The following is a 65,519-nucleotide window of genomic DNA, read 5'->3' as shown; positions in this document are numbered from 1 at the left end:
GATTCTGCTGCTGCTGCTGCTGCTGCCCCGTGACGCCCCCACAGGAAAGTGGGACGAGGCCGGGCCCCGGCTCAGAGCCCGCAACTGGAGGCGGCCACGCCAGGGGTTGGGGAGCGTTGGCACTGTGCCTGCTGAGCGCCTCGCGCTGAAAGCCTCCTGTCCCCACCTGGTTTTGCACGAATTGTCAGGTGACCCGCTGACCTAAACTTAGGTTTTAACAAACTTGAATAATTACTCAAATTTTATAAGGAAAATTAACTGAGTCTGAATCACAGAATTTTCTTTTCTTTTTATAAATGAGCTTATTCTAAAATGATTGTAGGTTTACATCAAAGTTGGAAGACGGTCGGAGGCCCCCGTGCCCATCTCACCAGCCCCCCTGGGGCCACTGACAGGCCTGTGGAAGCCGCATCCTACTGACCGAACCACGGAGCCGCTCTGCTTCCTCGTCTCCCTCAGCGTCCTTGCTGGGCCTCAGGACCCAGCCCCACACCAGGCTGCAGTGATGCTGTCACTGAGTGCCCTTGTCCCCCCCCCCCCCACCTCGGGGACAGTCTTTCCTTTAAAAAAGACTAACTTACAAGTTTATAAATGAAAGAACACGCGACACAACACAACTAAAGGTAAGAGGCAAGAATGGCACTCGGTTCGCAGCAATAAAGGGGGTGGGTGGCTTTGAACCCAGAGTCAAGGTGAAGGTGGCCTCAGGGCTGGTGTCTGGGGGCTCCCCTGGGCCCGGAGGAGGGGAGCGTCTCACTGCCAGCAGAGCTGAGGACGGGCAGACAGAAGGGTTGCAGGCCTGGTGCGAGGATGGTCTTCAGTGGCCTGATTCTTTGAAAATTAGTGGTCACACATTCACTAAAGTATCAATCAAAGCCCACCCTGTTGGATAGTTTGTTGACACCCAAAGTACAAATAATCGCCCCAGCACAAGTCAGTAACTCGTACGTGAGTTTTCTTAGGACACGACGAGTTCGTTGATGACAAAATCCACAATCTTGTCTTCTGCAAGGCACAGGATGTCCTGTGTTACCCCAGAAGTGCACACGCATCGCGATGACCGTCTTCCTGTTGGGCACAACGAGGGCAGCTGCAGTGGGACAGGAGCAGACACGGGCTGTGGCAGGCCACGCCTGGATCAGGAAGGTCTGGGATGTCACACAAGATGCAGGGAGCTCGGCAGGGGCAAGGAGACGCTGAGGAAGGCTGTCTGCACCGCTCTCCTCGCTATCACACGTGTGTTGTGCCAGACACAACGTACTGACTGCACGCCTGTGTGTGTGTGTGTGTGCACATACAGCTGTCTGTGAACATGCGTGTGTGTGTGTGCTACTGGCTGCACGCCTGTGTGTGTGCGTGTGTGTGAGCGAGCAGGTGTGTGTGTGCTGTTAGCTGCGTGCCTCTATGCGTGCAGGTGTGCATGTGCATGTCTGTGTGTGTACAGGTGTGTGCTTGTGGTTTGTGTGCGAGCATGCGTGTGTGTGCAAATGTGTGGATGTGTGAGCATGCAGGTGTGTGGGTGCATAAGCGTGTGTGTGTGTGCACCCAGGTGCGTGTGTGCGTGCAGGTGTGTGATGTGTGTGGCACAAGACATTGGCTATATTTAGAAATGCGTAATCTCAGAGTTTCAGCGCTGACCTTGGGGGACCGCAGCTAGAAAGAGGTGGGTCCGGGACCAGAGTTCCTCTCTGACTTCATAGTCAGGTTGTGTCCTCTCTGCATGCGAAGACCACTGAAAGTGCACCCTGGGAGAGCAAGGGGTGGGTCCAGGCCACAAGGAGCCACTGTCGAGAGGTGGCAAGGGGACCTGGCCTCCTGGGCGTGGCAGAAGCCAAACTGTAGAGCCAGCGAACCAAGCGGGCGGTGCAGACCTCCGAACTTTCCTTTCTCACTTGCTGTGTCACACCCCAGCCCCAGCCAGTGTCGCCTCCTGCCACCCCCAGGCTCCAGGGTCCAGGGTGATTCTTCCAGCCACAGGGCCTCAATCCGAGTGACCTTTGTCCTGCCGTCTCCCTCCGGCTGTGACCTGAGGATCCGCAGCACCATGTCTCTGCCCCCAGAGCCCCGGCTCCAGCACTAACTGTGCCCACCGGGCATCCTTCCTGGCAGTAGTCCAGCACAGACCCCGAGGGCAGGGATGGCTTTGCAGACCCTCGTCCCCATGAGCCTGGCAGACCTCGGTCCTACTCCCACACAGGCGATGGTGCCCATGATGACAATGACAGGACCCACGCCCAGAGGGTGCAGTCTCCTGCCCCACGTGTCCCTGCGTCCCATGGCTTTTGCACCAGAGGTCAGAGTCACCCATAGTACGAAGGCATGTGGGCTCCAGAGCTCGGGGCTACACCCGCCTCACTGGCATTCGTCACTTCTGGTTTGCATTGTAATGATTTATGTGCGTGTCTTATCTCCACTTCCAGCAGCTTCCTTCACTATGTCCTTGTAGCTTCAGAGAAAGATACTTAGATTTCTTTTTGATAGGAGGGGGGCATTTGCAGAGTAGGCCAGTCGCTGAATCCAGGGCCTCGTGTCCCCTGAGGGTGTGACCCTAGGCCAGAACCCACTCCCACAGCTACCAGGCATGAGCGCCGTCCGCTCCTCCTGGATTTTATCACTGAGTACTTCCTGCCCCTGAGAACAAGGCCCAGGGGCTCGCGCTCACGTCCCCAGCACCTGTGGACGGGGCCTCAATCAGGTAAGAGTGGGTGGAAGGAAATAAGGCAGGTAGCGTCCTCTTCCAACGCCGTTATTTTTGGACCCGCTCAGTGTCATCACTTTGGACTAAATACACTGACCGTAAGAACTGGTCCTTCACAAGGGGAAAATCTGGTGGGTTTTCATTCTGGCTGAATTTTTCACTTTCTGTCAAGTCAACAAGTACAAACCCACAGGCTGGATAGGAGGCAATCTTTGTCATTCCTGTAGGGGCCCTGGGGGCCAAGGGCAGGCCGGCCCAAACCCCCCACTCGGGCATATTGCTGTTCTACCTAGAAGCTAATGAAGACCGGGCACTCGGACCCCCCTCTGCCCCCTGGAAGCAGGAAATACGTGTCCCAGGTGAGGGGAGCCCCCTGGTCGCCAGAAGGGCACGTTCCGGCCCGAGAAGGCCCGTGAATGACTGGCCCTGCCTATTCATACGCCCCGGCGAGAACCCCTTCAGGGACCCGTTCAGGACCACCCCGACCCCCCTTCCCCAAACCCGTTCAGGGCCCCGCACAAACTGAGCTTCCAAGGCTGAGTGCTCCCTGTCTGTCAGCCCCTCGAAGATTTACTGTCATAAACACTGCCTGCCTCGGTCACGTTCTGGGTCTTAAGTTCACTGCTGGGCCTCCCTGCACAAGGGGTAAGATTTTGGTACCCCTCCTGTTCGTCTGTCTCATGCCGGTTTAACCCTCCGTCCCGCTGGCAGACCCTAAGGGTGGAGAAGACTTTCTCCTTCCTATGTCCAGAGAGCCAACTTTTCTCGACCTGATTTAAGTCCCCTGGATTTTTATGTCATCTGAGAATTCACTCCTCGAGCAACATGGTAACTCAAGTGTGATGAGTTCCCCGGTAACATCTCCAGGCCTGGTTTCTCTGCCTCTGTCCACTCTCACATTCCCCTTGAGCCCCAGGCACCACTGTCTGTCGGAGCCTCTCCTGCGCCCTGTGCTGGTCTCCTTGGTTACAACAAACTGCCACACACTTGGTGGCTTCCAACAGCACGAATCTGTTCTCTAACCTCTGGGGTCCTAAGTCCAAAAGGAGCCCGTAGGGAATAAAATCAGGCTGCCTCACCACTGGGTCCTTCCGGGACTCCAGGGGAGAGTCTGTCCCTTGCTCTTTCCAGCTTCTGGGCACCTGCATTCCTTGGCTCGTGGTCACATCACTCCAGCCTCTGCTGCCATCGAAACCTCTGTCCCCCAGACTTTCCTGCCTGCGTCCCGTGAGGATCCTGGGATTGCTTCTTGCCATCTCCAGGTCGTGCACTCAGTCACGTCTGAAGAATCCCAGGTTCCAGGATTTGGACGTGACGTCGCTGGGGACACGGCAGTCCCCACTATGGCTCTAGAGGTGCTGGTGCCCAGAACCTTCCCGTGTCCTCTTGCAGACGACCCCAGTTATCACTTATCCCAGTTATCCAGCTGCAAATCTATGGCAACCACCCCCAGATGTGTCCCTCAGCACAGACTCCAGCCCAGGCCCCAAAGGCGCATTTGCAAACCCTACTAGCTCACAGCCTGTGTGTGCATCCCACACCCCAAATTCCGTGTCCGAACCTGAACCAGTCCTCTGTGGCTCATGCCTGATTCCCTCCTCCCCTGGCCTCCCAGGGTCAGCGACAGGATGTCCGGGAATCAGGCCAGCAGGCTGAGCCTGGCTGGCCTCCCTGCTCTGCCCAGGGAGCCCAGGACTCTCCTTCTGAAGAGGGCCCCCTTGTCCTTCCTCTACCAGGACTCTGATCATCCCAGACCATCAGGGTCTCTGTCGTGTTGATCTTGACATTCTCCTGCTGCAACCTCCTGACACACTGACATCCAGGTCACCTTGCCTAATGGCTTCAGACTTCAGTCTTGGCCCTCCTGGAGAAGCCGCGGGCCTGCTTGAGTAGGTCCTAAAGAAGAAGAAAGGAGAAAAGGAGAAAGAAGATGGTGTTCACATAGTAGGAACCCGAGAGACTTCCATGGGAAACAGAGTGTACATCTCCATTAAAGCACCCAGAACAAAGGTCATGACGGTGGTGTTATCGTTAGCGGGAGAGAACTGCTGCGGACACGTGCTGGGCTGAGCACGTTCGTGCCGAGATTGGCAGCCTAGGAGGAGGCCAAGCGCCGAAACCCTTCCTCCCTCACCTTCCAAAGGGAGCGGCGGGCACACAGGTCAGGTGCCTGTTCGGGCAGATCCGCCCGCGGATGGGGTGGGGGGGGCCCCGCCTCCTGCACGGATCCCCCCTTGGGTGGGGTGGGGGGCCCCGCCTCCCGCACGGGGACTCCTTGTTCACCCCACCCTGGGAGAGGCGCCCGTTCACCTTCCAGATGGAGGTAACGGCCCGCACCTGCCAGGCCTCAGCAGCCCACCGGACCACACGAAGGCCTCTGAAGGTCAAGGAGAGAGAGGAGAGAAGGGGATGCCAGCGTCATGAGGGGCTGATTGTAGCCGGCTTCTTCTTTCTCCACACGCTCACCCTCTTTGCCTTTCTTCCTGGCTCGGGGCCAGGGGCTCAGCCGCACGAGGGCCTGAAGGAGGGAACGAACGCTTGTTTCTGACGGCACAGGAGCCTGGCGCAAACCCGAGGGCACAGGGGCTGCTGCGGCTCCTGACGCTTGAGTGGGCACTGGAGCGTGAGAGGGTTTATAGGGCGGCAGCCGCGGCCCCGGGGAGCCAGAGCGTTAGTCTGGGAGGCAAGTCAGAGTCAGGGCTTCAGACCCAAGCTTGTGGGGCTCTGTCGCCGGCGTGGAGACTAGTCAGTGAGCCGTCAGACGCCAGAGGCTCCGGTAACAAGTTGCCCAAAGAGCAGCTCTCGTGGGCGTTGCCCCGATGGCGTGCGTGCTCTCCGTCGATTCTGCCGTTAGAATGAGGGTGCTCGCGGTCCTGGGCGTGGCGCTGCTGGTGGCCTGCTCACACCTCCTCTTCCCCTTCATCCGGACCGGCCAGGACCTCCTCTGGGGTGAGTGACAGATGAAATAGGGTCTCTTGACCTGAAGTTACCGTCCACAGTCACCGGGACAGGAAGCGTCACGGGGGACTTGGCACTCAGCTGGGGTCCTCTGTCCTCACACGGTCACGCTGGGGGTTAGCCTTCAGTGTACGAATTTTGAGGGGACATGAGCATTTAGACCATAGGACTTGTTAAACATTTCGAACATAAAATAAAATAAAATAAAATAAAATAAAATAAAATAAAATGGAAGTCTTGTCATTGGAAACAGCTGGTATATTTAAGTATTTTATCTTTTGTGAAACGCACAACTTAAAATAGGAAGATATTAGGAACTCACCACATCACTGATTAGGTAACAAAGTACTCAGAGTTTTCGGAATCAGCAGTGGTGTCTGGACAAGAGAGAAAGAAGGGCGGCCAGACCGACCTTGGAGGAGGTGAGGGGGTATGGGCCCGCTTGCTCCTGGCGCTCTGCTCCACGGCAGCTCTGCAGGGGGAGCTGGTGCCCGATTTGCGATGTGCGAATGGGGCCCCACGGGGTGACCTAGCCAGGACCCCACATTCGGGCCCAGGAGCCGCGAGCTTGTCGCCGCCTCCCGCGGACTTGGTGGAGAAACTGAAGGGGGCAGAGGGTGGCTGACCTCGAATGTGCTTCACCGTGGGGCGTGTCGTCCACAGGGAAGGGCCGAGACTCTGCTGTGACCCGCGCTGTGGAAGAGAGCAGGCGCATGGTGGACGAGGCCATCTACCACACCATGAAAAGGTGGGCTTTCCGGAGGGGGCGGGAGGGGAGCCGCCAGGTCGCCGGGAGAGGGCACGGGTCTGCCGGTTAATTTTCACCACCGGCCCAGCGTCTCCACACCTCAGGAGACCTTGCCTGTGCAAATCCACTTTCCTGGCTTCTCGGGCAAGAGCTGGAAAGACCCATATTCAGCGTCAGATTCTTCCTCCAGCACGTGGAGAAGCACAGTGACGTCCCCGGGACTCAGCGCTGCGGTCCTCGCAGTCCTGGGGGCCGGGGGCTTCTCCCTGGGGGGTGAGACTCAGCCTTTGGGGAGCAGGAGGCGGGGGAGCTGGGAGACCGGGGCCTGGGCGGGGCTGGCAAAGACACGCATTCGGTGCTGGATTAAGTCCACCCATCATTCTGGTTTAAGTAGTTAAGAAACACCTCGATTTTAAATATATAATTGACATCAACATCAAAGATATCGTGGTCTCAAACATTAGATGTTCATAAAACACAAAACAACTAAAAAGCAGGTTTTGAGGTTGACTAATAATTATATAAACTGTCAAAATACAGAATGTCACGAGGCATAGTTGATTCCTTTCCAAATATCTGTTTTTCCAGCCAGAAAAGTCCCCTGCTGTCCGTATTGATAGTGAACTAATTTTTACCTCTTTTCTAAAACCTTGAATGAAAGGGGGAAGAAAGAGAAAGCCCACTTCCCCTGCACTCATACTCTGGCGGCGTGTCTGAAACCGCGACAGCGGTTATGGGAATGGCCGTCAGTGGCCCAGCCAGACCCTGCTTGGAAACTGGCGGAGGCAACAGATCCCGCTGAAGTCAGTGTCTGCAGCCTAAAGAGGCCATGACGACCCCCTTGGGATATTTTATTGGAAAGATCTGCTTTTTGAGAACTTTCAAATAATGCTTTATTTGCCTACTCAAGCGGTGTGTCCTGAGGGGCTATGCTCTCCCTACTTAGCAAGGCCAGCCCTGTGCCGCTAGGGTTAGGAAGACGAATATCATCTCATGTCCACACTCCTTCTGGGGAGACACACACTTAATTCAGGGACGGGCACACTGATCATCAAAAAAGTATCGTGGTCGATTAGTGATAAAGAATCAGCTTTGGAGGAACCGAGACGGGGGCAGGTGCGGGGCAACCTGGGGCGGGGCGGGCGCTGGGTGCGGGCGGAGAGACAAGCCTCATTCTGGAGGGGGTGGTGCTGGGTGGTTGGTGCCCCTGAACTCATGCCCTTTGGGCTGGGGTGCACAGACCTGCCCCCAGCGGCCTCGCGGCTCCACTGCGGCCCCAACACTCCTGCCCTCCATTCACAAGCCTCTTCAGGCTAGAAATGCCAACATTTTCCCCCTGACGTATATTGTTTCTCAATTAGGGTTAATGAACTAAGGAGCCGTTAATTTGCTATTTGCTTACTAATCATAGAATGAATTATTGCATTTCAATAACTAATTAAGTTTCAACAAAAATCCCCCAATAATTGCATGGTCGCTTAATTATTTATTATTTATGAAACAATAACGTATAAAACCTGAGTTGAGGTAATTTCTCAGCGTATTTCATCCTGATCCTTGAAGAGCTTCTAAAGTACTCAGGCTAAGACCGTGGTTCATGTGCCATGTGAGCTCTGCCTCTTCTGTGAATTTTTCTAAAGCGAGAAGAATCCACCTGTGGGGTCCACGGTGGTCACTGGTAGGATCACATGCCTTTAATGTCCTCATTCCACAAAGTGCACAAGCCCAGTGACTGGGTTGCGAGAGTCACCCCGGCCGCCATGGGGTTGTCTTGTGGACCAGGGAGCAGCCTTGGCCCTGCTCATCCCGAAGCAGAGAGGGACACTCAGGGAAGCAGACAGACAGGCAGACGGAGGGCAGAGAAGGCAGAGGAGAAAGATCCAGAGTGGGAAGGACAGTAAAGAGAGTCAAGGAAGGAAGGAAGGTCCCATGAACTGACCAAGGGGCCCCCTTGCCCGGGACTAGGACCCCACCATCTCAGGTCTGTTACCACATGCGTTCTGGGCTGGGGCCCCACATACTCGGGGTTATGACCCCATGGACTCAAGGCTATGACCGTGCCTCCAGGGCTGGTTGACACATGAGTGTGGAACTTGGGGCTGGAGCCCACCAGTTGGGGACTGTCACCTGTGTACTGAAGGCTATGACCTCACATACTTTGGCTGTGACCCCACGTGCTCTGGCCGTGACCCCATGTGTTCTGGCTGTGACCCCACATACTCAGGGCTGTGACCCTTCATGCTCTAGCTATGACCCCCGTGCTCTGGCTGTGACCCCCGTCTTCTGGCTGTGAACCCCCCCATGCTCTGGCTGTGATCCCCCCTGCTCTGGCTGTGACCCCCCCATGCTCTGGCTGTGACCCCCGTGCTCGGGCTGTGACTCCCATGTTCTGCTGTGACCCCCCCCCCATGCTCTGGCTGTGACCCCCATGCTCTGGCTGTGACCCCCGTGTTCTGGCTGTGACCCCCGTGCTCTGGCTGTGATCCCCATACTCTGGCTGTGACCCCCGTACTCTGGCTGTGATCCCCGTGCTCGGGCTGTGATCCCCCTGTGCTCTGGCTGTGAGCCCCATGTTCTGGCTATGATCCCCCCCATGCTCTGGCTGTGGCCCCCTTGTTCTGGCTGTGATCCCCGTACTCTGGCTGTGACTCCCATGTTCTGCTATGACCCCCCCATGCTCTGGCTGTGACCCCCGTGTTCTGGCTGTGACCCCCGTGCTCTGGCTGTGACCCCCGTACTCTGGCTGTGATCCCCGTGCTCGGGCTGTGATCCCCCTGTGCTCTGGCTGTGAGCCCCATGTTCTGGCTATGACCCCCCCATGCTCTGGCTGTGGCCCCCTTGTTCTGGCTGTGATCCCCGTACTCTGGCTGTGACTCCCATGTTCTGCTATGACCCCCCCATGCTCTGGCTGTGACCCCCGTGTTCTGGCTGTGACCCCCGTGCTCTGGCTGTGACCCCCGTACTCTGGCTGTGATCCCCGTGCTCGGGCTGTGATCCCCCTGTGCTCTGGCTGTGAGCCCCATGTTCTGGCTATGACCCCCCCATGCTCTGGCTGTGGCCCCCTTGTTCTGGCTGTGATCCCCGTACTCTGGCTGTGACTCCCATGTTCTGCTGTGACCCCCCCATGCTCTGGCTGTGACCCCCGTGTTCTGGCTGTGACCCCCGTGTTCTGGCTGTGACCCCCCCCATGCTCTGGCTGTGATACCCCCCATGCTCTGGCTATGACCCCCGTGCTCGGGCTGTGATCCCCCTGTGCTCTGGCTGTGAGCCCAGATGGCTGGGGCCAAGGTGCTGCTGGGAAGTGGCCCAGGTGAGCGACGGGATGGTGAGCAGACAGGTGAGCCCAGAGGCACATGTCAGGGAGAACCTCGGCCGCCCCCCCCCCCCCGCCCCCTGAGCCTCCCAGGCAGGGTCCTGAATGCCCCCAGCGCCCAATGACTTGCCTTTAAGGGCTGATGACCGTTCCCTGGCGCTCCCAGGATGCGCTCCCAGGGCCCGCGTGCTCGCGGTGGGGAGCAAGTCCTCCTGTCCGTGACGCTTCAGCAGCAGGGGACCCATGGTGCTGGGAGGTGCTGGGTCCAGGAACGTGGACCCGAGGACCCCAACGCTCGTATTGGTGTAAATGGCACGATGCTGGGGCTCACGTCCCCGGGCGCTAAATCCTCCCAGGTTGGCCTTCGGGCCACTTCTGACACTCAGTTTGCCTGGAGAAGGTGCGCCCCGGGCGGCACGGCCTGGTCTGCGGTGTCCCTGGAGCCCATCCGCTGCGGACGCCGTGGCCTTTCCGGCTCCGTGGGGGAGGCTGAGGGAGCTTCCGACGCTCCGGGGGAACCAGGGCGACACCGGGAACCGGGATCCGACGCACAGCTGATGCTGAGCCCGTGAGAGCTCCCCAGATGTGAGCTCAAAATCAGGCATGTTTTGCTGCGAATAGAGGGTAGGTGTGCCGCCTCTTCATACGTACTACCTCACTCACCTCTAGAGCCGAGGCCGTCAACCTGCAGCCGTGGTCCGGGTGTGCACTGTGACCCCCGCGACCTCTCGGGGTGGCTACGGAGCGGAGGTGACAGGAGTGGAGGCGCCTCCTCAGGGAGCAGCCCAGGTGCCCAGAGGGGCACACGCCCGCAGGACAACTCGTGGTTGCCACCAGCCTGTCGTGGGCCCGGAATGGCCAGGCCCGCACGCAGGGTAGCCAGCTGGAGCCGGGGCCTCGCAGGGAACAGAGAATCCCCCCGGGGGGAGGGGGTCAGCAGGCAGACCCTGGTCACGGGAGTGGGCAGCACAGGCTGGCCTGGGTGCCTTGGGGGCCGGAGAAGCACAGCGGAGGCCCCCTGTGCTGGAGGCCGCACAGCCGGGCAGGGGTGACGTGCGTCCCCGAGGAGATCTCTGAGGACCCCCCGTCCGTGGGAAGCACACGAGGGCCTGCCGCCAGCCAGGGCAGGTCTGTGCGGGGCACGGGAGCCTGGCTGCACGAGGCTGGGGCCCAGGGGGCAGGGGCTGGCGTCCGGTCCTCGCTCCAAGCCGGGCCAGCCAGGTCTGGACGTGAGGACGTGTCTTGTCAACCTCACCAGAAGGGCTCCAAGGGCTTTGTCTCAGCTCTGTTGGTGAGCACTGGGCTCCCGTCACACGCGTGTGCGTGTGTGCATATGTGTGTGTACTGTGCTGGGCTCTGGGCTCCCATCGCACACGTGTGTGTGTGCATATGTGTATGTACTGTGCTGGGCTCTGTTGGTGAGCGCTGGGCTCCTGTCACACACGTGTGTGTGTGTGCATATGTGTGGCATGCGTCCGTACTCCCTCAGTGAAAGCCCACTTCTGGGAATCTGCGCGTGCTCCCCCAGGCCAGCCCGGAAAGTAACCACACCTTTGTCAGGGGTGAGGGCGTGTGTGTGCTGTGTGGACACAGTCTGGTCCTGGGATTCCACACGAGAAAATGTACATGGGGATCGGGGCTGGAACAGCGCAGCCAGGGGGTCAGCCGCAAGCACAGAGCAGCGTGTTAAAGTGCACTGTCCCCGTGAGCGGGCAGGTGCCCCGAGCGGGGACGGACCCAGGCTGGTGGGGGGCTGGATGCTGTTGGGTCCCAGGCTGGGGGCGCTGTTGGGTCCCAGCAGATGGGGTGGTCTCAACGGAGGCGCCTCAATCGTTCGGGGAACCCCTCCCATGGGATGGGAGGCGGTGTGACCGGTGCAAACTCCCGTGGGGTGCAGCTGCCTGCGTGGGCCCCTCCCGCGAGCAGACGGTGGGCACAGCCCTTTCCTCAGGTGGCCTCTCCAGGCCCGCCCACGCTGGAGGCCGCCTCCCCACCGCGGGCCGTGCCGGCGGTGTCTGTGACCTTGGAAGCCCGTGCTCCGGGCTGTGGCCTGGCCGGGCTGCCGGGGGTTTGCCCCTGGAAGGTTCTGCTCACCTGTTTGCTCAGAAAGGCAGTTAAGAGGCCCCTCTGCCTTTGTTCCGGACAGTTCTCCAAGGTCGTCCGCAGAGCGGCTAAGCCCTGGGAGAAACACCGCCTCCCCACACAAGCAGGAAAGCTTCGATCCCGTGGACGTAACAGGCAGGGCTCCTGGGGGGGCAGGGAGCCCATGTGGAGTAGGGTTCCCGGCCGAGGCTGCGAGGCCACCGCACCTCAAGGGCCGCCGTCCTCCCCGGGCATCTGGGAGCAGTGGAGTGCTCGTCTCCGAGGCCCATGCAGACACTGCCCCAAACCCCAGGGCTCAGTACGGCACTCGTGAGTCGGCAGACGGTCCTGTGCTTACAAGCCTGGCACGGCCCTCACTGCACCAGAGCCCAGGAGCCTGCGGGACGAAGTCCTTCCGCTCCAGGAAACCTCTGTCCTCACCGTCCCGGCTCGTTCACAGCTCACGTCCCCTGGTGGGCCTTCCTCTCTCTTTGGGCGGTGACGTTGGGTCCCCGAGCACTTCTCCTCGGTCGTCCTCACTCTGACTTCGTCCTCCCCTCGCAAGGACCTGGGGGGCACATGGCCCATGGGACAATCCAGGGAAACAACGTCATCTTACCATCGGCTGACCAGCAAGGCAGATTCTACCTGCAACCCAATCCCCTTTGCTATGCGGCCAGGTGTGTTCACAGGCTCTGAGGACTGGGGTGTGGACATCTTTGGAGGGCCCTTCTCCTGTCCACACAGAGTCTCAGGGGGGCCCAGAAAGCCTGGCACTGATACCATTGTGGCTGGGGGCTCGTGGCTGGGGCCAGGGTCCCTTCTCTGGGGCCAGAGTCCCATGTTTGCAGCTTGGTCCGGTGTCCACAACTAGGGTCCTGTCTGGGTCCAGGGTCCCCTGTCTGGGGCTGGGGGTCTTGTGTCTGGGGCTGGGGTTCCCGTGTCTGAGGCCAGAGTCCCCTGTCTGGGGCTGGGAGTCTTGTGTCTGGGGGCCAGGGTCCCCTGTCTGAGGCCAGGTTCCTGTGTCTGGGTCCAGGGTCCCCTGTCTGGGGCTGGGAGTCTTGTGTCTGGGGCCAGGATCCCCTGTCTGGGGCTGGGAGTCTTGTGCCTGGGGTTAGAGTCCCCTGTCTGGGGCTGGGGGTCCTGTGTCTGGGGCTGGGGTTCCCGTGTCTGGGGCCAGGGTCCCCTGTCTGGGGCTGGGAGTCTTGTGTCTGGGGCCAGGGTCCCCTGTCTGAGGCCAGGTTCCCCTGTCTGGGGCTGGGGCCAGGGTCCCCTGTCTGGAGCTGGGGGTCTTGTGTCTGGGGTCAGGGTCCCCTATCTGGGGCTGGGGCCAGGGTCCCCTGTCTGGGGCTGGGGGTCTTGTGTCTGGGGCTGGGGTTCCCGTGTCTGGAGCCAGAGTCCCCTGTCTGGGGCTGGGAGTCTTGTGTCTGGGGCCAGGGTCCCCTGTCTAGAGCCGGAGTCCCCTGTCTGGGGCTGGGGTTCCCATGTCTGGAGCCAGGGTCCCCTGTCTGTGGCTGGGAGTCTTGTATCTGGGGCCAGGGTCCCCTGTCTGGGGCTGGGATTCCATGTCTGGGGCCAGGGTCCCGTCTGGGGGTCTGTGCAGCTATGCAGGCCAGTGTCTCAGCTTCTATGAAAAGCTGGATCCCCTCAAGTGCATGATGCCATCATGTGGTTAAAAAACACACTGGCAGGTCTAAGCACAGCTTTTTTATATTAAAGTTACATGTCAGATACCTTTATGTGTGCGTTCGGGTATCTCTAACATACACGTTGCAGACGTGTGTGACTTTTGTGTCCCAATACCGGGTCCTTCTCTTGCTGGCTGTCGGCCTGAGGCCAGCTGCTCTGGTCTCATGGGCATAATTGCAGAATTTATCCCCTGCGTCTTTGTGAGGAATTACTGAGAAGAAAGTAGTACTTAGCACAGCGCCTGCCCCACTGTTTTCACCCAGGAAGCCCTGCCCATTTGTGCTTATTATTAACAAATGGAACACAGAGGTGGCCCACTGGATGGCAGCAAGGGGGACGACTGAGCGAGAATTTGGCTGTTTTTCGCCAAGGCCTCAGCGTCGGGCCTTCCTGCCAGCTCCTGCTTCCACCTGGGGCCTCATGATGCCACCCTGCAGGAGCCACCAGGCGAGGGCAGCTTCGGCACAGAGGCCAGCCCGGCCCCCCTGCTCCTGGGGCCCTGGCCCCCAGATGCCGTGGGCAGAGGGGCCGCACTGACCCCCTGTGGCCGGGGCTCCCGGGATGTGAGAGGCCAGGAAGGCCGGCTGCCGGCGACACCGATGGCACTTCGCGTTAGGGTGATTTCGGTTCGAGAACAAAGGGCGTGTGGCCGTGTCGTGCCCTGTGGCGGCTGATTCTTGGCCCCGGGACCTCGCAGGGTTGCAGGCACGCAGCGCGGCTCGCTCACCGGCTGGAACACGGCAAAGGCATCTCAGGATCTGGGGGAGAAGGTGTATCTCACACAGTGTCGCACAGGCCCTGTCCCCTGGCTGAGCCCTGAGTCCGGCGAGCGGCGTGTGTATCAGCCTGACCTGCAGCCCGCACAGTGCTGGCCGCGTGGTGCTCCACGGCGTCCGCTGAAGCCATCAGCGACGGCTGGTGAACACAGCCACGCAAGAGTAACCAACCCCGAGTCTCCTCTTGTGCGCAGAGACCTCAGCGAACGGGACAGCCCTTCTCCGTCACAGCTGCTGTCTTTTTCCAAGCTCCCCGAGCCAACCAGCCGCGCCGTCTCCCGAGCGGCTGAGATCATGGAAGCTTCCGTGCAGGCCGTGAAGACAAGAGTCTACGGGAAGCTCGGGCGATCTCAGCCTCCCACCGGTGAGCTCCCCGAGGTGCCCCCCACCAGGAGCCACGGCCCCTGAGGAGCAGACCCCAGGCTGGGCGGGGACTTCGAGGGTGCTTCTCACTCCGCTGCACACACATGGGGTCCCCGCTCGCTCCCAGGACTGACACTTGGCTCTTAAATAAACAGGCTCAGGCAGACATCACATTGTGTCTGCGCTGGCCTGGGAGGTCGCTGTTGCTCTGCCGTCCGAACTGAACCTGCCAAGGAGCTCAGCCTCCTGGGCGTCCCGCGTCATGGTGGAAGGAGTGTGGGGAGGTCCACAGACCTGGTCAGAACTCGGGGAGCTCCCAGGAGCTCAGGGGCCAGCAAGGACGGTGAGTCATTGCCTGTTACTGGTTCAGAGCCTTGGAGAACCAGGGTGCTCGACCCTGAACTGGGCACCACACTGGCTGCCGGCTTGCCCGGCTGTTGGCAGAACAAAATAGACTTGGGCTCAAGCCGCATCGGGTGAAAGCACCCCGCGGGTGCAGGGCCCTGCGCTGATGGCCGTCGTGACCACGGGCACATTTGTGAGCCCTGGGGTGGGCAACTAGAAGGCAGGATTTTTAAGAAACAAACTTACCCAGACTTTTCCAGTGTGGTGCGGTGAGCTACTGGGTCCCTTAATCCGAACTGGCCGTAGACACTTAACCCGAAGTGGTTAGTTAGTCTCTACAACAAGACAGGCTTGGCTGAGTCGGGACTCACCAGAATTCTCAGACAGTACACTTACCAGGTTCGACTGACTTCATGGCAGCCAAAGATTCTTCTGACGTGGTTTTGTGTCAAATCGTGGGACTGAGTGAGGGCTCTGAGGGCTGTAGGCCCCATCCCGTCCCCAGAGCCTTGCTCAGCCGCGGGGTGCAGGGGTATCAGGAGACGGGGCAGAGGGGTTTGGCCCAGGCCAACATACAGAACTGAAGAACCCATTAATTTAGGGAGTTTCCTATGGCTGCCATTGTCAACAGCGTGGACAGGTGTAGACGGTGTAGAACGTGGGAAAAGTAACTGAGGCCACGTGGCCCCTGGGACCTCGTCAGCACGCAGCGTCCACAGCTGCGTGCAGGCGCCCTGCTTCCCGCTCTTTGCGCACGCTGGTTCCGTCCGTCAGCGCAGCCACGATCGTGGTTCCGTGCGGCGGGCTTGGTCACGCTCCCCATGCCAGAGCGCTCCCTGTTCTGAAGGCTCTGTGCTCACGTCGTAAGCCGCACACGTTCCCGTCGGCTGGGCAGAAAGCGTGGTCGGAGGGTCACTGAGCCGCAGGGACTGCTCGGGGCACGTTGACGGTCAGGAAGCCGGTGTCATTTCTCCCCAGTTTACATTACAAGGGTGCATTCCTCCTTGTGTTTCTCTGCTGATTACCTCAGCTTCACGGGTGTGTGGTTAGTCAGCCTATTAAGGCGTTATCTTGAAGATTTGTATAAACCATCTTGGAGAAGTGGCCAGTGATCCCTTCTGCGAGCAGACAACAAAGCAGTCCTTGCTTTGATTTGTTCAATAAGCAGCAACAGAATTGGGGAGAAAGTGAGTAAATAAGGGACAGGTTTCTGGGCCCCTAATCTAGAAAGATTCGGGAGAAGGGATCCAGAAATCAGTGCTCAGAGAAAAGAAGGTTCTGTGGATGGACACAGGGACGCTGCGGGCACACCTGACCAGGGCAGGCTTGGAGGAGGGACAAGGACTGCGCTTGGCCGTCTTCCATCACCGCGAGGGTGTGACCGGCACGTCGGGGAGGTGACCCCACTAGGTGGCTTGTGTCTGGGGGCTTGGAGCTCTGACTGGCTTTCCTGAACGATCACAAAGCAAAAATAGGTTTTAATAGGCCACCTGCTGGCGGTGAGAGGCTCAAGGGGATTGTTGAGAGAGCGACTGGATTCACGGAGAAGGAAGCCCTCGCCCCAGCGCACAGCGTGGCTTCTGTGTGAGCCCGAACACAGGGGTCACAGACACCCTGAGAGTGTGGGACAGTGCCCGCCGCATCGGTAGGCTTGCCGTGACAAACGCGTTGCTGCTTCTCCTCAGATGTCCTACCGGAAGACGTGCTGAGCACCATCGCGAACCTGTCCGGATGCCTGCCTCACATGCTGCCCCCCACGTGTCCAGACACCTGCCTGGCAAACAAGTACAGGCTCATCACGGGCGCCTGCACCAACAGGTATTTCCTTCCGGTCTTCTCGGCTGGATTCCGACACGATGAGCGGCCCTCCTGAGGGAGGTGGCAGACCACCCGGGGTCGTCTCCGCCTCTGAGCGCCGGATCTCTCTACCCTCCACCACCTCACCTGCCCACCCGTCCACGGGTGTCCCCCGGACGCCACCCCCGTCCCATCTACCAGTGGCCCCTGAACCCGGCCCCCGTCCTGTCCACGGGTGTCCCCTGGACGCCCCCCACCCTGTCCACCGGTGTCCCCTGGACACCTGCCTGCAGGACCGGTGAGGGGACGCCCAGCCCCTGGACAGCAGGGCCCACAGGAGGGCGGGGGAGAGAGTGGCACACAAGCACGGGGGACAGTGGCGTGGAGGGGAGAGAGCAGGGGAGAGTGTGACGGGGCTGGGGAGGCCCAGGAGCCACGGGTTCAGCTGAGACCAGACCCCGGAAGCACGAGGGCCGAGGGCGGTTCCGTCAGGCCCAGACGCAGGGCTGGGTCACGGGAGAGCAGCCCGCTAGGCACCGGAGGGCAGCACCGCTGCCGCCTGGCCCCGGGGCGGGGGCTGGGAGAAAACGGCCGTCAGCCATGCGTCCGTTCATTCGTTCGTTGGCTGGTTCGTTCGTTCATTCCTTGTTTATTCAGAACACTTTGAGCGCCCAAAGAGCCGGGAGCTGTGACACATGCTGGGGGATGTGACAGCCTGGTCCTCGCAGCTGACAAATGAGGCCACGGGCCCCAGTGGGTCCGGCGTAAACAGGAACAGCTCCCATTTTTAATACATGAAGGAAAGGAAACGGGGACACCCACGTGGCTGGTCAGGCGGGGGCCGTGCACACGGGGCTGCTGTCGGAGGCAGAGGGTGATGCCCGTGACCCAAGCCATCAAGGACGACCAGATGCTCGGTGTCCCTCCCCGACTCTGCACGCCACTGAGGGCGTCCCTGGGCCCTCCCCCCGGTCCCCCCCCAGGAGGGCCTGGGCCTCTCGCCTCTGTCTCTGAGGCTCCTTCTGTGGAGGCAGGGCCCCCCTGGGGAGCCCTTGCCAGCTCCATCCGGGGGGTCTTGTCTGGCACCTCTCCTGGCGCACCTCTTTCCTCCGTGACACCCCGGCTCCTGCTGGTGCTGGCTTTGCCTGGGGTGCAGGCTGCGGAGGGCGGGAGCCTCCGTGACGCCCAGGCCGGTGAGTCCTCAGTGCACACGGGAGACACCGCTCATGGCTGCTCCGGGGTGCGTGTCTGTGCCGCAGAGACCAACACGCGTGTGCTCACACGGGCCCCGGGTCCCATCAGCTCCACAAGGCTTGTGCGGCCCCCCCGGGCGTGATGCACACTGGGGTGTTCACACCCGGGGAGTAAAGGCTTAGCAGCTATTTCTTTCTGATCCGTATTTTCTTAACTGGGAAAGCGTATTTTCCTTTTGGGTAGTTCTGGTTATTTCGCTGAGTTTCTACATCTTTTATCTCAAGTTTCGAAAGCAGCTTTGTTGTCAGCAGGAAGCCGGGACTGCTGTTCCTTCGAGGTTCGCCGGTGGTCAGACTTCCCTAGGAGGTGGCAGAGTTAAATCGCGGACGTGTTGGCCGTTACCAATGTCATGCTTCCCATTAGTCCTAAATTTCACCAGTGCTTCTTTCTGAGCTCTTGGGGTTGGCTTCCTGCTACGGTCTTTCCTCCACACTCAAACTCGGACACGCAGTGGGCGTTTTTGCTTCCCTTTTTCTTCCTTAACCAAGTCCCTTCTTATCCTATAGCTGCTGCCAGGCAGTGAACAGCGGTGCTCTGGGCCTACTGACGGCGGTGCGGTGGCCAGAGTGACCTGGGATTTAACCGTACAAATTCTAAGTCTCCACACAGTGGGTTTAAAAACTCTCCACTTGTACTGGTTTTCTTGCAGTGTAGACCTCACGTGTGTGGGGCGTGGCTTCTAACCTTCCTTTTCCCTCTGCTGAGAATATCCCAACTGCTGGGCTGCGTCACGCGAAATCAGCCAGCCCAAGTGGAGAAGGATGTCTACGGTCTCTCTTCTGTTGGTGTGACCTCATCGGTGCCACAAGCGTGTTGCTCACGAGGAATCGAGTGCACACCCGTTCACGTGGCCCTTCTCTGCTCTCAGCTGGTCCTCGGGCTCTGGCAGCCACCTGGGTTCCCCGTGTGTGGCGGTGTGGGCATGGGTGCTGCTTGTGTCTCCTACGGTAAATCCAAACGTGACACGTAGGACGTCAGAAATTCACACACCTGCTGTCCGGTTCTGGCTGCTGCGTGTAGCAGGACCACCTTGATGACTCTCGGAGGCAGTCCGGGCTCTATTTCTGTATCCATAAAATGGGAATGATACTGGCAGGGCTGATTTTGAGAGACGCGTTTCTAGAGGTCCCTGCATGCAGTCTACAAGCTCGAGGACAGTAGGTGTTGCCATGATTGTTACCATGAAATGACCGTTCCACATGTGACCAGTTGGCTCTGGCCGAGGGCACCAGCCACAGAGGGCCAGAAACATCCTTCAACGTGAATTTTCCCGAGAGCAGGGGGGAGGCCCCTACGATCAGGCAGCTGTGAAGAAGTATACTGCTTCTCAAGGTGACAGTGACACTCTTCACGGCTCAGGCTTGGTTAACGTCAAGTTAAAGATGACAGCCAGTAAACCTGGCCCTCAGCCTCTCTAACCATCCGGCAGAGGCGTGGAGATTGCAGACGACGTTTCCATCCACACGGTGACAGAGACACAGCCCGTTACTGGATTCGTCTGCTTAATTCCCAGGCCTGCCTGATGTGCGTCCTACACACGGACGTACAGAGAGGTTGGGATCAGGTTTGCAGGTCGTCATCCTACCAAAGGCTGGCATGCCAGTCTCCTTTACGTGGTAATTCTGCACCAAGCTTCATCCGTGGAGACTTTCTCTCCTCAAAACCCGTGAATTCATAGAGGAAACCATAAACTCTGAAGGCGAAACTTGACACATACATTGAAATTATAGGAAGAACCCCCAAACGTACCTAGGTTTAGTATATATTCTGGTGTATATATAATTCTCTGTATTAATTTGCCAAAAAAAGTTGTCAAAAACCAAATTAAGTGTCGGATCTGGCTTGCCAACATATGTGGCTATACGAACACCAGGCATCTGAAGACTCACGTCCCCAGGGCCCTTTTCTTCTGGCCATTTGCTTTGGGGTCATTTTCACACTCGCTTTTTCTTCTCCTTTGTGTTTGGGCCGAAGGCACGAAATTGCCCAGTGGAAGTGAAACCTTGAGGATCTCAGTGCAACTGAGGGAGCTGTTTGTGTCACCTTCACACCATCCTCTCCCTCAAACGCCTGCATTTATCTGCTTGAAACCAGCTGTTAGATGGGTCAGCGCCCGCGCTGTCCTCAGATCCTTTACTGATACTGACGCTTGAATCCAAACAAACCCGAAACGGAACAGCACCCCTGACAGGCACAGGCCACCCCCCGAGGCCCCATGGACGCTTGTTAGTCTTTAAGGAAAAGTAGACGGTGCTGGTGTTGGTTTCTTGATGAAATATCGAGGAACACAACGTGGGCACAGATGTCTCCACTATAAGTAAGGTCTCCAGAGTTTGGGGAACACATTGAGCGCGTACCAATTACGGAAAAGCCTGTTCCTCCGGGAGGGTTCAGTCGTGCCCCCTCCACTGCCCTTCTCTCACGCTCACGGGTCTTTGCTGCCGCCCATCAGGGAGCTCCAGCAGGGGCCCCTGCACCGCAGGCCGAGATGGTCATGCTTCCAGGCCGGCCGGCAGGGCACCAGGCCACATGGGGTGTGCAGGTCAAATGCACACCCTTGCTGAGTGTCCACAAAGGCACGTGAGTGCCCCCTGGGTGGTCGTAATAGCCCACAAGCTACTGAAATAGAAAAGTCACTCGGCACAAACATCGCAGCCTAAGCAGTTAACGTCTCATTCACATCTTCTTTCTGCCCATTGCTTCGCTGGATTATTTGTTTTTCGGGTGGGAGTTTGGTGAGTTCTTTATAGATTGTGGATACTAGCCCTTTGTCCAATATGCCATTTGCAAATATCTTTTCCCATTCCGTTGGTTGCCTTTTAGTTTTGTTGATTGTTTCCTTTGCAGTGCAGAAGCTTTTTATCTTCATGAGGTCCCAATAGTTCATTTTTGCTTTTAATTCCCGTGCCTTTGAAGATGTGTCAAATAAGAAATTGCTGCGGCTGAGGTCAGAGAGGTTTTTTCCTGCTTTCTGCTCTAGGGTTTTGATGGTTTCCTGTCTCACATTCAGGTCCTTTATCCATTTTGAGTTTATTTTTGTGAATGGTGTAAGAAAGTAGTCTAGTTTCATTCAGCATGTTGCTGTCCAGTTCTCCCAGCACCATTTGTTAAAGAGACTGTCTTTTTTCCATTGGATATTCTTTCCTGCTTTGTCGAAGATTAGTTGGCCATACTTTTGTGGGTCCAATTCTGGAGTCTCTATTCTATTCCATTGGTCTATGTGTCTGTTTTTGTGCCAATACCACGCTGTCTTGATGATTACAGCTTTGTAGTAGAGGCCAAAGTCTGGGATTGTGATGCTTCCCACTTTGGTTTTCTTCTTCAATATTACTTTGGCTATTGTGCCATTTGTCCACAAAGGCACGTGAGTGCCCCCTGGGTGGTCTTGATAGCCACAAATGGCTTTGTGGCTTTTGTGGTTCCATACAGTTTTTAGGATTTGACCAACAGGCACACGAAAAGATACTCAACGTCATTCCTCATCAGGGAAATACAAATCAAAGCCACACTGAGATACCACCTCACACCGGTCAGAGTGGCTAAAATGAACAAGTCAGGAGATTGTAGATTCTAGCGAGGATGTGGAGAAACGGGAACCCTCGTGCACTGTTGGTGGGAATGCAAACTGGTGCAGCCGCTCTGGAAAACAGTGTGGTTTCCTCAAAAAATTAAAAATAGAAATACCCTATGACCCAGCAATAGCACTGCTAGGAATTTACCCAAGGGACACAGGAGTGCTGATGCAGAGGGGCACTTATACCCCAATGTTTATAGTGGCACTCTCAACCATAGCCAAAGTATGGAAAGAGCCTAAATGTCCATCAACTGACGAATGGATAAAGAAGATGTGGTTTATGTATAGAATGGAATACTACTTGGCAATGAGAAAGAATGAAATCTGGCCATTTGTAGTAATGTGGATGGAACTGGAGGGTCTTATGCTAAGTGAAATAAATCAGGCAGAGAAGGACAGATATCATATGTTTTCACTCATATGCAGATCCTGAGAAACTTAACAGGGGGGAGGGGAAGGGGGGAAAAAGTTACAGAGAGAGAAGGAGGCAAACCATAAGAGACTCTTAAATACTGAGAATAAACCAAGGGTTGATGGGGGCTGGGAGAGAGGGGAAAGTGGGTGATGGGCATTGAGGAGGGCACCTGTTGGGATGAGCACTGGGTGTTGTATGGAAACCAATTTGACAATAAATTATAAAAAAAAAAAAAAATCTCATTTGTAACTGATTGAAAGAGCACCCCTCCAAGCCATTCTTCATGGGATTCCAGTAAAGAGAAACCAACTGTAACAAATCTGACACCTTATTGGAGCGCATACCAATCTCCCCACGCTGACTTATGGCAGCTAATTAAACACATTGCTGTCCCGTGTCGCTCTGCAAATTGAACCACTCCAGTGTGCTGGAGATCAACGAAGGACTGATAATCAAATTATCCCCACCCACTGTCCCTGCAGACACACAAAAGTGCCCATCCCGCCTCCTGCTAGGTGCTCCCGAGGGTTCCCGGGTAAGGCAGCCGCGATGCGATGGATGCAATAAAACCCTTTTCCCTAAGTCAGGAGCCATATGGCACCATCAGGAGAAGCTGTGTTCAGTCTGTCCTTCGAATGTGCTGACTCCACTGCCCAGATCAGAAACCACTCGCAGGAGCTCCCGGTTCTCTTCCCTCTTAGAGCATCGGAATCAGTCACATTTATGTCAGAATGATCCACATACATGATGTCCTTAATAATGATAATTGTGTCAGAACACAACTAATTTTTAAATACGTCTATTTCTCAACACTCCACAAACTAAAAAAACCACTCGGCGTGTCACGAGTCTCTTAGACTTTGCTACTTAGGTGCTCCAAGTGCCTACACATCGGATGCACGAAAGGATCGTTGAAGTCTAGTCCCAATGTTTGCCCACTCAGGTCCTTCTGCCGTGTGACCTCCTGAGCCAGACGCTTGCCTACTGCCTTCAAATGGCCACCTTGCTCATTTCTCTTGCAGAGAGCACCACAGGGCCACCCCAGATGCCAAGTGACCCCACGTGGATCTGGTTGGTAAATGCCAAGGGAGCATGAACAATTTTATACCCAAATTAGCCGTTAAAAAACAAAGAACAGATTTTTCTGTAACAGAAAATTCCCATTTCCTTTTGCTCTTTGAGCCAGTGTTTCCATTCTAATTCATCTATCACTTTTCCCCAGATGTAGGCTATCTCATGATTCGAAGCCTCACATTTGTTTCCGCAGAGACCATCCCAGGTGGGGAGCCTCCAACACAGCCCTGGCCAGGTGGCTGCCCCCCGCCTACGAAGACGGCATCAGCGAGGCCAGGGGGTGGAACCCCCACATCCTGTACAACGGCTTTCCGCTGCCCCCCGTACGTAGCTCACCGCGCTGTGTCCCCACGATGCTCCCCGGCCACCCGCCACCTCGGAGGAAGCCAGCCTGCTCAGGGCAGTGGGCTCGGAGAGTCCCCGTCCACCCTCACGACCCCTGTGCTCCAGGGCACAGAGAGACCCCAGTCACCAGCCAGGGAGCACAACAAGGCAGATTTAAGTTAAAGTTCCTCTAACTCTCTGCTCGTCACCTCATTTCAGTATTTGAAAGAAATCCTCTATGCATGGGCAGGGGAGGAGGTGTATTCAAAGATTCTTAAAGTTACGTAATTCACTCATTCATGCAAAACCATGGATGGTTGCCGCTTTAGTCCCAGAGGCAAATTATTTGCTAAGCAAACTCATATCCAATCCACTGATCAATGTGGTTAAAAAAATGGATATTTGACCCTCCATTTGACTACTTGCTTCCATGAACAAACCAATCTGCTTGGTCCTGTCCTGTATGTGACAGTGGAATTCTCCAGAAACATAAAAGGGACGCCCTGTTTAGTGTGAGAAGTCAGGATCTGACCATGCCAGCTTGGGGACCGCCACCCCGTCCCCAGGCTCCCCTACGGAAACCAACAGCTTCCCTGGGAGGTCTTCCGTTGGCCGACAGGCAGGAGGACAGGAGCCGCCTGGTGTCAGAGCCGCACCGTGGGCTCCCTGTGGTTGGCACAGGCCCCTCTGGGTGTGCTAACCCGTACTTTTCTCTAGGTCACTTGCAGCCTCCATTCAGCTGCCTGGGTAATGAGGTAATAACACCTTTCCTGTCCTGCACTAGCTGCCAGACCTGTCGGAGCCCTGAGGCTTTCTGAACTCTCAGTGTTAAGGGCAACCCCGCCAGAATTATACAGCTACTCAGGTCAGAGCTCAGGTACCTTTAATGGGATGTATTAGTTTCCTGCTGCTGCTGTAACAAGTTAGCACAATTTTAGTGGCTTAAACTACGAAAAGTTACAGAAGTCTGACATGGGTCTCACTGGCCTCCAATCCAGGTGTGGGCTGGGCTTCATTCCTCCTGGAGGCTGGGGATCCGCTTCTTGGCCCCCTGGCTGCCAGGGACACTGCCTCCTTGGCTCTTGCCCCCCAAAAGCTGCATCCCCTCTGCTTACAGTCAGGAGAAGCTCTCCGATTTTAAGAACCATGTGATTGCATCGGATCCACTTGGAAACCCAGGGTAGCCCCCTGTCTTGAGGTCCTTAGAGTAATCACATCCACAAAGGTGTCAAGGCCTGGGGAACAGCCCTCCGCGGCCCTGTCCTCTGAGTCATGACCTCTGTCACACCAATGGCTAGATGTGTAATAAATTACCTAATTTAATCCCCACAATGATCCTGAAATATCAACATTTCATACTCACATACAGATAATGAAACTAAGACCCAGGGCAGTTAACTAAGGCCCCCCAATCACCACAAACCAATGCATTATGCTGAGGGCAGCCTGGATGTGTCCACCCACCCTAATGCCACAGACTCGAACTTCTGAGCGCCAGCCATCCGTGAATGGGCGCAGCCTCCTGTCCTGTGAACGAGCACGGCCCTATGACCCTCAGGGTCCCCCAGTGTCCTCTTTCTCTGCCGATGGCCTTCCCACATGACAAGCTGGTCTCTTTCGCCCAGGTCCGGGAGGTGACAAGGCAAGTTATTCGAGTTTCCAACGAGGCCGTCACGGAAGATGACCAATATTCTGATCTCCTGATGGTGTGGGGCCAATATATTGATCACGACATCGCATTCACCCCTCAGAGCACCAGGAAAGTTGCATCTGAGGGAGAAGCTGATTGCCAGTTGACCTGCAAAAACCAAGACCCGTGTTTTCCCATACAGGTACAATTTTAAACTTCTTCACATTGGTTACAAAAGTAATAGATGTCGTTTAAAAAATCAAACAGAAGTGTAAAATGAAAGGTCAAAACCTATGGATGCGGCCAGAAATTGCCTGTGAGTGTATGTACATAACGTGTCCTTATGTGCGTACAGGAGCCTCACGCACAGCTCGTGTGTCGCACTACGTGCGTTGCTCCCAACTTGGTGTGGGTCTCCGAGCAGTAGTTATAGTTCTCCCCGTGTCATTAAGTGGACAGAAACGTGATTGTTTTAAGACTTCGACAGTCCTGCAGTGTGCGTCATAACTTACTAACGATTAGCTTCTTCATGAGCATTTAGGTGGTTTTAAGCTTTGTTGTTTTAAAATGCTGTCGCAAATAACAAAGCGGGCGCACACCTGGATGTAGAGCCTGGGGCATGCATGCACACCTAGCGGGCACGTCGGCAGGGCTAACGGTGCAGAGCTGGGGGAGCACAGAATGCCTCCACAGATACTGCAAATCTGGTCTCTGTAAATATTGTGCTAATTTCCTCTCTTACTAGCAAGGGAAGAGACAGTGCAGGTAAGGGTTTAATCACTTCTCTTTGGAAAACATCCTCAAAGGTCGGGGGTAGGAGGAGCACTTTCTACCCAAGAGCAGACTGTCTGGGCCACGTCCCCTAGGTACCACACACCTTCCTGGAGCAGCCACTCCGGGCCACGCTGTGCCCGAGCTTGGTGGGAGGTCCAGATAAGAGAACCAGAAGTTTGGACCCTTTGGGCGTCTGCAGAGGAGGCCCCAACAGGCCAGGCATCTAAACAAAACAGACCAAAAGGAAAGATTGTGGAGAAGGGGTGAAAGGGCACCATGGGGACTGCACCAATCACAGCTAAGGAAACTCCAGCCTCCTCCGAATGTCCTGACCCTTGGCAGGAAGGGGGAGCTGGAGGGGGACAAGTGGGCGGGGCAGGAGACAGGAGTGGGCGGGGCAGACAGCAGCACCGGTGCCCTAGGGTCCCGGCCCCCCGAAAGCTTTCAGGGTGTCTGCAGAGGCCCAGTGACCCGGTCTCCCCTTTCCCGGCAGCTACCCACCAACGGCTCGGGGACCTCAGGCCGGTCCTGTTTGCCATTTTACCGCTCCTCCGCGGCCTGTGGCACCGGTATCCAAGGCGCCTTCTTTGGCAACCTGACCTCGGCGAACCCGCGACAGCAGATGAACGGGCTGACCTCTTTCCTGGACGCGTCCACCGTGTACGGCAGCTCCCCGGCCTTGGAGAAGCAGCTGCGCAACTGGACCAGTGCGGAGGGGCTGCTCCGGGTCAACACGCGCCACTGGGACGCCGGCCGCGCCTACCTGCCCTTCGCGCGGCCGCCTGGGCCCACGGGCTGCGCGCCCGAGCCCGGGACCCGCGGGACGGCCCAGGCGCCTTGCTTCCTGGCCGGGGACGGCCGTGCCAGCGAGGTCCCCGCCCTGACGGCCCTGCACACACTGTGGCTGCGGGAGCACAACCGCCTGGCCGTGGCGCTCAAGGCCCTCAACGCGCACTGGAGCGCGAACACCGCCTACCAGGAGGCGCGCAAGGTGGTGGGCGCCTTGCACCAGGTGTGAGAGGTCACTGGGACGCCCTGTGCTAGCGTGAGCAACGGGAGCTGGGCGGGAGACGGGGAGCACGGGAGCCCCGTGGTTCAGGAGTAGAGCTCCGGAAGGAGCTGCGTGCTTGTGTAAGCGGGGGTGAACCCCGTGGTGCGGGGAGGGGTGGGGGGTAGAGGGCGGGAGCCCGTTGGTTCAGGAGTAGAGCTCCAGAAGGAGCTGCGTGCTTGTGTAAGCGGAGGGAGCCCCGTGGTGCGGGAAGGGGTGGGGGGTAGAGGGCGGGAGCCCCGTGGTGCAGGAGTAGAGCTCCGGAAGGAGCTGCGTGCTTGTGTAAGCGGGGGTGAACCCCGTGGTGCGGGGAGGGGTAGGGGGTAGAGGGCGGGAGCCCCGTGGTGCAGGAGTAGAGCTCCGGAAGGAGCTGCGTGCTTGTGTAAGCGGAGGGAGCCCCGTGGTGCGGGAAGGCGTGGGGGGTAGAGGGCGGGAGCCCCGTGGTGCAGGAGTAGAGCTCCGGAAGGAGCTGCGTGCTTGTGCAAGCTGGGGGAGCCCCATGGTGCGGGGAGGGGTAGGGGGTAGAGGGCGGGAGCCCGTTGGTGCAGGAGTAGAGCTCCGGAAGGAGCTGCGTGCTTGTGTAAGGGGGGGGGGGGGGGGTGGGAAGCCCCGTGGTGCGGGGGCGGGGGGTAGAGGGCGGGAGCCCCCTGGTGCAGGGGGCGGGGTAAGAGCGCGGGAGACCCGGTGCTGTGGGGGTGGTGCTGGAGGGTGGAGCCGGTCGTGGGAACCTGATGCCCACGCTTACGTGGACCCGCACGCGGTGGAGGGCAGCTCACCTCCAAGTCACATTCACGATTCACAGAGGGGAACACGCAGTCGGCGAAATAAAAGAAGTGATAACCACGTAGGGCCTGTGAAGGGGCGTTTAGGCAGATTTGGAGGACGGCAATGTAATGTGACCCGGAAACCCGCCCCCGTCTTATGGCAAAGTCAAACAGCCCGTCAGACACGCTCTCACCTTGAACAAAGTGGCCTCCGACGCAGGCGCAGTCTAGCAGTTCTCAGACAGGGTCCCGTCGGGGGCGTCCCGGCCCCCGCTCTGCCATGGCGCGTGTCCCCTTGTTTTCTGTGTCGTGTCGTGTCTGTGCCCCTTCCCCGAACGCACGCTCCGCGGGGACAGACGGTGTGTTTCCCAGCTGTCCCGTATGAGCAGGGGTCCAGGTCCAAGGGCAAGAACGAAGCAGAGCCCCGCCCATCACCCCGGAGCCCCTCCCTGCGGCTGCCCAGGACGTTACAACGTTTCTGAGGCTCACATTTCACTTTCAAATTTCCTTCTGTTTTCTTCAGTCAATAGCTTTTCTTCGGGGTTTTTGCAAATGCCTTGGAAACCTTAAAATAATGATAGGTTGCATTGAAAGAGTTGGTAAAACCCTTGCAGGGGCATGGGCTGCGTCCTGGGGGCCCCTCAGCCCCGGGACAGACAGCCCTGTGCAGGGTGGGGGGGGGGGCGTGTGCCCTGCCCCAGGTCGAGGAAGGGGCTCCCACGAGGGGAACCTACAGGTGTAGAACAAACAAACAAAAACCTTGTGGAGAAGTCACTTTGAGGCCTTACTGCAGGGCAGGGCGAGCTGAGACCTGGTCCATCAGGGGGCTGCACCTGTCTCTCCGCTGGGTCCCGTGATCATGAAGGGCACCTGGGGAGGGTCACAGGCCGCGTCAGTCCTGTCCCCTTAGACAGAGCGATGCATCTTCCAGGTTGGACCAAATTAGGACGAGGCCTCATTTACAAAACCCACACACGGGTTTGGCTCCTGTGGCGACCCCTGCCGGCCCCTTGCCTTCGTGCTTCTGTTACAACGAACTAACGACCTGACAGACACAATTCAGGGGGGGAAGGAGCGACAGGGTGTTTCTCTCGGCCTAAATTTTAACCGGCGAGAGCCCTTCAATCCCACGTAGCCCTCGGCTTGCGCGCCATTTCCTTCCCGCTTCCGCACAGGGAGTCGCAGCGCCCCGGACCCTCTCTGTAAGTAACGTGTCTGCCACGTGGACACCACACCGCACACCCAGCACAGAAAACCATGGCTGTTTCCTGTTCTCACGGAAACTCCACGAAAGAGGTTCTCCAGATAAGGAAGCCAGTCCAGAGAGGCCCCCGGCCCTCCCAGAGTAGCGCAACTAAGAAGGAGGAGGTGGGATTCGAACTCCCGGCTCTGAATCCTGAGCCTCTGGTCTCAGGTTCCGCAAAACGCCTGGACTTCTGACTTGCGCTCTGAGTTCAGGCGTCGCCGGAGTGCCCACGGGTGAAGCGTGGTGCAGTGCCACAGCCCTTGTGTCTGCGTGGTGTGCAGCCACGTTTTGTGTGGCCTTCCCTGCGGGGTGTCTGGGGGTGTCGCTGACACGCGCCCCGTCCCGTAAATGCCAGAGCTGTGAGGTCGCTACTCGCATCCGTTCAGCTGGTTACCTGTTCCCTTGCCTGGATGGCACGTCCCTCCTGGAACACCTCTGCCCCCGGGCATGTGCAGGAGGAAGTCCTCCCCTGTCTCTGGACGTGGCCCCGGTCTGGCCCCCGGGCCCTGCTGGAGGCGCCCCGCTCAGAAACTCCTGTTTTCCCTTCTCCGTAGATCATCACCATGCGAGACTACATCCCCAAAGTCCTGGGCCCCGAGGCCTTCCAGCAGCACGTGGGCCCCTATGAGGGCTATGACCCCACCGTGGACCCCACCGTGTCCAACGTGTTTTCCACGGCCGCCTTCCGCTTCGGCCACGCCACAGTGCACCCGCTGGTGCGGCGGCTGGACGCCAGCTTCCGGGAGCACCCCGCGCTCCCCCCGCTGCGGCTGCAGGACGCCTTCTTCAGCCCCTGGAGGGTCCTCAAGGAAGGTGCGCCCCCTCCCGCAGGCTCCCCGGCACAGGCGCCCACAAACCCGTGGTGACGGCAGGCTTTCCGCTCCTAGCACATTTGGCCGAATTCTGTGTGGTTATCGGCCTTTGCGGGGAAAGTCAACACCTCGAAGCTTTTTAAAGGCTCCACCGCTCATCAGAAAACCTCCTCCTGGATTCTGAAGCTCTTCAGAGTCCGCAGGGTGGCCACCTGAGGTGCAGCCCCCCTCCACCTAGTGTTTCAAAGCTCGTGTAGAAACCTCGTTAGCACACGTTCGTTACAAGCAACACCGTCCTCACTGGTGCACAACGTGAGAACGTCAGGACTGCCGGTTCCTTCTCTGGGTCCCCTTTGGGCCTGCAGCCTGCCCTCTACGCTCACCAGTCAGTCCTCCTGGGGGGCCCGGCCAGGTGCTGACCCACCCACACGGCAGAACCCAAGCAGTACTGGGAAGCCCTCGGAGTCACGTGAAGGGAATTCGAGAACCTGAAGGGCTCATCCGTTAAGAACAAGCAGAGCTGGCCGTCGGAGATGCCGTGGTTTTCCCAGGACTCATGAGACAATCTCGGCCTCTTCCGTGTATTTTACAGGCGGGTTGGACCCCCTCGTGAGGGGCCTTCTCTCGAGACCAGCCAAGCTGCAGGTACAGGACCAGCTGATGAACGAGGAGCTGACAGAGAGGCTGTTTGTGCTGGGGAGCTCGGGCATGCTGGACCTGGCGTCCATCAACCTGCAGCGGGGCCGGGACCACGGCCTGCCAGGTCTGCCTGCTGCCGGCTCCTCCCCGGGCTCCTCGTTGGGCTCCTCCCCGGGCTCCTCCCCCGACTCTCCTTGGGCTCCTCCCTGGGCTCCTCCTTGGGCTCACCTCCTCAGACTCATTTCCCCAGGCTCCTCCCCGGACTCTCCTTGGGCTCCTCCCCCGACTCTCCTTGGGCTCTTCCCTGGGTTCCTCCTTGGGCTCACCTCCCCAGACTCACTTCCCCGGGCTCCTCCCTGGCTCACCTCCCACCTGGGCCTGTCTTCTCAGAAGTACATGCGTTGCCAACCTTTTTCCAGTCTCTAAGAAATGGGCTTTCCAGGCACCCTCATTCATCCACTGGGAGCTCATTCAGCTTGCTCAGAGGACAGGCCCGCAGGGCGCCCGGGGCCTCCCAGTGGGGCAGGAGCAGGGGGTTTAAAAAGAGGAAGAGGGAGATGGTCTGGCCTCCCAGCAGCCCACACGAGGCACAGCTGCAAGGGAGTCAGAGGCGGCTGTCCTGCCCGCCCCCTCCCTGTCACCGTCCCAATCAACACACAGCCTTCTGCTGCCTCCAGCCTGTCTCACCCCAGCAGTCTGATTCCCTGGCCACTGTGTGGGTGGGAACCCTCTTCCCGGGAGGCTCCTAGCTCCCCACCCCCACCTGCCGTGCCCACTCAGGCCCCTTACCTGTCCCAACCCTCGCCGCCCCAGCCCTGAGACCCTCTGGGATGCCCTCCATGGCCTTTCCTCTGGGGTGCCCATAGTTGGGCTGTCTGGCCAGCCTTTGGTAGCCACGCAAGGCCCCTGCTGCCTGCCACCCAGTCTCTGTGTGTAGACACGCCTCCCCTGGTGCCTGGGGAGCCCCTCCGGGTCAGGGGCTACGCCTCACGTGTCCCCTCTCTGCGTGTGTTGGGGACTCACAGACCGGCCGTGGGAAACCAGGCCTGCCTGCTCAGAGCCCCCCACACGTGTCCCCTCTTACCTCCCCCTCAAAGGCCAGGGAGGTGAGTTATGATCACAGTAAAACGTGGCGTCTGGGGTCTGGCATTGTTGTGCCTCCCACTGGGTTTATGAACTAACCCTTCAGGAAGGCCCCGACGTCGGTGCCAGAACATTCCGGCACGTCAGGTGGTGGGGTGGGTTCTCTGTAGCCAGGCGTCCTGGACGGGACCGGCGAGCGGTGGCTGCGGTGAGGCAGGCGGGGCGGATGCTACAGCCCCTCCCCCTGCAGGCTACAACGCGTGGAGGCGGTTCTGCGGCCTGCCAGCACTGGAGACCCGCGCCCACCTGCGCACGGCCACTGCCAACGCCAGCATCGTGGGCCGGATGATGGACCTGTATGGTCACCCGGACAACATCGACGTCTGGCTGGGCGGCTTGGCGGAGACCTTCCTCCCCCGGGCGCGCACGGGGCCGCTGTTCGCCTGCCTCATCGGGAGACAGATGAAGGCCCTGAGGGACGGAGACCGGTGGGTGCACCCGACCGGGCCCTCGTGCGGGAGGCGGCCCCGGGTCACCCCAGACGGGGCTCATGCAGGCCAGCACCCTGTGAGCTGCCGCGGATGCGTCCCAACCGCCCGGCCTCACGTGTGAGCAGGTTTCGCGTGGAGAGCGCGTGTTTCTGGCGCCAGAAGCCCGCCGTGGGGTGTTCTCTGACACGTCTGCCCAGTGGGGCAGACGGACGCTAACCCGGGCCTGAGGCACAGGCCCGCGAGGGCGCCCTCTGAAGGCTCAGCCTCGGCCCGGGCCCCGCGAGGACCCCGAGGGTCCTGGTTCTGGGCCCGGCATGGCGGGCGTGAGGAGTCTGGAAGCACGCGGACCGCAACGGCAGCCCGGTCCCAGGCCCTCTCCTCTCGCGCAGGTTCTGGTGGGAGAGCAGCGGGGTGTTCACGGAGGCCCAGCGGCACCAGCTGGCCAGGCATTCCCTGTCCCGGGTCATCTGTGACAACACGGGTCTCCCCAGCGTGCCCCCTGACGCCTTCCTGGTCGGAAGATTCCCGAGGGACTTTGAGTCGTGCGAGAACATTCCAGGCCTGAACCTGGATGCGTGGAGGGAGGTCCTTCCTCAAGGTGACGTAAAGCCCTTCTTAACTTCTGTCGTGGCACATGCATTATTTGCAAGGATGGGGGAGGTGGGCGCCCCACACGTGAGCTGCACATGGGACCCTCGAGTCGGGGTGGGCAGGCGGACAGGTGAGCGCATGGGCCTCGGGGGCACAAGTGTCCGCTGGGCCTCAGTGGTGCCGTCTGCAGAGCTCTGCCCAGTGCCAAGAAGCTGCATGGGCCGCTGGGCTGTGGCAGAAATGTCTCTGGCTGGAAGGTGGGAGGTGAGGGGGGTCAGGGGGGTGAGGGGTGAGGGGGTGAGGAGGAGGCAGGAGGTGAGAGCCCTGAGAGGCGCCAGGGGACAGGAAGGCTGGGTAGGCCTCCCAGGGAGGGGTTGATGCAGGAGGAAGGTGTGGGCACAGCGTCCTGGACGCCATCGCTGTGTCTGGTGACCAGGGAGCAGCGTGTCGAGGGGCAGCAGAGCCTGGGGGGGGGACCTGGCCCGGAGCCGGCGTCCTGAGGCGGGTGGGCTTGGCTCTGAAGCCAGTGCTCCTGGCCGTGCGCGGCTGGACCAACCCGTGGGACGTGGGGTCCGAGTGGCGGGCGGAGGCGGGGCGGAGCCGGCAGTGAGCGCTGAGGGCACCCGCCTTCCGTCCCTGTGCAGGTGACGCGTGTGGCCTCCAGGGCGGAGTGGACAACGGGGACTGGGCGCTGTGCGGCGAGCCCGGGCAGCGCGTGCTGGTGTTTTCCTGCCACCACGGGTTTCGGCTGCACGGCCCGGAGCAGGTGGCCTGCTCCCCCCGGGGCGGGCGCTTCCAGCCCCCCGTGTGCAGAGGTCAGTGCTCCTCAGCCCCCGCCTCACCCCCAAATCTGTGCCCGTCAGACCGGGAGTAAGCACAAGTGTGGCTCCTGGAAAGGCGCCTCTGAGCATAACGACCCTCCCAGGTGGCGGGGAAATAAAGCGTCTCCTGGGTGGGGGTGCCCTCGTGGACCGCTTTCTAGATGCGTCGCGACCGTCACGTCGGCACGCGGGTATTAGGGACAAGTCAATGACTCACGGGAGAAGGTTCTAGAGCCACATTCTCGAGTGAAACTTGAAGGAGGGAGGTGCCTCCTCTCGGAACGCCCTGGGACACACTTGTCGCCCGGCTTGCGCACCTGGGCATGTGGGCGCCCCCAGGTCACCTCCCATCCGTTCGTCCAGCCTGGCTGCTGGCAGCGGTGCGGGGGGAGGGGCGCGAGCGCAGGTGAGGGTCCCCGAGCGGCCCTGCGGAGGAGCGGGCAGAATGGCCGTCTGCAGCGGATGCCTGTGTGTGGGTCCCTGAGGCCGGGGACTCCTGGTGACCGCAGGCCCGCTGGCTGAGAAGTGACCCACAAACCGTGCGTGCACCCCACCGGGCCGCGGCGGCCGGGGAAGCGATGCCGGAGGCACGCAGGCTCCGCTCATCGGCCCACGACCTTGGCCACGACTGCCCTGGGAGGAGCCTGGCGACAGGCAGGGAGCTGCTGACGGCCCAGCGGGCACAGGGGTGCAGCCACGCAGGAGTTTCAGTTCAGGAAGAGGAAAGCGTTCTGGAGGTGGATGGAGGCCGCGAGAGCGAGCTTACGGCCACGGAAACGCTCGGCTAGAAGTGGTTCACGTTGCGGACGTTTTACCTCGGTGACGAAGATGCGGCTCCGGTCTCGGAGGCCAGCGGTGTCTTGTCCCGGAGGGCTGCGGTGGTCACACAAGAGAGACTGACGGAGACCGTGAGCGCCAAGGCCAGGCTGCAGTGCGGCCCTGTGCACCTGCTTGGCGAGGGCCGGGGTCTGGGAGGGGCTGCGATCTGGGAGGGGTCGGGGTCCCCGGAGGGGCCCGGTGGCTGGCCCCAGAGTCGTGTCCAGGGAGAGCCCTGAGGAGCAGTCGCCAGAACAGGAGCAACCAGGTGAGACCCTGCCGGCTCGGGGGAGCGTATCGCCAGGCCCAGGGCTGGACCGGAAAACCCCCGTGCCCAGATTTGCACGAGCAGGGCGTGAGCGGCGAGGCTGGAGGACACCCCGCGCCTCATCGGACGTGGTCGGGGGGGAAGCCAGAGCTTTGCCCTCGAGGTTCACAGGAACCCACGGTGCCGTGGGTTACACCCTTTTTGCCTAAATACCTAGACGTTTTACGTGTGGATTCAGGCGGATGTTAGCCCTCGTGACCCCAGAGCTCTATTCCTGACGTCCCGCCTCACACCCATCGGGTGTTTCTTCTTCCTTAATCAGCCGTCTGCCCGGCGCATGCCTGGCTCGTGCTGACCCCTAGCAGTGAACGTCACTCGGTTCTGAACCCCGGTGGGGTGAACCCGGCAGCCTTCGGGGGGCGTGGCCCGCCGTGTGGACACAATTCCTGGCTCACGGTCGCCCCCGGGCGCCCAGAGCTCCCGAGTCTGGACCTACCTGCCCGGATACCAAGACCCTGGTCGGGCGGGGCGGCTCTCAGAAGCCTGCTCCCGGTCTAATGATCCTGCCCCCCGCTGGCCCGCGCCCCCGCTCACCCTGCCTGGGCCGCCTCAGTAGCTTTGTCATCTGCCCCCAGACCAAGGGCTTCTGTGACTCCGCGTTTGCAGAGGCGACCTGACCGAGGGGGGTCACCCGTCTCCGTGGCTTCTCCGTTCCGGTTAGTCACAGGCACAGCGAAAGCACAGGCAGATGCCCAGCGTTACCAACATAGCGAGTCCAGAGCCGGCGGGTTGGATTTTGGTGCATCCACACCGGGAACTCTCGTGCTGAATAAATTAGCAGTGTGTCCACTGACGTGAGATACTGTCCACAGATTCACCCGGTGAGATGCACATCACAGAGCAGCTGCACAGTGGGAACCCGCTTGGGGCGAGAGGAGCCTGTTTGCAAATACTTCCAATGCCTTCGTGAAGACGACGACTCATTAATCTCGGTTTCAAACTTGGCACAGTGAGACCGGACGAGGAAGGAGAGGGTGTTAACCTTTTATTTACACGACCTGTGTTTTGTCCTCCTGCGTTAACAATTAAGATACAACATCTTTAAACAAATTCCGGAAAACTCGACGCGGTGCAGCCAGTGGTAGAAATGTGCTATTTCTGTACGTGGTGTTTTTCACCTGATCTGTGCCCTGCACTGTGAGTTTCTAAGTCAAGGAAAAAACAGCCTTTGAACACAGTGCAGAGAGTGCTTTTCCTCGTGGGGTGAACTGATGTGAACGTCAGAGCCACCTCTGTCCTCGGTGAACCACGGCGGCCACGGCTGCAGGGAGGAAAGAAAGGCTTTCCTGAGGATGCGGTGCCCGGGTCAGACGAGACACGCACTCTCCTCGCCACTCAGCCCTACTTTTCCACCGGCCCATCCACACGAAAGGCTGGTGGAAAAAGCGAACCTAGAAATTAACTGCAATGAGACTCTCGTGAGGGCTTCGAAGTCGGGAATCAAAGTGGATAAAACGCGGGGTGTCTGTGGCCCTTTGCTCTGTTGTTGCCCAGAGGGTGTGTGATCCATGAATACGAACCGTGGCTCCTGTGTCTACTGGACAGGGAGCCCCGGGTCAGCACCCTGAGCTCGGGAGGGGGAGACGCACCTGGGCAGGTAATGGTCCAGGAATCTAGCACTAGGCAAGCCTGAGACCAGCGTGGGTCTGTCCCACACGTTCCGTGGCTTCCCCGGGGCAGGGAGAGCAGAAGGTGCAGGTCCCCAACCTGGGCAAACATGTCCCTCGAGATGCACACCGCAGCCCTGACCCCTGGCCCCTTGGATGTGCATAATTACACCCGTTTACACGTGGGAAGAGCCCAGCTGGGGGGAGCCCGCACCCTCGACCTCCATGTCAGGAACAACCCCGCCCCGCACGCCCGGCACACAGCCTGGTCGTGCTGGGCAGCGTGGTCACAGAGTGGCCGACCGGCCCTTGAGCTGACCTCACAGGCCGACGAGAAGAGAGCAGGTGCTCCCACAGAGGCTCCCCCGAGAGGGACACGCCCCACAGGGCACTAGGGGTTCTCGTCTCCTCTAGGCAGCAGTGTGGGGGGCCTGCGTCGCGCCCAGGGTGAGGACCGGAGCTGGGGAGGGGACGCCACAGGGGGCCGGGGGAGGAGGCGGCGCCTGAGCTCCGTGTGCTTTGTGCAGACGTGAACGAGTGTGAAGACGCGGCACAGCCCCCCTGCCACCCGTCGGCCCGGTGCCGGAACACCAAGGGCAGCTTCCGGTGCGAGTGCACAGAGCCGTACGTGCCGGGGGAGGACGGAACAACGTGTGTAGGTGAGTCCCGAGCGCGTCTGCAGTGCACCTTCCGGAGGCCCGCAGGGTCATCCTGCTAGATGCGTGTCCCGTGACGTCCTGTGTGCGCTCCCGGTGCCGCGTGCGTGACTCTGGGTGGGAGCGGGGACCAGCCAGTACCGACCTCAGCTTGGCTGCGGGAAAGACACGACACTCGTGAAGGGCGAGGTAGCGTGGGGGCACCGTCCCTCCTCTCCCGGGAGCTTCCACTGTGAGGCTGGCATCGCGTTCCATTCTCAGTACGGAACAGAGAGGTCCAGTGACTTGCTGGGGGTCACACAGCCACTCGGTTGCAGATCCAGGTTCCTAACTTGGCGCCTCGCCCCCGTGAAGGAGAATCTGCAGGGACAGATTTTGTTCGGGTGGGGGCGGGGCACCAGGCCGACGGAGCCCAACTGCAAATACGCCCGGCCACACAGAGCGGGCTGCGGGGGAGGGGAAGCAGCCGGAGGGCGTGGTCAGGCTGGGGGGTTCCTGCAGAAGCAGCGAGTGTGGGGGCGGGAGGGGCCCCTCGCTGCAGACAGACTCCAGGCGGCACCCTCGTCCCCGAGTGCATGCAGCAGGCACCGCCCGGGCGCCCACATGAGGCGCAGGGTGGCGGGGTGGCGGGACCCTGCCGTCCCCGGCTTGTGAGGGGTCAGAGTCCCGTAGGGGAGCAAGGCACGAACCCACAGTCTCACAAGCCGCGTAGAGCCCGCCCTCGTGGTAAGTGCCACAAAGGGGCACGTGACGTGCAGGTGTGTCCGTGAGGACACTGGCCCGCCCAGGGGTTCAGGGAGCGTCTCTGTCACAGCGGGGTGCAGGCGGAGGTGAGGGGTGGAAAAGCACTGCGGGTGCCAAGGCCCTGGGGCAAGACAGTGGGGATGATTGGGAGGAGGGGGGACAGGAGAGGCGGTGAGGGCAACGCGGAGCAGGCCCTTGTCCCCTTATGTCCCCGTGTCGGAGGGCGGGACGCCTCCTCACACCTGCGCCCCAGGAGACGGCTGCCGTGGGCCAGGCCGAGGTGGCGGCAGGATGTGGGCGTTGCGACCAGAGGTGGACGCGAGGGGCGAGGGACAGGGATGTGCAGGGAGCCTAGGGCGCTCCGCAGGCGGGCGGTGCAGGGGCCCGGCCAGCTTTGGGACCAAGACGCCCATCCTGGCGCCCGTGTGTTCGCTGAGAGCGGCGGGCGCGCTCACGGTTTCCGGTCATGAGGGCCGACTGAGGGGCTGAGTGCGGGCGGGCGGGTCGAGGCCCCGTGGACGGTTCTGAGAAGCTGTGACTCGAAGGGCCCCCTGGACAGGAGCCAGTCCCGCCCCCACACGCCGCCCGTGCAGAGCGCTGGTCGCTCGTGCCCGGCCGACCGCGTGGTCCCATCGGGGAGCCTCACTGGGCCCGGAAGCGGCAGGCGGGGCGTCAGCCGCTGGAGGGCGTCAGGGGCAGGTGCAGGGAAAATCCAGTCCCTACGCTCTGGGGCCCCGGCACCCCGCTTTCAAGGCGAGGGCGGCCCCCCACGGGAGACACCCCCGTCACGCCACCCTGAGGGATCTCCGTCCCCGACAGCCACATCCACGTGGCAGGTCTTACTGCGGCGCGGGCACCGGGCCTGGGCCCTGCCCACGGGGACGCGTCCCGCTGCTGTCGTGGCCGGGTGTGTGTGTGTGCCCACGTGACCCGCTGTGACTGCCTCCGGCACGCTAGGAGCTGTCTGCTCCGGACGCCCCCCCACCAGCCTCTCCGAACGATCCTGTCCCAGAGGGTGTGCTCTCAGGCGGAAGGACCCCACGTGCGCACGTGTTCGGTGAGGCGGGGGCCGGTATCGGGAAAGACGGACTCTCACCTGGGTCACTCGGCGTTGTTACCCCGTCCTGGGTGGGTGGGGACAGAGTGCAGACGTCCGTCTACCAGAGGCTCCCCCCTCGCCTCCCCGTGACGCGGCCCCCCGCTCCCTGCGCCACACCCACTGCCCACCGGTGTCCACGACCACGTACAGGCTGAGAGACCCCAGGTGCCACGGGAAAGCTGGGCCACCGGGCACGCTCACGTTGTGGGCAAAGGGCCCTCGTGTTGGTGCGTTTTGTGCACGATCGTTAATGGCCACACGCGTGTGCGGGCTTTCCCCGCATCAGGGTAGGTGAGAGGAGACCCCGCGGCAGCCGCACGGATCCTGGGACGGCATCTGGAACCCAGTCGTGCTCAGCTAGCTCCGGGGTTGCTTTGCTCGGAGCCCTGGGACGGGGCCCTGTGCTCGCTTGCCTGGTGGCCCCGACATCCAACACACACGGGCTGGGCCGGACCGCAGACCTGTCACCCGTCCTGGGGGCTGAGTCGGGGATCCGGGTGTGGGCAGGGCCGTCCCCGGCGGGCCCGTGCGTGGCATCTCCTCCCCGGTCCTCACCTGGTTCCCTGTGCTGTCTGCGTCCTGATGTCCCTTCCTCACAGGACGCCCGTCAACGGGATTGGGGCCCGGCCTCACGACCTCGTTCGACCTCAGTTACCTCTTTAGGCCCATCTGCCTGCAGCCGCTCTGAGGCTGGGGACAGTGGCGAGGCCGGGTGGACATCAGGCAGGTGGGGTGGGGCCCCTCCCACACAGGAGCTGGCTCGACGCAGGGTGACAGGCCACAGACCGCGGCGGATGCGTCTGGGAAGTCCATTCTTGGCCATTTTAGAAAAATCAGTGGGATCGGACGAGTCACAGGTCCCGTGTGTCTGCTTGGCCGGCACGGAGCCCAGCAGACCTGGGATGACCCACACGTAGGCACAGGACCTGCTCCCACACAGGAGCCGGCGGGGGACGGGCAGAGACACCCGCGCCCTCTCTCCCCGGCAGGCACATCCTGGGCAGGTGGTGAGACCCGGGAGGCGACGGGTCTGGAGAGGCCACCTGTTCTCTCCCCGCTTCTGGGATGGGGAGGTGGAAGTCAGGTGTGGGCCGGGCACTTCCCGAGTCCCGTCACCGAGCCCTGCACGTCCCCGGCGACTCCTTGCAGCCCCCTCCTCACCCCCGTCCAGCCACGGCCCCTTCCGGTCTGCACCCATCAACCCTGCTCGGTTTCTTTGCCGAATGAACAGCCAGCCCGTAGCTGGGGCGCCTGCTGTGTCGGGGCCCCACGGCTCCCCCTCGGGGCTCCGACCACGGAACGGAGTTCAGCCTCCACCTGCTTCTGCGAGAAGGGGCACCGAGGGCTCGAGCTCGTGGTGTCACATTGCACCTCCCCCCCCCCCACCTGCCCGCTCGGCCCCTCTGTGAGCGCAGCACGAGCACGCGGGGTCCCCAGCACCTCTCCACGGGGCTCACGCGTCTCTGCCTGTCGGTCCTGGCGGGAGGGCCTGTTTCCTGGAAAAGGGCAGGCGCCCCTGCGCTCTCCCCAGCTCTCCCTGCACCTCACATCGGGGGGAGCCCGTCTGTGGAAATGGCTGCTTCGGGCAGATTTGTGCCCCCAGGTGCACCATGCCTTCGTGAGCAGAGGCGGGCCCCCTCGGGACCAGGGTGGGCTCGGGCTCCCGGGCACACCGGCCGCACGCTTGGCAGGCCGGCTCGCTAACCCGCTCCTTCTCCTCAGACTCCGGGAGGCTCCCCAAGGCGTCCTGGGTCTCCGTGGCGCTGGGTGCCCTGCTCGTCGGCGGCCTGGCAGGCCTCACCTGGACGGTGGTTTGCAGGTGGTAAGTCCCCGCTCTTCCGCCGAAGGAGGCCATTTCCTCCCCGCGGGCAAGGCTGCTGTGTTTCAGGGGCCAGGGTAGAGGGTCAGTGCCCCAAGCCCTTCCGTCCCCAGAGCTGTTCTGTACAAAGCATTAGACTTCCTGGTTCTTGATGACGCTTCAAACAAGGAAAGCGGGACAATGGCCCTCACGCCCCGGGAGTCAGGTGTCTGTGGGCGGAGACCCCGGGGATGGGGTTCTGGGAACCTTACAAGGTTTCAGGATGCTCTCTCGGGAGCCGAGATTCGCCCCCCGCCCTTGGTTTCTCAGAGAACAAGGGTCCTGTCTTCAGCCACGTCCGCCACTCCAGGGCCAACTCCTGGGAAGTTGGGAAGTTGGACTTTTACGCCGAACCTGGCAGCGTGGTGGGGCCTCAGAGGCAGATCTGGGCGTCTGTGCGGCGGACGGGTCCGCGCCCCTGAGCCGCTCTCACTAGCAGCTCTCAGGAGTCAAGCTCAGACTCTTGCTGAAGTTTCTCACGTGCGTAAAATGCACGAAGCCGTTGCTCGTGCCGTCTGGCCGCCCCCTCCACACCCGCGTCTGCCGCACCTCGTCCACCACTGCCTCCTGAGGTCTGTCCCTCCTGCCGCTCGCCCTGTGGCCCCCGAGGCCTGGCCCCACGGCCCCCGCGGCTCCCGCGTTGCTCTGCGTCCCTCCCGTCTTCCAGCGATGCGGTGACCTCCACGCGTCGGCGCCTCCGTGGCTCCCGCCACGTCCCGCCACGTTCAGAGACGCCTGCCCCTGACCTGAAGAGGGACATCTCCCCGTGTTCCTACACCCTGCAGAAGCAGGTTTTAAACAGCCAAACCTCATAGCCACCGCAGACAGGGGTCACCGTTGTGAGGCCACTGCTGTGCTCCACGGGTGTCACCGACCAAGGCCAGCCACAGCCCTGCTTCTGTCCCGAGCAGTTGAGGTGAAGCCCCCCCTAGCGTGACGGCCCCCCTCCGCCCATCCCCCCGCCGAGATGCTCTGGTAGACCCGGCACCGTATCCTTTAAGCTCCAAGACCACCTGTGCCTCGACTTCCGTCCCTGAAGAGTTCACTGTGTGTCTGGTAAGTGGTTTTTAAAGGACACGCTTTGCAGCAGATTCGTAACGTCTGACAGAACTAACGTTTGCCGCGGTTCAGACGATACCGCGAGGGATTCCTTCGGGTCACCGTGAACAGGAAGACCCAGACATCACGGGTCACGCGGGCCGGTAAATTTAGCTGCTACCTCGTCTAACTTCTCTGTCGGTCGCCTGAGTCCTTGTCATAGGCTGACGTGCGTCCCCCGGGGTCACACGCTGAAGACCCGACCTCCGGTGTCTCGGAACGTGACCACATGTGGAAGCGGGGTGGCTGTGGATGACACTAGTTGAGATGAGGTCATGCTACAGTGGGTGGTCCCAACCCAGCAGGACTGCCGTCCTCACAGAAGGGGGATGGGGACAAGGACGCACACAGAGAGAGGCCGGGTGGAGACGAGGGCAGAGATCGGGGCGTCTACAAGCCAAGGCTCTCCAGCCTCTCCAGAGGTTGGAGCGGATGGTCCCTCACCAGCCCTGCCGACATTATGACCTCGGGTGTCTACACTGCAGAACAGGGAGAGAACAGATTCCCGTTGCCCAGTCCCCAGGCCGCGGCACGGTGTTACTGGAGCCCCAGAAACTCGTATGATAGTGTCGGTCTGTCCGTTTCCGGAATGTGTCACTTGTCCAGGCTGGTCGGCCGTGGAGTAGCCGCGGGAACCCGGGGGGCTGCGCGGGGCCGGGGCCTGTCCTCCTGCCCCTGCCTCCTCCTAGTTGACTCTGGCCCGACTGTGGTCGCACCCTCAGGGCTGTTCTGACTGGTCACGGACCGCTCACCGCCCCCCACCCCCCGCTTACCTGGCGGGGAGTCCCTGGAGTCGGGTCCACGGAGCGTCTCCAGGTGTAGGACAGCGGGGGCGGGAACCTGTTGTGAGAATCACTTGCTCTTAGAGGCGCGGACGCTGGCGTCAGTACCCCCGCAGCGAGCCGCTAAGTCAGCGGAGCAGTAGAAACTCGAGGGCCCGTCAGCAAACACCGCCAGACGGGCTGGGCGCCGCTCCCGACCTGCCAAGTGTCACGCAGCGAGCAGCCGACGTTCCGTAATTGAGCGCGAACGTGCGATTTTGTGTTTGCGAACATCGCCGTTAAGACACCGGCCCTGGTCACTGGGTTACGCCCGTAGCCCCCACACCAAGAAACTGAGAGCCGTCGGCCCCACGAACACCTTTCCGGGGAAGTCTGGGGGGAAGCATCCCCCGAGCCTGACGGCCGACTGTAGCCGGGAGAACACCTGAGATCACTCGGCCGAGCGGCTCGAGGCGGATGCTGACTTGCAAACGGGACGGCAGTTCATGCAGGAAACGGGCTCAGACCACGGCCGGGGTCGCCGTGGGGACCGGGCAGCCACACCCTGGGCCACGAGGGGTTGCAGACCTGCCACGCCCAGAAGCGCCCTTTCCACTTGCGGGGTCCACTCCCCTCCACGCCCCGAAGGCCTTTCACCTTTTACCTGAAACTGCTTTGGTCGACAGCTTGAATTTTCCCAGTTTTCGGTCCTCCCTGCGAGGGGGGGAGGCTTGGAAAGGGGGAGTTTGTTCTCTGGATTTGAACCCACACAGGGAACAGAGGGAGGGGGCTCAGCTCCTGGTGGGCAGCCCTCCTGCGACGTCTGGTTAGCGGGCGCTCAGCGGGGGGAGAGGGAGAGTCCGGCTGTGCCCACACGGACGGCTCTGTGTGCACGATCCACAATCGCCTGGCACCTGGGCCCCTGCTTCCCGCCCAACCCCCGCCGCCAGGCTGGGTGGCCTCGCCTGGCGCCCTCCAGCATGCTGCGTGGTTTGAGCGAGTGTCGCGCGTGGCGGCTGGCCACACGCCTGGGACGCCTGTCCTCCTGTCTTGGCCTCTGCTCCCCACGGAGCAAATTCAGTGACTTCCCAGAGGGTGTAGGCACGGGGCCTCCTTGCCTCCGCTCCAGCCGGGCCAGGGGCCGAATCCGAGGCTCCGTCTCTGTCCCGCACTCCCCTGGGCCCTCTGCAGTCCGGACACAGGGGACCCAGCGGGAACAAGTGCCCAGCCGGCTTCCCAGAGCTTTCCTTCCAGGAGACCAGACGCCTTCACCCACGCTACCCCAGGGAGGGTGGACCCCCAAGGCTTGTTGCTGTCATGTCCTGAGTCCTGGAGACGTCATAAGTGACCGCAGGAGTGACGGGCTGCCATGCGCCGGGCACAGCTGGCGGGTGGAGGACGTGTCCGAATGTCCTGCTGAGGTCCTCACTGACTCACCATCAGCGACACTTCCTTCCTCCCGGATGGTCGACACTCCCCACGCTCTCGCTCAGGTCCTGGGGACCCGCCCGCCACAGGAGGAGGCTGGGCTCGGAAAGCCGCGTTCATAGCCTCATGCTCCTGTCTCTCCACACAGCCGGCTTCCTGAGAGCCCGCACCCACCTCCCGCCGCCTCACCAGTCCCGTCTGCCCCCACGTCCCGGGAGCAGGACCCATGAGCCAGCTTCCCGCTCGCTCCTTACGGAACGCGTTGGGATCATAATTCCGTGACAAACAAAAAGGAGGATGGAAAGGGAAACAGTCCGCTCTAATGCTCTGTCCGCAGAAAATTCTGTTTTTCTTCCCCTGAAAACCTGTTTGTGAAACTACTCGTTCCGAGAACATGAGGTCTGACAAAGGGAGTTGGTGTGGTGGCCTGTGTGTGGCCGTCGGGGGGTGTGAGTGTTCTGCACACGCGTGCACACGCATGTTCCCACTCTGAGGTGACCGCAGCGACCTTCTAACGAAAGGACCGTGTGAATCGAACCCACCACCGCCTTGTCCCTTGAGGCCTTCACGGCTGCCCGCGTGCCCAGCGCCGTTAGGCAGAAATGGGTTGTGGGACCGGAGCTCCAGTGGAAATGGCAGGATAAACACAGGACACAAACGGAAGGCTGGCGAACGGGGAGGCGGAACGCCCGGGGGCCCGGGGCAGGTGCCGGCGAGAGGGTGTCTCTGGGAGCGGGCCTGTCTCCGTGGGACCTGCGGTTTGGACAGGGGGCTGTCCCACGCCTGCAGCCACACATCCCAGACAGAGGGGTCCAGAGAGCACGGCCCCTCCTGGCAAGTGCCAGAGGGCACCCACCCGGCGGGAGAGCTGGGCCGTGGACAGAGGCGGAGGTGGTGGGGGAGGGGAGGTTGAGGCACACAGCCTGTGAGGCTCGTCTGCCCAGGTCTCTGGTCCTTCTGCCTCTCAGCCGACACCGGTCCTTCCTTTCCCGGCGCCCCAGGCTGCAAACCAAGGTGGCTCGGCTGACGTCTTTCTTCATATCCATGTAGACGCACATCACTGGGACCGGCCCCTCCTCCTGGGGCCACCTCTGTGCCTGAGGGCCCAGTGCGTCCTGTGCTCACGTCCATTCGTCCTGTGGCATTTCCTAGTTTCCCTGTGACCCCTGTGCCCCTGGCTGCTGGGGAGGGTGTTGGGTCCCACGCTGGGGACGCCCCTGCTTTGTGAGGGGGGGGGCCACGGCCAGGACTGGCCCCAGCAGGAGAGGCGCACACAGCGCGTCGGAAACGGTCACGTTCAAACGCAGGGCATCCTCAGTGAGCGTGAGAATTGTAACGTCAGTGGGAGTGGGGGTCTTGCCCGTAATCCCAGTTTTCCGCGTACGGATTGTGAGTTTCTGAACGCGTTTCTGCACGAATTAAAAGTGCCGTCAGATAGGGGTGGCGGCACCGGGCTCGGGTGTGGTGGCTGCGGCCGCAGGGCTGGCACTGGCCCCGCTCTGTGGCCTCCTGACGTCCCTCGTCTGACTGAGGACAGTACAGGCCACGCTGTGCGAGAACGTTCTCGTCGCAGTAATGCCACCAGGCTCCTCCCCTGAGAGGTCGGGGTTGAGGGGGGCTCCCCGGTGCTCCAACACTCCCTCCAGTCACGGTGGCAGCACGGCGTGTGGGGCGGGCCCTTGGGGTCCCTGTGAGGAATGACAGTCGTAACCAGTGTGTGCTTGTCCACAGGACACACGCGGGCCGCAAATCCTCACTGCCCATCGTGCAGACAGGAGGAGCCTGCCTGCCGGGTCCTGGAACATCCCCAGAAACGGGGGCGCAGCCTGGTGCCTGCACTCGGGGCGCGGGGCAGGTGGGTGCACACCGGGCGATCGTGGGTCCCCGCATGGCAGGTGTTTCCGTTCCGACCAGGAGGTGCTCCCCACAGCGCCCGGTCCTCCCCATTCTGCACCTGCCTGTGTGTTTTCTCCCACAAACCGCATTTACAGGAGAATGTGAACTAGTGAAACGTTAACCTACTTTTTAAAAAGCGAGGGCAAATTAGAACGAGTGAGCCAGAGTGGAAGCCGTGAAACGCTTTTGTTGTGCCAACTGAGGCCTGACGGCGGGCGTTCACCCCAGGTACTGGCTCAAGACGCCGCCAAGAACAGGAGCTGAAAGGAAACGTTGACTTCTACACGCACTTTTAAAAAATGTTTTAATGTTTGTTCATTTTTGAAAGAGAGAGAGACAGAGCGTGAGCGGGGGAGGAGCAGAGAGAGAGGGAGACGCAGAATCCGAAGGGGGCTCCTGGCTCTGAGCTGTCTGCACAGAGCCCAACGTGGGGCCTGAACTCACGGACCGCGAGATCATGACCTGAGCACAAGTCGGATGCTTAACTGACTGAGCCCCCCCGGGTGCCCCTAAATGTACTTTTTAAAAAAATGGAATAGTTGTAAGTAGCATCTAGACTTGTTTTTTACTGTTTTTACTCTGTACGTGTGACCTCAACAGATGCATTAAAAAGTCACTTCTAGGGGCGTCCGGCTCGGTCAGAAGAGTGTGCGAATCTTGATCTCGGGTCATGAGGTCGAGCCCCACATTGGGTGTAGAGATTGCATAAACATAAATAAGACTTTTTAAAAACTCACTTCGCACCCCTGCACCTGTCAGACCTAGGCGGTCGGCGGGCCCTTGCAACAGCCCGCTGTCCTGTCCCTGGAGATGCTCCCTGCACACCTGGGCCCCTAATTAGCCCGGCCGAGACCCGAGGGCCGACGCGGGTCCCCCGTCTGTCCGTGTGCTCAGTGCGACTTGTCTCCCACAGGACCCGGCCTATGGATCGCAGACCCTCCTCTGCCGGTAGTAACCACAGGCGCCTGCTTGGAAACCCCGCGTGAGAACTTGCTTCCGGCTGATTCCTGGGAGCGCACGGCCGTCTCGGGGCATCTGGGGCAGAAGGGCACCCTGGAAACGACACGGCCCGGGCCTTTCCGTCCTGCAGGAAGCGAGCTGCTTCTGAACACTCAGAGCCGTGTGTCACACACACGTGTGCTGCCCCTTTGTGGGACGGTGATGGGACACAAGACAGTAGACTGCAGTTTACTGACCGGGGCATTCGAGGCTTCAAAACGGTTTCGTGTTCCCCAAATCACTCCCGAGGCTGTTTTCCACATCAGGGCCCGTCTGGCCTGTGGTCCAGTGACACTCAAGGGCGGACAAATAAATCCTCCCCTGACAACCGTCTGGCTGTGCGTGTGTGTGAGCCCGCCTGCCGGCTCCTCCTGGGGCTCCCGGACGGGGATTCACCGGCCCCTTCGTCCAGCCGGACAGACGGGGAGGCGCCGTGTCCACTGCGTTCAGGCATCGTCTCCCCCGCTCTCATCCTGGCTGCTGTCTTCTTCCTTCCACCCCGCTGCCTGCCCGCGCACCTGTTTCCTGCTTGTGCGTTTTTCCAGTGTCCTGTGCCCAGGTGGCCTTCGCGCCTGTGTCCTCTCCCGGCTGCCCTCCTCCGGGTGGGCCTGGAAGCAGGGCGACTCTCGGGGTCTGTCTCACCCCCGAGGGGTCGATGGCACAGTGTCCTGGGGCCCGGCCCCGCTCTGGACACATGCTGCCTGCCCCCAGCTCCCCTCACTCAGGCAACAGCCTAGAGGCCCTCTAAGGCCCCGGACCTGCTGGCGTCGGGGGACCGGTCATCCCCACAAAGCAGCTATTGTCATCGCCCTGCTTTTCCACACCGAGCGACCAAGCAGCAGCCTGGGTCCCTCCACGGTGGCCAGTCCCCCTGGGCCCAGCCGGGAGATGGGAAGAGCACAGACGCACCTGCCCGGGAACCTGGGGAGTTAGTGACTGAGGGACACACTCCTGGACACCTCTTCACGACGTGCCGGGAAGGAGGACACGGTAAGGAAACTGCCGAACGTCTGCGGCCCTGGCGTTCGGAACCCGCAGATCCTGTCATTCCCCACGGGTGCTGGGTCTTCCTGTGTCCCCAGACTCTCATTGCTGTTAATATGAAGTTAGTGACGACGATTCAGCCACAGTCAAGCACCCCGGCCAGAGCCCCCTCACCATCAGACGTGGGGGGCGTAGTGGACCCACAAACACTGCACACCGCGTGCTCCCCGGCCTGTGGACGGAGCCTTCCGGACAGGCTCTGACTCCGAGCGGTTTCCGTAAGGAGATGGGTGGACACGGATGGACAGTCCGCTGCCCCTCAGGGTCCCAGCCAGCCGCCAACAGCGCGACTCGTGCGCGGCCTCCGCTCCAGGCTCTTGTTTTGGGCTTTCCCCCTCGGGGCCTGTGCGCGTGGGGCCGGCCTCGTAGGCGGTGCTGATGAACAAGTAACGAGCCCGAAGGACGAGCCCAGCTCACGCGGTCCCGACGGCTCTCGGTCCGACGACCCCTCACTGGCCCTTCCGGTGCACACGTCCGTCCCGGGCGAGCCTCACCGCCGACCAGGGCCCCCCGTGGGGCAGGACCAGGCTTCGTGACAGGGCCTGGAGCACTTTTCCCACCAATGCCCCGTTCTCCTTGGCCGACGGCTCTGCCTGCCGGGTGCTGTGGGGAACGCAACCCACCCCGGCTGCTTTTTTCCAACCAGGCACCCGGCACCTTAGCCCCAGGGTTGGAAGAGCCTGTTTGGCTCAGGCAAATGGAGCTAATCGCCTCGGGAGGGGCCGGGTGGGGGCCGCCGAAGGCGACCCAGGGCGGCGCATTCCTTAGGGGACAGGGAGTGTCTGCATTACGGGAGCCTCCGTTTTCCTGCCCGTTGACGTTGGGGTGAGCCCTGCAGGGACACCAGTGCCACGGGTGGATGGGGGAGGCCAGGGGCCCCACTTCCTTCCAGACCTGGGCCCTGAGGGTTATAGCGCACGGGGGGCGTCTGAGCGGCCGCAGCGAAAGGGCCTCCGCCAGCACGTGCCCACGGGGACGGGAGGGGGACCGGGACACCGCGGGGAGCACAGAGGCAGCAGACAGCAGCACGTCCAGGGGTGAAGGGCCCAGGGTCGCAGCCGCACCCCAGGACCGGGCGGGTCGGCCGCAGCCAAAGGGGGGTCAGACGTTCTAGTCTAAAGCAAAAGAGGAATCGATGAAAAAGCCGTTGGTGAGGCAAACAGAAAGGTCGTGGCTGTGATTTCACTCCAGCAAAATTGTTGATGGATTTCACATCTTCTGTTTTCTTAGGGGCCTCTTAGAACCTGTTGTGCAAACACTGCATTCTGCAAATAGTTGTCAGTCTGCAGAAGGAACAGCGAGTGTCGGTTGTTCTGATGGCAAAACAGCCGAAAACAAAAATCGAGGCCTTAGCAAACGACGTAGAGAGGGTTTGCACGTCTGTCACATTGACCTTCGCCGTGGACACAGGTGATGTGGGCAGAGGTTCTCCCAGCTCACTCCCTCCCCACCTCAGCAGGGAGAAACCGAGGCAGCAGGCAACGGCTTTCCCGGCTCCGTGGGCCCGAAGCGCACTCCCTCAGACTCGCTGTGTCAGCGACGGCGTGGCCCTTGCAGAGTGGGGCTCCCCCGACGGGAGGGACCCCGGCCTGGCACAGGCGACCCCGGGCCAGTCCTCAGCACGGAGCTCCGGCCTTGGCCTGAAACCAGGTCAGGGCCCAAATGTGAAGCCGATGAGTTTGAAAGCGTCAGACCCTGTCCAGACGGCTGCGGGCGCAAAGGGGCTGCGGGAGCACCAGACCCGCTCGGCCTCTGTGGGCAAACCAGCCAGGGACAGCGGCCCAGCCCACGCGGACCCTGTGGCCCCACCTGTGTGCCTCAATGTGCCCCCCTGACCTCTGAGCACCCTGACCTTCACATGTCCCAACGCCCCTACACACCCTAACCTCCAGGCGCCCCCACCTCCAGGCTCCACGACCTCCAGGCGCCCCGACCTCCAGGCGTCCCCACCTCCAGGCGCCCCCACCTCCAGACACCCCGACCTCCAGGCGCCCCGACCTCCAGGCTCCCCCACCTCCAGGCTCCCCCACCTCCAGACGCCCCGACCTCCAGGCACCCCGACCTCCAGGCTCCCCGACCTCCAGGCGCCCCCACCTCCAGGCGCCCCGACCTCCAGGCTCCCCCACCTCCAGGCTCCCCCACCTCCGGGCACCCCCACCTCCGGGCGCCCCGACCTCCGGGCGCCCCGACCTCCAGGCGCCCCCACCTCCAGGCGCCCCGACCTCCAGGCTCCCCCACCTCCAGGCGCCCCGACCTCCAGGCGCCCCGACCTCCAGGCTCCCCCACCTCCGGGCACCCCCACCTCCGGGCGCCCCGACCTCCAGGCTCCCCCACCTCCAGGCTCCCCCACCTCCAGGCGCCCCGACCTCCGGGCTCCCCCACCTCCAGGCTCCCCCACCTCCAGACGCCCCGACCTCCGGGCGCCCCGACCTCCAGGCTCCCCCACCTCCAGGCGCCCCCACCTCCAGGCGCCCCGACCTCCAGGCTCCCCCACCTCCAGGCGCCCCCACCTCCGGGCGCCCCGACCTCCAGGCGTCCCCACCTCCGGGCGCCCCGACCTCCAGGCGTCCCCACCTCCGGGCGCCCCGACCTCCAGGCTCCCCCACCTCCGGGCGCCCCGACCTCCAGGCGCCCCCACTTCCAGGCGCCCCCACCTCCAGGCACCCCCACCTCCGGGCGCCCCGACCTCCGGGCGCCCTGACCTCCAGGCGTCCCCACCTCCAGGTGCCCACTGCACCTCATGTTACCCCCAGACAGCCCTTGAGGGAGGCAGGTGTATCTGGGAGAATAGTCCTGAGGGTTCCAGCCCCGCTCCGGACTCCGGCTGCAGTGCTCCCCGAGTGGTGTGCCAGTTACCAGGAGCTGTAGCAGGACCCGGGTGTGCTCCCCAGTCCCTGGCCAGGACGCCGGCCGCGGTGCTGGGCTCTGTCCTGTCGGGGTGGCTCGCATCTGGGGCCAGGCTGGAGGAGGCCACGCCCAGAGGGTGGAAGCGGATCCCAAGCCTTAGCAATTAAGATCCTTGGCAGGATTCATTTCCTTGTGGGTGTGGGACCGAGAGCAGCTTTCGGTGTCGGAGAAGAAGGGTTGACGTTGGGGGGTTTTGGTTTGTGTTTATTGGTCTTGGGGGATTTTTGTTCTGTTTATTTCGATTTGTTTTTCTTTTTCCGTGGCCAGTCAAAGCACGCCCACAGCTGGGAGAGGCCCCTCCCTGGGTCCCCGCCACGCCCCTCCCCCCAGGTGGATCCCAGCGAGGCAGTGATCTCACCGGAGGGCAAATGACAGCAGAGGGAGGGCCTCTGGCAAGAACAGGTGTCCACAGTGAGCTCAGAAGCCCCGCCCCTGTGCCGTTGCCTCCTGCACTTAAGGTAGGGGCCAGGGGGTGACCCCACCAGAAGGGGGCGTCTGTGCCCCGTCACACCCTTCCCGCCGCCCCAGGGGCCACTGAGTGTGAGAGTGTGACGGCCGATGGCACAGCCAAGGCTCAAGCCCACACGTGCTGAGCGTGGGTCCGCGAAACGGCCACCACTGTGCTGTGGAGGCGGCTTTTCCCCAGCCAGGGGCAGGAATACCCGCGGGCGGGCGCCCCCACCCAAGAGCAGCCCAGCCGGTGAGCAGGGCCATCCTCGCACCTTCAGCCGGGCCCCCGCAAAGGCGCCTCGGGTCTGGACCCGCCGGCCTCCCACGGCTCCGGCTCAGCCCTGCTCGCACCCGACGGGGTCCGGTCGGTGCCCCGCCCAGCACCCGGCCCTGCGTTTCCCTGCCTCGGGGACGGCCGGCTGCCCCTCGGTGGCTCGGGGCTGGTTCGTTCACGGGGACTGTGCAGATAGATGGCTGGAGGGCTCTGCAAAAGCGGGTGGCGTTTGCGAAGGACAGAGCTGAGCGGAGAAGCAAGGGCTTTGGGATCCCACTCCCTCTTTTGCAAAGTGTTGGAACGTCGCTGATCTCTCCGTCCTCCCCTGCACCCACCCGAGGGAGGGGTGTTGGACGGGGGAGCGGGTGCAGTCCTGGGACCTGGGGCTGGGGGGTGGGGGCAGGGTCTCTTTCCGGTGGCTTCCACAAAGGAGCATTAGAACAGCCTCTGTTAGCAGGAGGCCCCACCTCGGGTGTGGGGAAGTCGGCGGGGCCGGGGTCTCATGAGGGCTGGGAGGGCACAGGCGGTGGTCCCACCTCAGGACCTCCCCCCCCACCGGGCCCCAACTCCAGGGAAGCGGTCCATTCCGAAACACAAGAGCGTTTTCTGCACAGTTTTCGTGTCTTGAGCTCATTAAGCAAATCAGGACCCTGTCTTCCCAGCCAAAGTTCCTCCTCATTTCTGGACTGTGCGAGGCTCTTCGGTCACACATCCCACGGGGTTGCATCTGGGGTGATTGCGTTCTGCTGCGGCTCTGTGTACTTTTATAAAGATACTCCTGGGGCGCCTGGGTGGCTTGGTTGGTTAAGCGTCCGACTTCGGCTCAGGTCATGATCTCACGGTCCGTGAGTTCGAGCCCCGCGTCGGGCTCTGTGCTGACAGCTCAGAGCCTGGAGCCTGTTTCAGATTCTGTGTCTCCCTCTCTCTCTGCCCCTCCCCTGTTCATGCTCTGTCTCTCTCTGTCTCAAAAATAAATAAATGTTAAAAAAAAATTAAAAAAAAAAAAAAAAAAGATACTCCTTTATCCCTCATTTCAAGATGTGAGGTATAAATAAAAAAGCATTGACGACATTCAGTGGAATGTCATTTACTTATTTTCGGCCTACATTACTTCCTTAGAAAACAGCAGACAATAGCAGGAGCCTCTTGGGCAGCTGCGGATAATCCTTTTCGCGTTAAATGGTTTGCTACGAAATTCTTCTTCTTTATACAACACTTAGGACACTGTGTTGATTTTTAAACTGTGCAGATAAGTTCTTTTAGCTGTGAGATTCATTTCAGGATAGCAAAGACGCACTATACAACACTTGCTGTAACAAGGCAGGGTGGAAACTTCTGGCTTGAAATTTTAGTCCTAATTCTCACTAAAGTACAAATGACTGATATTATTTCCATGCCTCAGAAGAGGCTGTCATGGGGGCTCCTGGACGGCTCAGTCGGTTAAGCATCCGATTTCAGCTCAGGTCATGATCTCGTAGTTCATGAGTTCGAGCCTCACATCAGGCCCTGTGCTGACAGCTCGGAGCCTGGAGCCTGCTTGGGACTCTGTGTCTCCCTCTCTCTCTGCCCCTCCCCTGCTCACTCTCTGTCTGTCTCTCTCTCTGAAAAATAAATAAACACTAAAACAATTTAAACAACATATTTATAAAAAAAGAATAGGCTATCATGGGGGAGGTAGCAAAGAGGGCAGGGGGTGAGTTTGGGGGTCCCAGAAGCCACGCTGGCCAAGGGCCACCTCTCCCCCAGCACCTGAGGGACAAGTTGGTTCCCTGGAGAGCATCACTTCCTCCTCTCAAAGCTTCGGGCCTAGAATATGAAGAAAAACATTCACCCGAAAAGTCCTCGGGAAGGAAAACCTTCGAGGAAGCAGGACCTCGTAAGAGCATATCCTGGTTCCCCGAATGGAGAGTCTGTTTCGCAGCCCGGGAAACGGTCTCCGCTGACACGGCGCTGCTGGGGCTCCGCTGTGACTCTCGCCTCTGCCCCGGGCGGGTGAGGGCGCAGGGCTCGGGGCTGGAAAGTGAACAGGGACGGCAAGGGGGCAGGAGGTGGGGGTCCGGTGAGCAGATGGCTTCGCGGTGCCCGCAGAGGGTCCCCAGGCCGCCCCGAGGTCTCGTGAAGCCCCTGCCGCGGAGCTCCCCACGGGACCCCACACGGCCTTGCCGTCTGAACCAGTGATCCGTTATCAAACATGTTTTTAAAAGCAAAAAATCTGAGAATTTTGTAAAAGCTTTGACCCCCCCTCCCCGCAGTAATACGTAAATCAGAAAACAAGCAAAGTTTGGAGCCCATTTTATTGCATTGCATGAAAATTGATATCCGTGATGCAGACAGAATATAAAATCCATCTGGACAAAGACGCCCCCTTTTTTTTCATGGAAATTAAACCATCACTTATGGAAAGAAGTTTAAATGAACTGTAAGATGCGCGGTACGGGACAAAAGGTAAATATCCGCTATGCTCCAGAGGGGAGGTTGAGGAGGCTGTAATCACTTGTGCAGGAGGGCGGGCGGAGCCCCTGTGGCCTGGGGCCCACGGCCAACCCCACACACCACCCGCCTTGGAAGTGGTTTCCTGGGCCTCCTGCGGTGGTCCGGCCTCTCGGGACGCGGTCCCATCGGTAAAATCATGATTGCCTGAAAACAGGCATAGACTTCTCTGCGGAGGGCCACACAATGTCTTGGGCTTAGAGGGAGCTGTGGTCTCTGCCACGGCAAGTGGCCGTGGACAGATGAGCACCAACAAAATTTCATGCCCAAAACAGGCAGTAGGTGACGTTGGCGGGGACACCACCATCGCTGGCCCCAGGGCTCAGAGTGCGGACTTCGTCCATGGGTGGGGCTCGCAGCTGGTGACCCACCTGAGCACGGGGTCCGCAAGCCGTCCCGCCGGGCGGAGGCCACGGGGAGACCCTTCTGCCGGTGGCAAGAACCCAGCAGGGACCGTGGTGGTTTCTCACGCTAACCCGGGCCCCACGTGGCCGTCCCGGGACCAATGGGACAGACACGACGCCGTGAAGGGAGCCGGAAGAGTGGTGGCCCCGGGGCGTGGCCGGGTCGGGTCGGTCCTCGGATGAAGGACTTCGGTCTGGGCAGGGGGGATGGAGAAGCGGGGAGCACTCGGCCCCACCCTCAGGAGTGCTCGCGTCCACGGCCCCGTGTGCAGGGGATAGGCCCAGCTCGCCTCCAGGGAGAGGACAGCTGGCCCTGGGGACGTGATCCTGGGCAGAGGGGAGATGGGCAGAGCAGCCCCCGGACCCGTCCGGGCCACGAGGCTGACACCACCCTCCCCGCGGCCTCCTCTCTGCACGCCCTGCCCTTTCTTGGGGCAACCTGACCCTTGCCTGGACCCCAAACATCCGCAGGCCTCAAGGCCGTGTCCCCTGCTCATCTGACCGTCACCCAAGTCCCCACCCAGTGACCAGACGGGACGTCACCATCTCAGAGGTGCCCACAGTCCCCAAGGCGTCCTTCCCCGGGGACAGCGGGCTGAGTGTCCCCCAACCTGCCGGAAGGGACTGCTCTCCTTCCCATCCCTGACCTGCGGTGTCCCCGCGGACCTGCGGCCCCACGAGGGGGCGCCACAGCCACACAGGATAGTGTTCCCAGAAGTCACCAAAGCGCACGTCAGACAGACCGATGTTTTTCTCGTGGAAACCTTTGAGTATTTCTCTTCCTAACATCGTCAGAGTTGTTTTCATCGGTAACACATCTCAGAAGCCATTGTTCTTGAAACTCTGAAGAGAAAATGAAATACTGAAAGAGCCAACATCACCTCCTCCAGGAAGCCTCTCTGGCCTGTCCCTCGAGTCCACCTGCCTCTTCATAATCCCCTCACAAACGCGGGTGCACAGATTCTCCTCATCTGGGACCCCATCTCCTTGGGCACAGGAAGCCCACGGGGCTTGTTTTCAGGGGCCTGCGCTTACGGATCGAGTGATTATCACAGGAAATTCCTGACTCCCAGCAACTCAAACCGGTACTCAAAAAAAAGGAAAAAAGGGGCGCTTGGGTGGCTCAGTTAAGCGTCTGACTTTGGCTCAGGTCATGATCTCGCGATTCATGAGTTCGAGACCCGCATCGGGCTCTGTGCTGACAGCTCAGAGCCTGGCGCCTGTTTCGGATTCTGTGTCTCCCTCTCTCTGACCCTCCCCTGCTCATGCTCTGTCTCTCTCTGTCTCAAAAATAAATAAAAACATTAAAAAAATTTTTTTTGAAAAAAAAAGGGAAAAAAGTGTGTTTTTTTTTTTCTCTTGTGGCGAGAATTTTAGCACCTCCTTCCTGCTATGTCCGCGGACGGGAGACACGTCCCGGAGCTGCCCTGGGGGGTATTTCGGACCAGAGAGCTGTCGCCTTGGAAGGCCGCAGAGGCTGGAGGGAGCAGCCAGCCCTCTGCCTGCGGGGTCGGACGACACAGTGTCCCTCCAGCCCCGCCTCGCGGTGGGGCACGCGGGCGTGAATTCCTCAGGCCAGAGCAGGAGGGGGGACAATGGCCTCACCGAGACGCCGGCGTGTCCTCCGGTTAGAGAGCAGCCCGAGGTGAGCAGACAGTGAGCAGGCGACACCGTCCTCAAATGTGGCCCTGGTGTCCACACACACAGAAGCTGGAAAAGCTACTTTCTTAAGAGCACAGCGCACGACACTCTCCACAGGCTTGCGGACATCGGTCTTGCAGCCGGGCTCACTTCGGCGCAGGCCAGGCAGCCTTTCGTCCTCAGCGGCCCTCGATCTCTGGGAACCTGGCCGGACGGGCCCTCCGTGCGCTGATGGCCGGGCGGCGAGGGGGGGCCCCAGAGCGCGGGGGCGCACGGCGGGGAGCAGGGAGGCTCCATCCTCCAGAGAAGCACGTCTCCCGGCCCAGGCTAGAGGGAAGGGGTCAGATGCCACGGGGGCCACGAGGCTGGCGTCCGTCACAGGGTCCCGGCGTCCCCAGTACGGTCGGAGGAAGGGGTTCCTTCCAGCACGAGCCAGGACGTCCTAAACTCCACCCGACGCCTGAGGAGAGACAGCAGGCGAGACACGAGGGGCTCCGCGGTGACCGCGTGGGAAGTCCTGGTCCCGGGGCTTTTCCTCCGGTCCCTTGCCCACCCGGGCTCTCGTGGCCGTGCTGCAAGCCAGACCCCCCCGCCCCCAGGCTGGACGCCCGTCTTGCCCCACCGCTGACCCCACCCACACCCGCGTGGAGCCGGCCCCACGTCCACAGCGCGTCCCCGCCCTCCCTGGCTCAGCATCAGCCACGCCTCAGCCGTGGGCCTCACGTCCAAAGCTACAGACATTTGGTATTGTCAGAAAAACGGCTATTTCCTGGTGAAACGTGTCCCTTAAGCCACATGGGCTGCTAGTCCTGACCGCAGAAGCTGCAAGTCAGGAGCCAGGGCGGCGCCGTTCGCAGCCGGAAGGCAAAGGTTTCGGATGAACAAGAGGGTAGAACTGCCGGGCTGGGGACGGCTCGCCTGAGTGGCAGAAACAGGAAGAAGGGATTTGGGGGGATCTGGCATGTGCTCCGTGGGATCTGGGTCCCTTTACAGACCGTCGAGGGCCTGAATGGGCCGCTTCAACATCGGGGTGTGCATCACGCATCATGGAGGGCGCGGGTGGTGAGGGTCCGCCGTACCTCAGGACCCAGCTCTGTCCCGGGACGGGAGTCTCCTTCTGGAGAACGACGGGGTGGGGGGGCGTGGGGGGCAAGGAGCAGACGGGGAGGGACAAACAGGAAGCATCTGGTTATGGCACCGCAGCCGGCCTTTTGGGGGCGGACGGGGCGCTCACAGGGGCACGGGGTGCAGTGACCAGGCAGGATGGGCTCCATTCCCGGCCTAGAAATCTGCCTCAACGGGAGAACTTGGCATTTCATCCCTATCGGTCCCAAACCTCCGGAAGGTTCCGAGAAGGAAGGCAGCCAAGTCTGGCTGAGGTCCTGAAGGGAGCTTCCGCGGCTGTGAGGAGGTTCTGGAGCCAGGACGTGGGCGCACGCGGACCTGAGTTCATTCCAGAATGTGCTGGGAGGTGGGCACACAGAGAAGGTTCAGAGCCTGTGTGCCCCAGCTCCCCTGGGACCGCTGGCCGTTTTCAGAGGCACTTGGGGCCGTCCCGCGGGGGCCGCCTGTCACGTGCATCGTGGGGCCACAGTGCTCGCGAGCTTCCCTCCCCGTGCGGGGACTAGACACGAGGGAGGGCTCCTGCGGCTCCTCCCTGCCCCGCGTGACAAGAGCCTGAGACACTGAACACAGACCCCGTCGGGCCCCCGCCCCCTCCCCCACAGATGGGCTCCGTGCGGTAAGAGCCCCTCTGGAGAACACAGAGCTGCCTACAAACGCCACGAGAATCTGCACCTGCCACGAGAACTGATTTCTGTTGGCAGCATTGGAACCCTCTCTCCCCAACCCCAAACGGAAAAACAATTTTCACTGGAAACGCTCTGGACGACGTGGTTGGTGAGAGCTGTCTTTCTTACGGGCTGTGGTTTCACCAAGGGGAGGCCTTCCCCTTGGCCGTGGGCTGTGGCTGCTTTGCGTCTTTTCCAGTCAAACCCGTGCCCTTCCTGCTCCGACTCTGTGCATCCGAGCAGCCGAGGTGCAGGTCAGGTCAGCTCAGGGCGCTGTGTGGCTCGGGATCCCCGCTCACATAGAGGCCTCGCCCACCTGTCTGCTGCCCTGGAGCCACTCGGACAGAGCGGCCTCGCTTCGTCTGGACCTGAGCGTCCCTGGGGCCGTCCCAGCTGCAGGTGGCCGGCCCCCACCCCGTCCCCACCGCAGGTGGCCGGCCCTCACCCCGTCCCCCAGCTGCAGGTGGCCGGCCCCCACCCCGTCCCCCAGCTGCAGGTGGCCGGCCCCCACCCCGTCCCCACCGCAGGTGGCCGGCCCCCACCCCGTGTGCCGAAGCGCTGGGCTGGCGGGGAGTCCGCGAGGGGGGAGCAGGGCTTCCTGAGGCCCGCAGACTGAGACCCCCAACCACACGGGAGGACAGGCACCGGGAAGCCGCACGTTCCCGCGTCTGAGAGGTCGGTCCCTCGCCTCGCCCAGAGCACGCGCCCCACGGCCGTCCCCGACGTCCCTCCTCCTGCTCGCTATCCGGGGTCCCCTTGTGACTTCGCCTGTTCGCGGAAGTGCGCTGCAGCCCCGGATCGGCACTGTCAGGCCGCTGGCGCCCCAGGAAGCGGGGGGGCCGCCCTGCCCACGGTCCTGCCGCGGGGACGAGGCCACGCCCCAACTTCCTGCTTCAGCTCCTCCCGCAATCGAAGCTCCTTCTCGCGGTCCACTCGGCGGCGCGGTCTGCGTGGGCGTTTGGGGGCAATTTTGTGCTTGGTGGCGGTTCCTCCGTTAAGATGGCCGCTCTGGGCAGCCTCACGGGGACCGCCCACGAGGCGGAGGTCACGTTCAAGCCAGGGGATCACAAGCTGGAGGAAGCGGGGGCACGACACCTGGATACGTGAATGAAGTGAATGTGTCCGTCCTGCACGGGAGCTGCGTGCCCTGCGGTTACATGCGTGTGATTTAGAAACTCAGTGGCCCCCGAGACACACGGTGGCAGAGCCCCTGGCCCCTCTGCACGGCCGCTGGGGCCACATCTCGCTGCGAGGACCAGCCTCCACCCCGGCCGCCGCTTGTGCTGGAGAAACGCGCCTCCTCTGGGCATCGGTTCCCATCGAAGCTGCCGTATTCCCACCAACCCCCAAGGTGACTGACCCAGCCCGGCCAGCGGCCGCTTCTCCCTGGGTCTGTGAACAGCGTCTGGACCCTGGGCCTCCTGGTCTCTTCTGGGGGCAGGGGGGGGCAGGGGGAGCAGGGGACACGCTGTGGACGCTCACCCAGCTTCACGTTCCCGCTGAGCAGAGGCTCTAAGACACCGAGCGGGAGGTGGGGACCAGCAGGGGCGGAGCCCTGACAGTAGAGGGTCCTGCGGTCACCCTGGAGACCCCCCTGGAGGGCGGCAGCTGCATTCCCTTGGCCTCTGCTGGTTCCAGCGACAAAGGCTCTGACATTCCAAGCTGTGGGTCTGGAGTCAACGCTTCCTGTTTTAGATTCCAGCCGGAGGGTGTGCTCGGCGTCCCCCAGAGTCTCCGAGGCACCAGCAAATCCCGCCGTCCCTTCCCAAGGAGGCAAGCGCAGGGGACGCCAACGCTGACGCTGCTCCAGGAGAGAGGAAGGTGCTACTGGCCCCGTCCTACCTGAAGAGAACGCGAACCTGAAAGGTGCCTGTGGAGTCGTGCTGTTCGGAAGCCGGTCTCACAAGAAAAACTCAAAGCAAACGTTGGTTTTCCACTGCAGCACGTTGGCCGTTAGAGTGAACAAGAAGGCGGGAAAAGAGCAAATCTCTTGGTGCCTCAGAAATGCCCGGAGAAGGTGCTGGAAACACCTGTGGAGCCGAGGAGCCGGTTGCCGCGGGAACGAGGGGCCGCGAGGCCACACCAGAGGGCGAGGCCACGGCAGAAGGCACGTGTACTTTGTTCCACATGATCAGCTCTGAGCTTGAAAACAGTGACCCGTAAGTCACCTACTCACGTTACAAAAACCATGAATCAAAATCATTTTAATACAGAGAAAACAGTCAAAACTTACACAGAACGTAAGAACTGTGGCCACTTACGCATCTAGGAAGCAAATCCCACTTGTCACCATGTGTCTCCCTCTCTGAGACCCAAGCCAGCCTGCAGAGAGGAGAGTCCAGAAGCCCGAGCGACGTGCACGTAAACGCAGTGGGGTAGGCATTGTTTTGGTCTCCACTCGCCACAGAGAACTTCAGGGACAACCGGGGCCCCCAGCTGCTCCCTGGGAAGACACACGTCTTCATCTTCTGCCACGGGAGGGACACCAGTGACGAAGGGGGGGCTGGTGGAGCGCTCAGGAAAACCGAGGCACGAGGACAGCAGACACCGGAACAGGGCCGGGAGCCCAGGGTCTGCGTCTTCTTGGCTTTGATACATGAAATCACTTTCCTTTCCTTTGATAACCCGTGTTGTTTCCCAAATTATCACAAACCAGGCGGCTTTAAACCAAAGGAACTTGTCCTCTACTGTTCTGGAAGCTGGAGACCCAAAGTCAAGGTATGGGCAGGGCAGGGCCGCATCGCTGATTCCTGGGCTCGTGGCCACCGTGTCCCTGCTTCCTGGGCTGGTGGCCGCTGCGTCCCTGCTTCCTGGGCTCGTGGCCGCCGTGTGCTCTTCCCTGCGTCTCTGCGCGTCCTCTTGTGCCTCTCACAAGGGTGCCGTGGGATTTAGGGCCATCGCCTCACAGCACAATTGCTTCCTGCCCTTACCTTAATTACATCTGCAAAGACCCTTCCTCCAAATAGTCACTAATGAGGCCCGGGCGACTTGGATTTGGGGGACACTATTCGACCCCCCACACCCCCTCCAATAACTCCCTTTGCTCTGATGAGAGCCTCACATCCTTGGTCCAACGCCCAAGGGTGTGCGTGCTCTGGTGGCCCCCAGCCCCGTCCTGGGCCCATCTCAGGTCAGACACAGGCGCCTGGCGGCCTCTCCTCCAATGTGCCACACGTGTCCCACTGCAGGACCCTCCTCCTGTCCTCACCACCCTGCCGTGTTATTACAGACACTTCCCTCTGATCCACTTACCCGTATTATGACGTTACTGTGGCCGTCTTCCCAGGCCCGTGTGCCCACCTCTGCCCGCAGTGTGTCACCGGGGCCAGGGGGAGCTCCCTGCGCGGTCCACACACAATTCAGGGGCAGACCAGACCTCCGGAAGATCCTGGTCTGCGGCTAACAACCCCTGGTGAGCTGTGCTCCGTCCTCAATAGCACGAACCTGACACGTTCTGTGGGGCGCACCGTTTGCCGCAGGAGATGCCGGGACACCTGCACGAACCCCCTCGCTGCCTCAGCAACGGGGCTCTCCCAGCCCGCGGACCCTCCAGACCTTCATCCCGGGACTGGTGCCCTACAGCGTGTCTCCTTCGCAAACCCCTGAGGCCAGCTTTATTTCATTTCAAGCCCGGGGGGCAGGAACTGAGGTGTCAGGCAGTGGGGGCAGGGCTTGCGTGGGGCCCGAGCCGCACACACACCAGAGAGGAGGCGGCCGCCACAGAAGGAGCTGGACGCCGTCCACAAACGCGCTGTTCCCAGGAAGGTGGAAAGTATGTGATGAGAACAGCAGATGGTTCCAAACTCCCAGCCCCGGGAAGGAGGCCCTGGCACAGCTGGGGACACTCGGGAGTCCACTAGGCGGGGTCCCTTGGTCGGGGGGCAGGGGTCCTGCACAGAAGCCGCCTGGGCTGTCCCAGGCTCCCCGTGCCGGCCAGCGTCCCATCCCCTCCTGTTGACGGGGGAGCAGGACCCGCAGGCAGAGCCCTGGGGGTCGACCCCGGCCCGGCGACCTCAGAGGGGTCACTGAGCCAAACAGACAATGAGGTTAACTCGGTCGCGACCCAAAGTCAGACGTCCCAATGCCTCAGACCCACCACTGGCCTTCCTCCCGCCTGCTGCCCAGCTCAGCGGTCTCCGGGGCTCCCTTCCTACCAGGAGGGCAACGGTGTAAGCCGACGGGCTCACGGCCCCCTTGGGTTTAAGGAACCCCAGAGAATGACACGGTGACGTTGTCACCTACGGAGAGAGCACTGCGCACACAGGCGACCATGTTGGGCACTGAACTAAGCAGGACAGAAACCAGGAGGGGCCGGTGGACTCCCCCAGACCTACTGCCTCTGTGAAGAGGTCACTGATTTCAACATTCAGATCGCTTTCGTGCGCAGAAAGTCCACAGCCTTTCCAATTAGCAGGGTGACTAAGGAAAAAGGGAAACTCCGTTTATAAGCCTGACGGAAGGATTTTATACAAACCCTCCCGCCTGCACACCCTAACCGGGGCACGCTCTTCCTTCCCACACTCTGGGAACCAACCCCACATCCACCTCAGTGCACGGACCGCGTCTTCTGCACCACCTGTGACCACGATCGAGATGCCAACGTCTACCGTTAGGGACAAAAATCACCTCAACCACACAGCAGGGGGACCTTCTCACCCACTTTTATCGGGGTGATTGGACCCTGAAAATCCGAGACGTGACCAGATACCAGTACGTCCGTTTCCTGGAAGCAGGCTGTGAGCGCGAGCCTGGGGCCACAAGGGCGGTGACCACGGAGAGGGTCCACCAGTGTCTGCAGGCAGACATGTCCTCCGTGACTTCTGCTCAGTCCCCAATGGCGTCACACTCGGTAGGACTGGACTCCTATTCACCTGCCTGCAGCGATGTCTGCCCGTGGGGACACTGGGCTCTGTCCTTGGGGTGTGCGGCCTGGCACAGAGACCTCGCGGGCCAGGGCATATGACCAGGAAAGACCCCAGAGGAGGTGGGGACTGGGGCCGAGGGACGGGGGTGTTGCAACAGGAGGCTCCTGGCCAGCAGCAGGGGTGGCCAGTGGGGGGAGGGGGGTCAGCGGGGGTGGCCAGTGGGGGCGGTCAGTGGGAGGGCCAGCGGGGGGCGGCCAGTGGGGGGTCAGCAGGGGATGGCCAGTGGGGGGGTGGCCACTGGGGGGGGCGGCCAGTGGGAGGGTCAGCAGGGGGTGGCCAGTGGGGGGGGGGGGTCAGTGGGGGGGCGGCCAGTGGGGGAGGTCAGTGGGGGGGGCCAATGGGGGGTCAGTGGGGGGGGCGGCCACTGGGGGGGGCGGCCAGTGGGAGGGTCAGTGGGGGGGGCGGCCAGTGGGGGGTCAGCAGGGGATGGCCAGTGGGGGGGGGGTCAGTGGGGGAGGCCAGTGGGGGGTCCGCCAGTGGGGGGTCAGCGAGGGGGCGGCCAGTGGGGGGGTCAGCGGGGGGGGGCGGCCAGTGGGGGATCAGCAGGGGATGGCCAGTGGGGGGGTTAGTGGGGGGGTCAGTGGGGGGGCAGCCAGTGGGGGGTCAGCGAGGGGGGCGGCCAGTGGGGGGACCAGCGGGGGGTGGCCAGTGGGGGGGGCAGTGGGGGGGTCAGTGCAGGGGGGGCGGCCACTGGGGGGTCAGCCACTGGGGGGGGTCAGTGCGGGGGGGGGGGGCCAGTGGGGGGGTCAGCCACTGGGGGGTCAGTGGGGGGGGGCCAGTGGGGGGTCAGCCAGTGGGGGATCAGTGCGGGGGGGGGGGGAACCAGTGGGGGGTCAGTGGGGGGCGGCCAGCAGGCGTGGCAGGATGCACCCAGTCAGCGGGGGGAGCTATCAGTAGGAATGGCCCCATCCCCCTCCCCCGCTGTGTCCCCCCACCAGCCACCTTCCTGCCGAAAGTCGCGGGGGGAAGTCTTGTCAGCCTCAGAGTGCACGAGAGCTGTGGGCCCTGGGACTGGTGCTCGGGATCTCCCGGGGGCCCCGGACCCCATCTGGGTCACCGGGGTGACACCGGGGTGGGCGCTCGGGGGAAGCTACAGGGCCCGTGATGCGGCCTGCAGCCCTGCTGGGGTCAGGCCGTGCCGCGCGGAAGCCGTGCGGGCCAAGTCTCCTCCTGGGGGTGGGGGTGGGGGGCTCCAGAGGAAGACGTGCCTCCAGCCCAGCCCCCGGCAGACGGCTGGACAGCGGGCCGGCCCGGCAGGCGTGCTCACCGGCCGGAGGACCAGATTCATTTGCAAAGCAAACGGTCAACCAAACCGGGATTTTTACTAACGCTCTGGGTCACCGACTGGCCTTCTCGAGGCCACAGATCACGTGGCTGCGAGGACAGCTCAGGACCCGGCAGGCTCGTGGCCCGCTGCCCCACGCAGGCCCGCCTGTGCTGTAAGACCTTGTGAGGAGAAGCCGGACTTCGGGGTTTCTGTGTGGGAGTGCCTAAGCTTTGTGACGGTCCGTGTGCCACGAAAAGGCACGTCACTAGAAGAATCCGGTGACTTCCGCCTTCAGCATCCCCCCCTCCCACCCCGAGATTGGGGAGCTCTGACGCTTACGGGTTATCTTTCCTGCACACGTGACACGGCGTCTCTACACACGAGTTACGAGACCGATCGTTTCCGTGTAACACGGCCGCTGATCTCCAACGTCCACACTCGTCGGTCACACCTGGCAAACACACCTGCGGATGCACTTGGCTAACACAACGGGCGGTGTCTGTGGGCAGGACCCAGGGGGGAAGCCCGTCGGCATGCGGATCAGATCGTTCCTGGATGTGTCACACTGCCCGCAGAGGAAACCAGTTCATCAGTCCGTGGACCACAAACGCACTGACCCCCGGGGACCGTGTCTGCGGGTGACATCACTCGGCTGTTTTCCAGAACCAGCTGCCGTCGGGCATGTCACTGGTGGCCCGGACCCTGCTCCACTGTTCTCAGGAAGAAACTGTTGGCCCCACATGAGGCCCGCAGGTCTGTTAATGGGGGGCCAAGCTTGGTGAGGGGAGAAGCCGGCCAGAAACACAAGCAAGATGCCCACCTCCCCACACACCAGAGCTCCCCCAGCTTTTCTGTGCCACCTCTGCTTGGGGCACGGCCCCCCTGCAGGCCGGGAGCCCCTCCTCATCAGGACACCCCCCCCCTCGCACGCTGGGAGCCCCTCCTCAGCTCCAGGACATAGCCCCGCCCTCCTCATGGAAGGACCGCCCCCCCCTTACAGAAGCGAGCACGCACACACGTGAATGTCTAGTGTAGTGAACACCTATCTACGAACAGCACGTGATGACCTATCTGCACGAACATACATTCATATGTACGCACGTACCTAAAACATCATGTCAGTACGGGTGCATCGCCTTCCAGCCCAAAGCACAGCAGACAGAGGCCCTCAGCACCTGCGTGCACTTCCTTGGGGAACACGGTTCCGGAACGACAGGGGCCAGCCCCGTGCCCTTACAAGGCAGGAAGGTTTGTGTCAGTGTAACAGCTGAAGAAGACTTCCCGGCCAAGGAGCTCCGAGTGGGTCCGGCTCAACCGGCAAGGCTCTGCAGGCTGGTCCGGGGCTGGTCGGGGCTGGGGAGGCGTCCCGCACGGGGAGTTAAGTGGAGAGGCCCCAGGGCCCCGGGCCGTGGAACAGACGTGCAGCCCAGCTCAGGCCACGGGGAGGGTTCCGGGCCGCAGGAGAGTCCAGGCATAATCTGTCGCCTCTGAAAGTGAGCACGTGGGGGGCAAAGAGGACTGGCCTGGGGCACAAGTGACGGTGGCTGCCCGGCAAGCAGCCATGTCCCACGGGGGTGGCGTGAACGGGAGAGGCGGTGTGGTGTGTGGCCGCAGGCTGGGAGCAGAGGCAGTTAGTCGTGTGGGAGAGGAGGCGTGGACCTGTGGGCGGGAGAGTCCGAGCCCTGCCGTCTGGTTTGCAGCAACGCCCTTTGCACGAGCTGGGACCCC

The 65,519-nt window shown here is 61.2% G+C and overlaps 1 protein-coding gene across 1 annotated transcript; it reads left to right on the top strand.

Annotated features, from left to right (window-relative positions):
• Window positions 1–5,014: 5,014 nt before the first annotated feature.
• TPO (thyroid peroxidase) lies at window positions 5,015–46,927 on the top strand. The gene is made up of 16 exons (XM_019435840.2): window positions 5,015–5,647; window positions 6,320–6,404; window positions 14,459–14,628; window positions 16,658–16,790; window positions 23,280–23,409; window positions 25,036–25,242; window positions 26,308–26,826; window positions 29,427–29,685; window positions 30,277–30,447; window positions 31,657–31,894; window positions 32,287–32,495; window positions 33,133–33,303; window positions 36,588–36,719; window positions 40,282–40,381; window positions 45,436–45,559; window positions 46,514–46,927. The coding sequence occupies exons 1-16, from the start codon at window positions 5,518–5,520 to the stop codon at window positions 46,550–46,552; spliced, it is 2,817 nt and encodes a 938-aa protein (XP_019291385.2). The 5' UTR covers window positions 5,015–5,517; the 3' UTR covers window positions 46,553–46,927.
• The last annotated feature ends 18,592 nt before the right edge of the window (window positions 46,928–65,519 follow it).

Source organism: Panthera pardus, unplaced genomic scaffold, assembly GCF_024362965.1.
Source record: "Panthera pardus isolate Hobbes unplaced genomic scaffold, ASM2436296v1 HiC_scaffold_26, whole genome shotgun sequence".
NCBI classification, from domain to species: Eukaryota; Metazoa; Chordata; class Mammalia; order Carnivora; family Felidae; genus Panthera; species Panthera pardus.
This window is presented reverse-complemented; position numbering and strand designations above follow the sequence as displayed.

Bases quoted from the DNA above. Each gene is read 5' to 3' on its own strand.
- TPO (XM_019435840.2), top strand. From the start codon at position 5,518: ATGGCGTGCGTGCTCTCCGTCGATTCTGCCGTTAGAATGAGGGTGCTC. The intron at 16,791-23,279 runs GTATTTCCTTCC...TTGTTTCCGCAG, and splicing joins ACGGGCGCCTGCACCAACAG to AGACCATCCCAGGTGGGGAG. The intron at 45,560-46,513 runs GTGGGTGCACAC...TGTCTCCCACAG, and splicing joins GCACTCGGGGCGCGGGGCAG to GACCCGGCCTATGGATCGCA.